Here is a 72,089-nt window from a genome sequence, read left to right on the forward strand (position 1 = left end):
TGTCCTTAGGTTAGTTAGGTTTAAGTAGTTCTAAGTTCTAGGGGACTGATGACCATAGATGTTAAGACCCATAGTGCTCAGAGCCATTTGAACCATTTGTCGAACTTTGGGGTATTCGGTTCGGAGCTGTTACGGAGATACGTCAGACAATAGACCGCTCCATTCGAACTACCTAATCAACTGGCGTAGTTAGGGGTATCTTGCTCTTTCGACATCACTGGCGATGGCTTATATACATGAGCTGTTCAAAAAATATCCGACCTTTTTTAATTGTTGAAATCAACAATGGTATCAGGGCGCGCATGGGCTCATGTTTTCAGGCATATTTAGCTCACATACCTGATTTTCTCCACTACTTCGGAACACTTGCAAGTCGTACACGTTGGATTTAGTATTCTGAGCAAAATGACGTCTTTACATCACATTTGGCTCCAAGCTTGGCGATTCTCAAGTTGAAACCATCGTGTGTTTGTGGACAAAGTAATGGGTACTGCAGGGCTAAAGGAGTGGTACAACCATTTCAAAGGTAGCCGCTAATCAATGAAGACAGAAGCCAGTTAAGGTAGGCCCGCAATATCCGCAAATCAGGTCGTTACTGATCCCGCAATATTGCTGGTGAAGCAGAATGGACGAATCACTATCAGAGAAGTTGCAGTCTAATCTAAAAGCCGTAAAGTCAACTAACTAACTAGGTGTTACAATAACTAACGTCCGCCCGCGGTAGCTGAGTGGTCAGCACGACAGACTGTCAATCCTAAAAGACCGGGTTAGATTCCCGGCTGGGTCGGAGATTTTCTCCGCTCAGGGACTGGGTGTTGTGTTGTACTAATCATCATTTCATCCCCATCGACGCGCAAGTCACTGAAGTGGCGTCAAATCGAAAGACTTGCACCAGGCGAACGGTCTACCCGATGGGAGGCCCTCGTCACACGCCATTATTATTATACAATAACGAACAACTTACATTGGAAAGAACACATAGAAAATGTTGCGGTTAAGGCTAACCAAAGACTGCGTTTTATTGGCACAACACTTAGAAAACGTAACAGACCTACAAAGGAGACTGCCTACACTACGCATGTCCGTCCTCTTTTAGAATACTGCTGGGAAATGTGGGATCCTTACAAGATAGGACTGACGGAGTAGATCGAAAAAGTCCAAAGAAAGGCAGCACGTCCTCCTATTATCGCGAAATATGAGTGTGTCACACAAATGATACAGGATTTTGGCTGGACATCATTAAAAGAAAAGCGTTTTTCTTTGCGACGGAATCTTCTCACGAAATTCCAATCACCAACTTTTTCCTCCGAATGCGAAAATATTTTGTTGACACCGACCTACGTAGGGAGAAACGACCACAACGATAAAATAAGGGAAGTCAGAGCTCGTATGGAAAGACACAGGTGATCATTCTTTCCGGGTGCTATGCGAGATTGGAATAATAGAGACTTGTGAAGGTGGTTCGATGAACAATCTGCCAGGCACTTAAATGTGATTTGCAGAGTATCCATGTAGATGCAAGTATAGGTGGTCACATTTTTATTATCCCCTGTATGTGCATATCGCTTCACACGGACTTTGTTACCTCTATGTCGATATCTGCATCATTTTCGAAATATGTGAGCTTACTTATATTAGCTGTAATGTTAATATACAACATCAACAGTAAGGCTCCCAACACACTCCCTCTGGCACAAGTGGTTACCTTTACACGTATAGATGAACTCTCCATTCAGGATGAGATGATGTGTCCTCCCTACAAAAATATTTTATTGGCCGTACTCTATACGGTGCAGGCAAACGGTCAACTACAATTGCTGTTTACTGTGCGGTAACCTCTAGCGTATGAGAAGCAGTTTACGAACATTTTTTCAAATGAGTATACGCACTCGTATTTCGGCAGGTGCACAGTTTTGCCATTTCAATTTTCGCACGTCCCCCAGATACGTTTTCGAAAATTTCGAGCAAAACAAATAGAAATCTTTACTACATCATGAAACAATGAAGAAGCAAATTTGGGTTTGTTCGCAAGCCCGAAGCAAAATCTAGTACAAGAATCATTGATTTTAACAAAGTAGCTGTCGATAGGTTTTTTTCGTTGCTAACAAATGTAACTGATAATCACAAACTAATGACTTCTCAAATAACTAATTGTGATGGAACAGGCGTCTCGGTTAATGCTAAAAACCAATCGAACATCGCAGCTTGCAAAGGGAACCGTCCAGTGCGATCGTTAACATCTGCAGAAAGGGGCGAAACTGCAACCAGCCTCATTAGTACGTCAGCAAGCGGAGCTGACATTCCTCCTACGATTATTTTTCCACGAAAGAAGAAGCAGAAAGAATTTGAGTTAAGACTGGCAGCAGGAGGTTGCGCTGAGGTCCACAGCACCGCATGGATGGCCACAGAGTCATTCTTTGTATGGTTTCCACAATTAGTGGTATTTTCTAAGGCATCAAAGCACGTCCTAGTTCTCCTTATATCAGATGGCCACTCAGCTTATACCACGAACAATGACGTTATGGACAACGCGAGGGAGAGTGGCGTTTCTTCACCAACACATTGCTCTCACAGACTTCAGCCGCTTGATGTTTGTTTTATAAATCCTCGTTATAGTGATCAGTTTCGAAAATGGCTGCGAAGCCACGCAGGGAAAGTCGTAACTATCTTTCAAATTTCAACGCTTTTTGGTTCAGCTTTCGTCTAAAGCGCCACAATGAAAACCGCTATTAAAGGTTTCGAAGCTACTGCAATATGGCCCACGGACCCATCCATATTCACGACGCACACTTCCTCCCGGCACACACAACTGACAGCGGACGTGATAGGCCGTCAGATAAAGGGGTTATTATATCTGAACAATTGGAATTGCCTCCACCTAGCACACCAGCTGAAAAAGACGACTCAAACGGGCTGGATAATCAAGCGGACGAGGTTTCAGCGATTTGTTACAATGAACTGCCGCCTAAGAATAACAAAGTTATTGGGGCTAATTGTTCTAATCTTGGGTGCTCTTGGATGACAACTGACAACACAACCTCCTCATTTCATATTTCACCTGAGATTCTGATTTTCTTGTCAAAAGTTAACGAAAGCAAGAAAAGAGCGAGACTGAAAAGGGGGAACAACGTTGTTTTAACTGATTCGCCGTACAAAAAAAGAGTTAAAAGTCATTAATGGGAGAAATAGAAAAAAGAACTTTGACAAAGAAGAAAGAGCAAACAGAAAACTTTTTGCGAAAGAGAATAAAGTTAAGAACTCAAAAAAGAGAGAAAGAGTCTGAAGGTAAATGGAAAAAAAAGGAGAGAGAATACAATACTAACGAAAGTGATTACGAGGAAAGTTCTGACTGTCAATGTGTATATTGTGGTGGGTTATATTCAAAATCAGTTGGAGGTTGGGTCGCTTGTTCCACATGCAAAAAATGGACACACGATTCTTGTGCAGGAATAGATAGCGAAGATGAGTGTCTCCCCGTGTGTGAATTTTGTAAACAGCCTCAAGAAAAGGATACGATACATGAAAACTGTAGTTTGACATTAATACTCACTTTGAACTAAAAAAAATACCGAGCAAGCCAATATTTTCTGCATTTCCGATAATTTTATACGTTTTTGTAATCACTTGTATTTACCACCCCATTCTACCGCGTGCAAATGATATAAATTTCTGTTTTTGAGTGAGAAAATATTGTTGTTTTATTTTATGGCAATGTTCTTGTATTTTTGTGAGTAATACATCATAATGTGTTCATATAAAAATTTGTAGCTCTCTTATTTATCAATTTTGTACATTTAATCAAAGTTTTCAACTGTGTACCCCATTATACCTTGGATACCGCAACGTGTCGGATAAGAAAGATAAAAATACAATCACTACTCGTTTCTTCAACGACAATTTAAGCTGTGTTCTGTGGTTCCTCCCAGAGTTCATCACGATATATTCCGAAAAAAATCATAGTTAACGAACATTATAAATTGTTCTAGAAACGAAGGCAATCACAGTTAACATTTAATAAGGCCACTGGTATCCTTCGAAATGCAACTAATCAACGTCATGCAGAACGTCATGGGTCACAGCGGATGGATGGAATCGAAATATGACATTTACCCACGATCGCTTCTTTTTGTCAATTTGTGCCATTAATTTCTCTGCTCCCTAATCTGATTTCGTATCTCCCCTTCAGCTATTCGATCAAAGTTTTTTTTAGCATTCTTCTACACCACCATATTTCGGAAGTTTCTAGTCGTCTCCTGTTTGGGGAACCAGGCATGTTAACTACTGATTCGCAATATATTTATTCCGAAAGGCAAAAGGAACCCCGAAAACAATGAAAATAATTTTGTTTATTGGTGATTGTACCAGTTTTATTTACACTTAGTGCGAATATGAAAGTATTTTAATCCAAATCCTTATTTGAAGGTCCTAAATGTCGGTTTAAATGGCAGCTTGCTATGTAAGACATGCCCACTTGTTTCTCTGTGCCATCTCTTCTTTGAGATGATAAGCCTAGGGACATTTTACCCGTAGCTTTGAGCTTTCACCTATGAATACATTTTTTTCTTGTCTCGTAGTCAGTTTACCATTAGCACATTAATATTGTTATTCCTTGTTGCATTTTGCCTACTCCTGCCTTGCCGCGTCTCAGAAGGCGTCTTGTCGGGTCTAGGGAGGGAATTCTCTAACCTAAAAAATACCCCATGTGCACTCCACAGTACTCCGCTACCCTCGTAGCGGCTTCCGGCGTGTAGTGCATGCCTGACCTATGCAGGGGGACCCTACATTCCTGCACCCCATTGCGGAGGTCGAGAAATTTGCACCCCAGCTCTCCACAGAATCGTCTGAGCCTCTGGTTTAAGCCTTCCACTCGGCTCCAAACCAGAGGACCGCGATCGGTTCTGGGAACGATACTACAAATAGTTAGCTCTGATTCCACCCCGCGAGCGAGGCTTTCTGCCTTCATAAAATCCGCCAACCTCCTGTACGAAATGAGGATGACCTCTGAACCCAGACGGCAGGAGTCATTGGTGCCGACATCAGCAACAATTTGCAGTCGGGTGCACCCAGTGCTCTCTATCGCCGCCGGTAGGGCCCCCTCGACATCTCGGATGAGACCCCCCGGCAAGCAGACAGAGTGAACACTGGCCTTCTTCCCCGACCTTTCCGCTATTTCCCTAAGAGGCTCCATCACCAGCCTAACGTTGGAGCTCCCAATAACTAATAAACTCCTCCCCCCGTGTGCCTGCTCGGACCTTGCTGAAGGAGCAGCCACATGTCCATTCACAGGCAGAGCGGGCGATGCCACACGGCCAGCCTCCACATTGACCCTCCGCCTCGTGCGCCGCGAACGCCGCTGAACCCGCCACTCCCCTTGGGGAGAGGGTGGCCCAACTGCGCCCGGTACCCGCGAAGATCTCTCGACAGCAGGGACAGTGGGTGAAGCATCTAACACCTGGGGTGCACCATGCGACGCACCAGACTCCCCACTGCCGCTACACTCCGAGGCAGCAGCCTGAAGAACGGCTGAGCGCGGCCATCAACACGCTCAGCTGTTCGCGAAGAGTGGCCAGCGTCCGTACACAGCAGTCACACATCCTATCCATCCTAAGGAATCAATTTACCGAAGAGACTTAATCAACTTTTAAGTAGACTGCTAATTCACTAAAGGCGGCTGATTACTGACTAAACTGTGATTGCTAACCACTTCTTGTAGAAAACAATGAAAATAGCACTACCTGTCTCTGGACTGTATTCAAAACAAACACCAGCACTACTGGCACTATGGCTGACTACAAGGACTCTCTCTGACTGTATTCAAAACAAACACGAAATCTATGTAACTCTATTACTAGCACTCGACAATTAAAGCTTCCTAAAAGCAAAAACACACGGAAGAAGAAGTGACAAGTAAGAAAAATACAGTTAATACTTAAATTAAGGTAGCTCGCTGCACAGCAGACGTGAAGCAGACGGCGGTTAGGGCGACACATGAACTTACAACATAAAAGTAATAACAGATAAAAATACATGTTCATGATCCTGAGAGAAAATCTGTCCATAAGTTTAAGCAAACGCTATCAGCAGTACAATGAGAATCAGCTTAATTTTTCAATTAACTCCTTGACAGGATAAAAGGAGTGACCCATGAGGAAACACTCCAGTTTCGATTTGAAAGCGCGTGGATTACTGCTAAGATTTTTGAATTCGAGTGGCAGCTTATTGAAAATGGATGCAGCAGTATACTCACACATTTTTGCACAAGAGTTAAGGAAGTCCGAACCAAATGGGGGTTTGATTTCTGCCGAGTATTAACCGAGTGAAAGCTGCTTATTTTTGGAAATAAACTAATATTGGTAACAAGAAACGACAATAAGGAATATACATATTGAGAGGCCAAGGTCAAAATACCCAGACTCCCTGAACAGAGGTCGACAAGAGTTTCGTGAACTCACACCACTTTTTGCCCGAACCTCCAGTTTCTGAGCCAAAAATGTTCATGAACCTGAGAGAAAATCTGTCCATAAGTTTAAGCAAACGCTATCAGCAGTACAATGAGAATCAGCTTAATTTTTCAATTAACTCCTTGACAGGATAAAAGGAGTGACCCATGAGGAAACACTCCAGTTTCGATTTGAAAGCGCGTGGATTACTGCTAAGATTTTTGAATTCGAGTGGCAGCTTATTGAAAATGGATGCAGCAGTATACTCACACATTTTTGCACAAGAGTTAAGGAAGTCCGAACCAAATGGGGGTTTGATTTCTGCCGAGTATTAACCAAGTGAAAGCTGCTTATTGTTGGAAATAAACTAATATTGGTAACAAGAAACGACAATAAGGAATATACATATTGAGAGGCCAAGGTCAAAATACCCAGACTCCCTGAACAGAGGTCGACAAGAGGTTCGTGAACTCACACCACTTTTTGCCCGAACCTCCAGTTTCTGAGCCAAAAATATCGTTCTAGAATGGGAAGAGTTACCCAAAAACATAATACCATATGACATAAGTGAATGGAAATAGGCAAAGTAGACTAATTTACTTGTCGAAGTATCACTCACTTTCGGTACCGTTCGAATAGTGAAAATGGCAGTATTAAGTCTTTGAGCAAGATCCTGAACGTGTGCTTTCCACAACACCTTACTATTTATTTGAACACCTAGGAATTTGAACCGTTCAGTTTCACTAATCATATGCCCATGCTGTGAGATTAAAACGTCAGGTTTTGTTGAATTGTGTGTTAGAAACTGTAAAAACTGAATCTTACTGTGATTTAACGTTAGTTTATTTTCTATAAGCCATGGACTGAGGTCATGTACTGCACTACTTAAAACGGAGTCAATGTTGCACACAACATCCTTTACTACCAAGCTAGTGTCATCAGCAAACAGAAATATTTTAGAGTTACCCATAATACTTGAGGGCATATCATTTATATAAATAAGGAACTGGAGCGGCCCCAACACTAAACCCTGAGGAACCCCCTCCCCCTTGACAGTACACCACTCAGATCCCCCATCACACTGTATTACTTTCCCCCATTCCTGTAGATCGTTCACTAATGCTCTTCCTGAAACACTGTACAACTTCTGATTCTGTCAGTTCTTTCGGGTCCCATCTCCTTAAATTCCCACCTTTTTCCAGTTTCTTCAGTTTTAATCTACAGTTCATAATCAATATATTGTGATCAGAGTCCACATTTGCCCCTGGAAATGTCATACAATTTAAAATCTGGTTCCTAAATCTCTGTCTTACCATTATATAATCTATATGAAATATTGCAGTATCTCCAGGTCTCTTCCACGTATACAATCTTCTTTCATGATTTTTGAACCAAGTGTTAGCTATGATTAAGTTATGCTCTGGGCAAAAACCTACCAGGCGGCTTCCTCTTTCATTTTTTACCCCCATTCCATATTCACCTACTACGTTTCCTTTTCTTCCATTTCCTACTGTCGAATTCCAGTCACCCATTAATATTAAATTTTCATCTCCCATCACTATCTGAATGATTTCTTTTATCTCATCACACATTCCATCAATTTCATCATCATCATCTGCGGACTACTTTTATGACTTTGGTAGGCGTGGGATTCGTGGCTATCTTGGCCACAACAATGCGTTCACTATGCTGTTTGTAGTATCTTACCCACATTCCTATTTTTATTAATTATTAGACCTACTCATGCATTAGCTTCATATTAGCCTTCCTAATACTTAAATCTATATTCGATGTTAACAATGACGCCGGTGGATGGACTATCACGAAATTACTGACCGTCGAGAAAGTCACAAATATAACCGACAAGCTAATGGGCCCTTCACAGGAAAAGGTTTTTCGCCGGAAAACGGGGAAAATTGAAACCCAGCAAATGAGTAAAAAAATGTATATTCACTGACAAAAAAAATAGTGTACGCACACAACTTACACAACAATAGTCTGGGATTACTCTATTACGTAATACAGTTTTTGTGATTGTATCTTGCAGCTTTAGTTATTTTTAATTAAAAGAGGCTTTAAAAGGACAGAAAGAACGTGTTGGACTACGCTACAGATCGTTCTGTTAGCACAGTCTTTACTTTGTAATCACTTTCGTTGACTTCGGCAACTCTCAACAGAAATCTCCAACCTAACCGAGACAATGTGCTACGATACAGCCGAGATCATGACAAGAGAATGGGCTACATCACACTCGAAGTAAATTTATATAGGTAAGGATCCCCATGACCTGTGTATATTATAAAAAATCTCCAAGCCACTCTCCTCAAATAGATCGCAATCTTCTCTTGACCTTCATCTGTTACTATTTCAGAATTAAAAACCAGATTCAAAGAAAATTTGGCTACCAGTCACAAAACTAGAAAAATAAAAATAATAAAAGTGAGAACGTGAAACACGTTAGCAATAACCATAAACAGGAGATTTTACAGAAAATAAAATTGAGAAAGGAAATTATTAATATTATCGACCGTTTAGGAACTCTAGGCTACGAAAGGTATGAAACCACATATCGAATAACTGGTGGAAGAGTTAGTGTGTTTTAAGATTAAATCCAAACAAGAATTAGAGAAAAATATGTCGAAGCAAGGCAACTATTACGAAAAATTGCTAAATCTCGAGACAAATTGTGTCCTTCTGTATTAGATGAAATGTTTTGGCCCCTAGTACGGATGAAACAGTATCTGCAGTATCAACAAGAACTTCGGACATGTGTTTCATATTTCATCCAAGCCTGCAGTCTATAAATATTTAAACAAAATACTAAAACAAAATACCACTACAGGGGAATTACTTACGAAGTAGTTCTTGGTAAAGAAACACAGGATACAATTACGTATGTAGGCTTAATACGAACTACAGCTGTGTTTATAAATCGCTATAGTTGCCTTGGACTAACGACGAGAGAATATCAATATAACCTGTACGCTTTTCAAAGCTGCTATCCATGAAAAAGCTAAACGACGTATCGTGAACAAAATACAATTTAACACCGAAACAATGACATTAGCTGACAATGGGCACAGACTTTAGTCAATGGGCACTTGAAAATTTGTGCCAGACCAGGATTAGCACCCGAGTCCCCTGGTTACTAGGGAGAGGCAATGATCACTGTGTCCGAATTACACAGTGGTCAACAGAATAGCACGAACTGCCCGAGCATGCCGTTCGTTATATCCAAATTCTCAATTTATCCATAGACTGCTAATGCAGTGCTCCTTGAACATAATCCTCCTCCCCCTAATTATACAGTAAATGGCCAAAAAAACAGACACCGAATATATGCAAACTTGGCCTTACGAACATTGCAGACGTCGTCTATGTAACACACGTCAAACTTCAAAGAATTTACCAGTTCGTTGCATTGTTTACTATAGACCACAAATCAAGTAACGTAAAAAAAGCACTGCGTCTATTGAGATCATGATTCAGAGTTTAAAAAAAAAAACTAATAAGTCGCCTACATATTACAGTTGCTGCCGAAAGAGGAGAACCATTATTTTCCCACAAAAGGGAATATAGTTAAAATTACGCTTCTATTTCGGTTAGTTTCGGCGGTTACTAAAATTTGCAGTTAAAGTTACATAGTGGACTCTACCCTCCCCCCACAAGAAACGTAGTTATCGTGGCTGTTGTGAGACTTTTGTACACAGTTAGAGAATGTGTGTTAAATGTGGCGCGGGCGGAAACACTAGGCTACGCTACAGGGCAATGTGCTCGCACAACGTTTAGTCGGCATTCATAATCTTTGGCGTAAACAACTCTCAATCAAATTACCACCTTCCAACCTAACTTAGATCTCGGGCTACACTACCAATCGGCCTGTCATCACAACCAAAAATTCATTGAGGGGGGTGGGGGGGGATTTCCTGTATCTCTCTCTATAATGTATCTCTACGCAAAACTGCCAGTTTTGTCAGACTCAACTGCAAGATTTACCAATGGTAAACACTTTTGAGACGGCTCGTAATTTTAGAATAGTCCTCTTCGTCTTACTTGGCATAAATTGTTCGCTGGCGTCCCAGCAGCTAGCTCCCTCAGTGTCTGCTTCTGCCATCGCACCACGCTAGTCTGCTGTTGTCCTAGCAGACCGAACGCACCGCACATCCGATACCTTCGGAACCACTCACTGGCCAGTTAGCAACTGAGCGGAACACTGTTTACATCGTGAAAGGAAAACTATGCAAAGATGTACACTTAAATGGCACGACTGAGTAGCACACACACAGTAATATCTGAGGAATGTCCTTCGACACGCGCAGAACGAAAGTCTTCTCGCGAACGTACAGCATCTCTGAAAAAAAATCTCGTGACTATATTCCGGCGTTACGGCCAGGTTCTCATACAAATGAGCAAAAAAGGGTACATTTGAAATTTTTTTTTTGAGACAACGAAAATACATTCGAAGGATCTGTTCGTTAATTACGAGTGATAATACTATGAGCTTAATTTTAGATTTTCAATAAAAAATGGCGCCCGTAATTATGATTTGATCAAGGGCCTGCGAGACTGGAGTACGCAGAGTGCGTGCAGTGTGGCACCTGAGATGTTACCTGAATTCAAAAATGGGTAACATCAGTTGATACTACATTATTTCTTTGAAATTGAAAATGGATAACATCAGTCGATAATACATAAAATTTATGGGAGCGCATACCTAACCGCAATGAAACAACCTTAAATTTAACGATACAGTGCTAATTCGAACTTTGAGTTCGATTTTGGGGGGTTTGTTTCACTCCTTATGCCTACACAAAAATTAGTTAATATTAACAAATGTCATATTATAGCTATAAGTTCCTAAGAAAAGTGTTTACTTTTAGGGGTCAGAGGTAGAAGTTAAGAGATCGAACCACTTTTAATTTATACTGCATGCCGTTCTGAGAAAATCGTTACTCGAAAAAAAAGTGTTCAAAGTTTAGGGAAAACATTTAGTTATATTATTACTTCGATTTGCATGAACTGAGTGTTACATATATATTCTTAATGTCGCTGAAAACGAATCTGAAGTCAGATTTTCAATATTCAAAACAGCTAATCCAATACGGAGGGCAAACGATTATGTTTTGACCAATTTATACCAAAAATGTATTTTCGTTATTTACGTTTAGTCTGCAATTCAAGGAGTATTTATCAACCCTTCCTCTACCTCTGATTGTTCCTAGACAGCAACTTCCTGTTCTTCTTGGCAGGAAAAGCCGATCTGTCTAAGCTGGATATGCAGCACTCGGCAGCCTGCACTTGATATTCGTCCGTATTTTCGGTGAATATGTTTGCATGCATTCTGCAGTATGAATCATTTTGAGCACGTGCGACACGGGACGAGTTACCATCTACATCTATATGGATACCCTGCAAAACACATTAAAGTTCCTGGCAAAGGGTTCATCGAATCACCTTCACAACTGATAATTAATTGAAACCCTCAGCTGCCGACAGGTGTTGTTGATATACTTCGATGGGGACGGCTGAAAAGTGTGCCCCTACTGTGACTCGAACCCAGGATCTCCTGCTTACATGGCAGACGCCCAATCCATCTGAGCCATCGAGGGCACAAATGAACATCACGACTGCAGGAATTTATCCCTCGCACGCTTCCCGTGAGACTCACATCCCCAAACGTCCACAATCCGATTACGTAATGTACTTAATAGGTATTTGTCCATCCACTCATTACTGGCTCACACTAAGGTGAGTTCCGGCAACCAGTGCGCATTCGCACAGACGAAGGTCAATGGCTGGGTAACGTTTAACCATAGCTATGAAGATAGTAACTGTTCTCGAAAGAACAGGCGTCACTGACGACCGTGCAGCTCTTCTAGAATACATGACAGACCGGCCGATGTCGCCGAGCGGTTGTAGGAGCTTCAGTCGGGAGCCACGCGACCGCTACGGTCGCAGGTTCAAATCCTGCCTCCAGCATGGATGTGTGTGATGTCCTTAATTTAGTTAGGTTTAAGTCGTTCTAAGTTCTAGGAAACTGATGACCTCAGATGTTAAGTCCCAAAGTGCTCAGAGCCATTTGAACCATCAGTCCCTATGTTTACACACTACTTACAGTAACTTATGCTAAGGACAACACACACACAACCATGCCCGAGGGAGGACTCGAACCTCCAACGGGGGAAGCCGCGCGAACCGTGACAAGGCGTTGGACACATGGCGGGTACCCCGCGCGGCTCATGGCAGCCGTGGCACTGCTTCAAACAATGGACTGTAGAAACTTTTGTAAAGCACGGATTAAAAAAAAAACCTTTCCGTTCCAAAAGTCTAGACAAGTACACCTTTAAAAAATGCAACTACAAAGAAATTGAATTTTCGAACGTTTTGAATGAGAACCTGTCCTTATGGAACACCGTTGATCAAATGTCACAGGGATTATATACTCAGGTTTCACATGTGGATTAACACTTTCTAATCAATATCCGGAATGAGCAGGGCTTAAAACTTTGAAGAGTTAAATTTCAAGGGCCGTTCTCTTATATGCAAATAGTTTCACAGTAGAAATTTCTCTAGTTTTATTTATTAATTAATTAATTTATTTTTTGCTGTAGGTAAAGAAGGATAGCATTGTGAGGAGGGGGAAGGGGGGGGGGGAGGAATCTTGCATCTCCCACCTTGGAATTCTCAGTAAAGAATTTTTATTCATTACGAGATTCTTAGCCACTTGCAGAAGTGATTTCGAGTGATTCTGCAAAACTTTTCCTTTAGCCAATCGTAGCAACTATAGGATTCCGTTCCTGCTGCATGACATGTCTCGGAACTTAAACTGACCAACTCATTTGCGTAAAGAGCTAGCTTATCATCCGCTTCTTTACTTGCGTAGACCGTTCATGGTCTGCAAAGAATTTTTTTCTTTAATCGTTTTTTTATGTCTTTTATAAACTGCAACACTTTCTAAACTTTCTAAACTTAGCGCCGTTGAAGCATGGTCTTTTACTGAATGATCAAAAAGCAATGCTGACAGCTGGAGTCCAAGGTTTTTGTTAATCAAGCCGTTTGTATTCTTGTGGTGATATCTCCGTAGAGTCTTTCATTCCCTAACGCATATTTCTTTATATCTAATTGAGAAGTGAAATACCGGTTTTCATAGATGCAGATTTAAAATATTTTAATATAACGCAATAAATATTGCATTAAAATTTTCATCCCCTTATGCTCGAAGTTCCAAAACCAGAAAAACACGTAGTTTTTAAAAATTGTAACACATTAGCCGAGTACGAATTGTCAGATATATTTAGCAATCCTTTCATAATGAACCATTTTCTGAAACATCTCACACCCTTTAGGGGTTGGGTTTTCAGAAACAATTAAACACGTATTCTTCTATTTAGAGCCGAGGAGCCAAATTCAAATCTTCATCCATTTAATTCTAAAAATTCTTTCATAGTGAAATATTTCATAAAACTTTTCATCCCCTATTTCACTCTATTAGTGAGTTAAATTTCCAAAAGCAACGAAACACATTTCTTTTACATCCAACCGAGATGTCAAATACCTATTTTCATAGATGTAGCTATAGAAATGCTTCAATAGTTCTTTAATAATTATTTATTTTCAAAAAACCTCACTAATTATTTTATCCCCCAATGGAAGAATTTCGGAAAATGCTAAAAACTTCTTTCTTTTTTGTTTCTGACTGAGACACCAAATATCAATTTTCGTAGTTTTGTAGTTATAGCTTCAATAGGGACATAGGGACATATATTAAAAAAAAACTTTCAACGCATATTTCACCCCCTTAGGAGTGAAATTTCGAACAATCTCTTCTTAAATGATGCTTTCAGCGTAAGATTTACACCTTCATCAAATTTCAAGTCCATATACTTTGCAGGTTGGGCTGGAAGGCTATGGGTCAGTGAAACCTGTGCTCCTATTGCACCTTCTTGGAGGTTGTAGTTGCAAAAACAGTGTAACACGTATTTTTCAATAACACAATTTTCATAGATTTCGCTTTAAAAATTCTTTCGCACTGAAATACTTTCATAAAACATTACATCCTATATTCCACCCCTCTTAATGGTTGAATGTATCAAAAACAGGTTTTCATATATTTCATGAAACATTTCATCCTCTATGAAATGGGGTATGGTAGTGACACACCAAAATCACAATAGTAATCCGTTGTAGTTGCTACATATTTTATTACAATCAAAAGCATTATAAAATCACAATCACAATAATAGAGGAGACTGCCTTACAAGGCCAGATCAGTTGGACAAATAATAAATAAGTGGAACGAGACCCGTAAAACTTGAAATTTGAATATGACTAGGTAAATATACTTAGGTAAAGCTTTACTTAAATAGCACAAATGTCCATAAAATTCATAGCAGAACTCTCACTACTTGCAATCAGGGGAGAAACAGATTAAGCGTAAGAATACAGATATTTAACGTTCGGCTAGCCAACTTTCCTAAACAAAACTGTATAAAAATGACTAAAACAATTAAGGGGGTCCTTTAATTTTAACCAAACGGACCTTCAAATTTACTTACTCAGTTGATTAATCAACAATATTCTTAGAATGATTACAACTAGAACATGACTATATGACAATACCCTTAAAATAAGGTTGCTTCAATATTTCGCGTGAATTGGCGATAGACGCGAGCAGACCAAGGATTCAAATCAATACAAGAGATCCACGAGGCAGAGAATGACATAGAAATATACTCAACTTGGCAATGCAATTGAACTTTGGATGCTATAGTTCAGCACCGGAAAGATGGAATCACGCAAAAGTGACAACATAACCCAGGACGTAAAGGAGAGGACATGGCCTTAAATATCTCTCTGCCGCAGTGGTGCTCTGCTCGCAGTATGCTAGCGTCGACCGCTAACAAAACACACATCAAGGCCAGACACTTTTCTGAGACATAAACTACACAACCTTATCTGGAGAACAGGTGAGCAATACAACTGGACTGAAACCAATGAGCCTCCGTGAGTTACTTGGCCAGTGCCAGCCTTTAAACTTTGATTTATAAGATCGCTAAAAATCATACCGAAGTTAAGATGACAAGACTTATCTCCAGGTTCGGCATATTAGTGGAAGAGACAATGAATTGGCGACGCTCTCAGCCGTATGTTCGCGGCAGAGTCTGGGGAAGGCAAGGGCCACGTGGAGCCGGATCTTGGGGTGAATTTCCTTCTCTCCGAGACACCCGGCTTCTTCTGCGACTTAGCCGGCAAACAGGCCGAGGACCCCGGGTGGGGACCGATTCGGCAGCAGTTGGCGGATGGCGAGGTCTTCGGGGGGTGGGGGGGGGGGGGGGGGGGTCTTGTGTAAAGGGGAAGACAACCGTGGTGAAGGGAAGGTCTGTATTCCACAGGAAAGAGTTAGCATGGCACTCAGATATTTCCACTATTCGGCGGTAGGGGATCATTTGGGGTTCTACAAGACCTTGAACCGAGTTCAGGAACACATGTTTTGGCCCAACCTATATGGTGATGGCAGGCGATTTGTTGGCAACTGTGTCCAGTGTAAGCGCGGTAAGCCCAATGTTGGGCCGCACAGGGAACTACTACAGTCGCTTAGGGAGCAGTGTCCTCTGGACCGCGACTCAAAGATCGAAACAACGATCGACGGAAACTGGCGCCAGAAACGCACCAGCTCACTCTATTTCATCCCCTTAGAGGTTGAACTTCCAAAAACACGAAAATACGTATTTTCTTATTTGTAACCTTGAAGTCAAATACCAATTTTCGTAGATGTAGCCTTAAAAATACTTCCATAGTTCTTCCATAATTTTTTATCTCAAAATAAAATGTTCATCCACTATTTCACCTCATAGAGGTTAAATTCCCAATAATACTGTAATACATATTTCTTTATTTCTGACCTAGAAACCAGATACAAGTTTTCGTCTGCCAAGCTTCAAAATTACCTTAATAGCTACATGTTTCAAAAATCCTTTCATTTCCTGTGTATCCCCCTTAGGTGGAATTTCGAAATATGCAGCATAAGTGGTATAAGATCAACACCCTTTCCAAATATCAAGGTTTATTTTCCTTGGCGGTGTGGACTGTGTGAATTTCATAGTAATGGCCTCCACACACACACAAACACACACACACACACACACACACACACACACACACACACACACACACCACTAACAATGCCACCACCACCTCCTGGGGAAATTTCTGCAGACGCCCTTGTTCCACTGCAGACATATTTTGCCGACGACCTACATTTAGCAGCGTGGGAGTGATAGTGTCGTGCAACAGACAGTATACTCAGTAGACAACGAACTGTTCGTTGTGAAATCAGCGACATAGGAACCGAGACTGACACAGAAGGTGCTGTAGGTGAAGCACACTAGACTCGTGTCTACCACGGCTTCAAATACTATCGATTTACTATGAACGGAAGTTCCGAAAAGTGAGCAAGTAATTTTACAGTAAATTCAGTACCGATTGTGAGGATATACGACGAAAAACATTTCTATAATATTTCAGAAATAATGAAACATTCCACTCAAGTCGCGCGGCAGAAAACGCAATGGATATGCTTGCACTTAAGACGGAAGGCCCCACGTGCTTACGCAGGCTTACGACAGATCGCAAAATTCGGCAGTAGGCGTAAGGCAACCTCTTGTGCTGCCATCTGTTATTGATGCCAGGATTCAAGGTCTCAGTAGTACGACCATCCACTGGAGAGTAGTTTGCTTTGTAAGCACTCCGTCTTCAGGCCACGAGTGGCCTACTGGGACGGGACCATCCGACCGCCGTGTCATCATCCGTGGAGGATGCGAACAGGAGGGTCGGGGGTCAGCACACTGTTCTCCCAGGCGTTATGATGGTTTTCTTTGACCGGCGCCGCTACTATTGGGTCGAGTAACTCCTCGATTGTCATCATGAGGCTTAGTGCACCCCGAAAAATGGCAAGAGCGCATGGCGGACTGGATGATCACCCATCCAAGTGCCTTCAACGCCCGACAACGCACTTAACTTCGGTGATCTCACGTGAACCGATGCAACCTCCGCGGCAAGTCCGTTGCTGCAGATATTTTAGAGTAGTTGTTACGTTTCATAATTATCTAGTTTACGGGGAAAATGTAAAAAAGGCAATTGTCACCGAAGCTACAACTAATCTGAATTTCTGGTTAGTTATCAAGTGGTCTTATGTGCAAGCCTGATTTTTTCATCCTTTGCGGTGGGAATGATTCAAACCCGTCATGTTCTTCTTATGAGGTGTTCTATTTATTTTGCACACAATGATCGTTTGTAGTTGTGTTGAGTTACCACCTTGATAAATTTTTGGATGGCGCACGTATCATAACTGAGATCTGCGCTTGCGCTTAATGGCTGAAGGTCAATTAGCGTAATGAGTAGTAGCGAATGTTATAGATACATGTTTGTAAATTATTTCAGGTAAATTACCTTAGTAGTGTAATATTATCAGTATACCAGTACAGTATGTGGGCCAATTACGTTAGTCATGGAATACTATCCGTATAAGACTATGTCACCTTTATGTCCCGGACTTTGCTTCAATTTTGGAATCCACGAAAGAACTGGAAATTTTCTTTACACAGCTTTCCATATAATTTCTATTACAGTGATTCAGTCTTGTCTCTCACTCGACTTTTCTGACTGTGAAATAAATTCTATCGCTCAGGTGCTTATTACCACTTCGTGTTTCCATTTGCCGATATTGCGCATAAACACTTACATATCTCAAAGTTGCTATGGACATTGATGGAACGACACACTTTTCTGTGGCGACTCTGCAGTTTAGAGATAGAAAAACCGATCAGTTAAAACGACATGTGTATTTTAGTTCTGAATAACCGATGTCTTTCGGTATTTGTTTGCTCTCGGTTATAACAAGTATCTTTTTATTTTTTCTGATAACCACGTAAAAACAGATATACCAATTAGCCACAGCTATCGTAGTAAAATTTTTAGTTTTCAAATAAACATTTTTTAAAAAAGACGAGTAATTTTTATTCGTAAGATTTCCATAGTTCTGAAATACTGCGTTATTACAGAAAAAATGGGAAAAGTGATGTATGCCGCTTTAATAACACTGCTGATAGAAACGAGCAACAAATGAATTGGTCCAACATTGCCGAGACGATACTGTGCCTGTTATACAAGCAGTGCGCGAGAATGGACGCAGTTTCTCGCTGTTGTCGAACGTCAGTTGTAACACAGAATGGCACCATCTGAAAGCCTGGAAGTATTTTACGATATGCAGTACGAGTGAAGCACAATGGTCGATTTGGTCACTTGCGACATCATACAAGGAAAAAAGTTAAAATTTTACAAATCATTCATAGTTCGGGATAAAAATAGAAAGTGCCTGATCTGCTGCCTGTGTCTACGTTATCTGCTTTTAGCCGTTAACAGAGAAATTCAAACGAAAAAGAGAGTTCTCCTGCCGCAGTTTTCACTCTTTATCGCTGGACTATACGTAATGCCCGCATAGTGCTGTGATAACCGATTTCAATATAATTTTTGAGCAGAGTTCTAAAAACTAAAATCAGTAGGATAATACTGGCAGTTTTCTGTAGTATAGAAGCACTCACTATATTTTGAGAGAAGCAGTGAACAGCGGACAAAGTTTTATTGGACTATTTAATTTAAAGAAATTAGAATTATATTAATACCGTCAGTTGCTCACGGGCGTTGATAAATATCAACGTGGACAAGTGATAATGTGTGCCGCGATCGGGACTCGAACCCGGGATCTCTTGCTAAAATGACAGACGCTCTATCCATCTAGGCCACCGAGGGCACAGTGTATGGTTCGACTGCAGGGACTATCTCGCGCACGCCTCCTGCGAGACTCACATTCTCACCTTGAATGTCCATACACTACAGTCGTAGAGTCCCACTCCAACACACTCATTCCTCGTGGAAGACATGTCCATATCCATATAAGTATATGGTTCTGGCAATGCCAGCCATGACCTTCTTCTGTGAAGATGCACAAGTATTCCCCGAACTGCTACGGGACTTGATAAGAATGTGTTCCACGAGTAATGAGTGTGTTGGTGTGGGACACTACGAATGTAGTGTGTGCATATGCAAGGTGAGAATGTGAGTCTCGCGGGAGGCGTGCGCGAGATAGTACCTGCAGTCTCACTATCGTCTGTGCCCTCGGTGGCTCAGATGGGCAGAGCGCCTGCCATGTAAGCAGGAGATCCCTGGTTCGAGTCCCAGACGTGCACACATTGTCACCTGTCCCCATTGATATTTATCGAAACCCGTGAGCAGCTGACGGTATTAATATAATTCTAATTTCGTTCTGGACGGCTGCAGGTCATCATAAATGTATTTGACGTTTTGATTCCATTTCTCAAGAAAGTGAGAAAGTAAAATTTTTTAAATCTTTGTTTGATTTCTATGTTTACAAGAGGAAAAAATGTAAATAAAAGACTGAAAATCGGTTATTACAAGAACTGGTATTGTGACGGGCTTTAACAATTAGGTTAAAGTGAGGCTGGGAAACTGATAAGAGCCGAAAACCAGTTGTTTGAGCGATAACCGACATTCCCACTGCTGTTGTGAGTGGTAAGATTGACGCGCAAGGACATCTAGAACAGTTTCTCAGAAAAGTTACTGCAACTCTGATGTTCTCAAAATGAACGGGCCAGCCATTGGCGTCCGCGAGGGGGAAGGGGAGGGGGAGGGGAGGAGGTGGGGAGGGGAGGATAGGCAAAAGGGCACTTTCACCCGTCGCCCCTAACCATCCTTGGAATCTGGAGTAAAGAGTTTTTATTCGTTACAGTATACTCATACTCTTCCAGATAAGAATTCTCCACAATACTGCTAAACCTTAGCTTTGACCAGTTGTAGCGCTTATAGAGTTAGGGTCTTGTAGCTTGATGCACCTCGTAACTGACCAGCTGATTTGTACACAGAGTGCCAGTTTCAGAATCATGCACTCCAGCCCCGACGCGCCTTCCCCCCTCCCCACCACTGGAAATATTTCTGCAGACTCCAGTCTGCCACTGTGCATATATTTTGATAACATCCTGGTTTTAATAGCATCGAAGGAACAGCATTGTGGAGTAAAGGGTAGACCTAGCACAGAACACACCATTCACAATGAAACGCATCACTTAGTAGATGGTGAAGTACTCTGAAGCTAGCCAGATAGAAACAGAACCTCCTGGCACTGTATCTAACCCAAATTCTAATCTTACACTAATTTCTTGTATGTACCTACCACGCCCTGAAAGAGCCAACGATTTACTATTATCAGAAGTTCCGAAAAATGAGGAAGAAATTGACCCACACTTTTTTCCGTTGTTCATTATTTCGATTACCCCATAAAGGGAATGGACTTGTAGCCACAGGTTACACAAGCGATAGATGGTTTAAAATACATAAAAAGAGATGACAATAGGAAACGATTTTTAAAAACACAATGATGCTCGGCTTTTACGATTTTTACAGGAAAAAAAATGGATGACAAAATAAAGGTTTTTCAAAAATACGCTGGTGGACAATATTGGGGATTTTTTTATCTGTATAGATGACTAGCGGAAAAGCTTGGTGTTGACCAGGCATTTATTTACAGCTGTGCGTCCACGTCCGTACTATGCAGCGTCTGGTCTTGTCCTGAGTTTTTATGACGTATCTCCTGAAACATGTGTCGTACAATGATATAATTTTGTAGGTGCATTCAGCGTCATATGCGGATACTGTCTGCAAAATTTATTGCGAATATAGTAGCAAAGAAGTAACAAATTTAAATGTCACGAATGCTGTGATCCCCACACACATGGGTGCAACTAATGTACACAGGATGCTTGGCTCCATCATTATGGCTACCATCACCTGTGGTCGAAATTGGACCAGCTGTGTCGACGTAGTGAAAATATAAATGTGCATAACATGGTAAACGTCCATTCTTTCCAGCCATCAGACCTGATCTACGATCAAAAATATCATGTAAAAGTGGTAGGGGCAACGGCCTTGCCGCAGTGGATACACCGGTTCCCGTCAGATCACTGAAGTTTAGCACTTTCGGGCGTGGTCGGCACTTGGATGGGTGACCATCCGATCCGCTATGCGCTGTTTCCATTTTTCGGGTTGCACTCAGCCTTGCGATGCCAATTGAGGAACTACTCGACCGAATAGTAGCGGCTCCAGTCAAAGGAAACTACCACAACGAGTGGGAGAGCCAGCTCCTCCTCCACCCTCAGTGAGAATGACGTGGCGGTCGGATGGTCCTGATTGGCCACTTGTGACCTGAACACGGAGTGCTTTTTTAAAGTAGTGCTCCCTACATAAAATTGACAGTCTTGGCTCAGGGACTGTCCACGGTAAATGCTGCATTGGACCTACGAATACTATTAAAATTACGGTTTGAGTTCTCTTTAATTGCCCAATCATCTGAAGTGAGTCCTTATTGAAGTGCGCTGAAAAATAGATTTTATGTTAATGGCGGATAAATTTTTTGTTAATGGCGGCAAATTAACTTTACCCTAATGACACACAAGGTCAATGCCGTTCTATCACGTAAAGTATTCTCAGATCGAAATGTTTTGCATTACCAAATCTCCAATGTAGATCCATCATACCGCAATTATAATTCTCAAAATAATTTGGAGCTACGTTCAATGCATATTTAAATGCATCTTTCAAAACAATACCAGAATTCTCATTAGATCATCATTATCAGTGCCTAGAGTATTCCTATTATTTCGTCTACCAAAAACCGCGTCTCACTGTGGCTTTTTCAGTACGCTGTTTTGTTTTCCACTGCTGACAATAGAAACGATCTGGCAGATGTGACATTGTAGATGTCCAGTATGCGTGTCTTAATGCAAATAAACTGTCTGGAACATTTACCCTTGAACCTCCCTAGAATGGGATTTCATGGAACGTTATTACTTTCCTGTGTCCATTTCTATCACACCAGCTGATCGCCACGACTGGGGAGAGTGAGGAGGGGGTGGGGTGAAAGTTGGCAGCACTTTGAGTGGCAGAAACCTCACGTTTCCGTCACTTGTTTTCATAATGACGTAGTGCCAATTCGTCACATTGGACGCTTTTCTCTCGGAAACGTTTACATTCATCGTCTGGATATCAATGTCGCCTTGTGAGGTATGCAGTCGCACCACTCTGTACGAAATAGGTTCTAAGCTAATGCAGTCGACAAGTAACGTCAAAATATATCGTCACATCGAAATATATCGACACCTCGAAATAAATCAACACCTAGAAATAAATCGCCACCCTGAAATAAATCGCAACCTCGAAATAAATCAACACCATGAAAAAAATCGAAACTTCGAAATAAATCGACACCTCCAAAAGACTGCTACATCGAAATGATTCGATATCCCGAAATATATCGACATCTAGATGCATTTCAGCTTACCATATGGAACGATATCTCGAAACTCAAGGACCTCTCGAGATAAATCGAGGTATAGAAACATATCGATATCTTGAAATATCGTAATATAAAGATATCTCTAAAAATATGATATCTAGAAATTTATGGATTACTTGAGATATAGAGGTTCTTTGAAATATATCGATATCTCGATAGTAATTGATATCAGAAGTACACCGATACATTGAAATATATCGATACCTCGAAGTATATAGACAACACGATTTGTGTCGGTATATCAAAATAAATCGATATCTCGACATAAACGTGTACTTCGAAACCAGTCGATACCTCGAAATAAATGGACTCCTCAATATAGATAGATATCTCGAAATAAATCGACATCTCGATATAATGTGTGCCTCGACGTAAGTCAATATATCGAAATGAATCGATAATGGGAAAAAAATGGACGTCTCGAAATAAATCTGTACCCCTAAGAAAACGATTCTCGAAATAAATAGATATATCGAAATATATTGCTATCTCGATAAATACCGATATCTAGTGGTCGGATATATGTTTCAAGATGACATGACATATCAGTATCGTTCGATATACATGAAAATACTTTGGATTTTCAATATATCGGTAGATTTCTGGACCTCGGGGAAAAAATCGCCGATCCGACCTCGGTGCAAAAACGCAGACCTAGGGAAAAAACGCCGACCTCGGGGAAAAACGCAGACCTCGAGGGAAAAACGCCGACGTCGGGGTAAAACGCCGACCTCGGGGGAAAAACGCCGACCTCGGGGTAAACCGCCAGCCTCGGGGAAAAACGACGATATCGTGGGAAAACGCCGACCTTCGGAAAACTGCCGACCTCAGAAAAAATCGAGTTCCATTAATTTACACAGACACTAATGTACGTCACCATTAGGTTCTCAAAATGCAACCAAATTCCTGGTATTTATCACCTCACACAGAAAGTGGTCGTGACAGAAAAGTCTCGTTCTTTAGAAAGTTTAGAATGAGATGTTCTAAATATTGCAGTTTATCCATTTACAATAATCTACAAGCACTGCACAATGAGAAGAGACTGTCAACCACAGCACTTTGAAATAGTGGACAGCCAGGAAGTCAGAGGTTGCATTGCTGTTTCTAATCCTCTGGTGCTTGAGATTCAGAATCCAGGATTGCCTCGAATAAGAACAGCAGGAATGAATGTCCTGCACCAGTGTAGAACTTATTCTGGAACTCCACAGAAAATCACAAGGCACAATTATATCACATCATTCTCAGAAAACTACAGAAGCCTCTAATGGACGTAACAACGTCGTCACCTCCTTCACCAGTGAAAGATCTTAGTAGCTATTGAGTCAAGAGTAGGTGGCCAATTAATAATTTGTTGTTCAAAGCTAACTTCAGTGTATATGGGAATACTCAGTGGACATCTTAAACCATCATATTTTACTGTCTAAGATACGTCAACTTCCATGACTATAAGTATAAGCAGAGCTTGGTCTTTCCCAATCCGAGATTGTTTAGAATGGGTATCATGGGAATAAGATCCACTGGGCATTTAGAGCAACCTGCTTTAAACAATACGAGCAGGCAATAGACACAGACACAGAATTTGAAATTTCTCTGTGAAACGGTTACCTTCATCGTCTGCAAACTTATGTTGTGTGCTGCGGTATGCGGAGGCACTAATAGCAACACAGTAGAACACAGAAGAAGCTTCTAGGTTTATGTAAGTAGCCCGTAGGAAACAGTACAATTCAGGTTTTAGTTATCGATTATTGATTTATTAGCCGGCTTTGGTGCGAGTGAAATGACCTACTACCTTATGATTTGGCATTAAACAAGGTATGGCAGCCACGTTACACGAGAGAATGTGAAAAGTGTTCATATGAACTAAAAACCTAACAAATTCGCCCGTTTTCACATCTGCTTTTGAATCCACGTAATGCGAGATCGTCACATTGGCCGTTTTCTCTCTGAAACGGTTACATTTATCGTTTGCAATGCTATGTAGCGTGCTGCGGTTGCGGAGACACTAAAACCACCATAGTAGAACACAGAAGAAGCTTTTAATTTAGTGTAATAGCCAGTAAGAAGCAGTACAAATCAAGTTTTAGTTATCGTTATTGAATTTTTAGCCGGCTTTGGTGCCTTGGACATGAGCTAGGACCTCAAGATTTGGCATGAAGGGACGTCTAGCAACCACGTTGCACGGGAGAATGTGAGAAGTTTTCATGTGCAGTAAAAACCTATGAAACCCGCCCGTTTTCGTCATCTGCTTTCGAATCGACGTAATGCCAGATCATCACATTGGCCGCTCTTCTCTCTGAAACTGTTACATTTATCGTGTGCAAAGCTATGTCGCGTGCTGCGGTATGCGGAGACACTAGAAGCACCATAGTAGAACACAGAAGAAGCTTCTAATTTGATGTAACAGGCACTAAGGAGCAGTACAACTCAAGTTTTGGTTATCGATTTTTGATTTTTAGCCGGTTTTGGTGCCTTGGACATGGGCTACGACCTTAAGATATTGCATGAAGGGAAGTCTAGCAGCCGCATTGCACGAGAGAATGTGAAAAGTGTTCATATATAGTAAAAACCTGAGAAATCCGTCCGTTTTCGCCATTTGTTATCGAATCCACTTAAAGCCTGATCGTTACATTGGCCGGTATTGTCTCTGAACTGGTTACATTTATTGTCTGCAATGCTATGTCGAGTGCTGAGATATGCGGAGACACTAAAAGCACCATAGTAGAACACACATGAAGTTTCTAAGTTGATGTAGAAGCCAGTAAGATGTAGTACAATTCAAGTTTTAGTTATCGAGTATTGACGTTTTAGTCGCCTTTGGTGCCTTGGACATGAGCTAGAACCTTAAGATTTTGCATGGAAGGAGGACTAGCAACCGCGTGCACGGGAGAATGAGAAAAGTGTTCATATGTAGCAAAAACCTGAGAAATCCGCCCGTTTTCGTCATTTGTTATCGAATCGAATTAAAGCTAGATCGTCACATTGGCGGGTCTTCCCTCTGAAACGGTTACATTTATAGTCTGCAAAGCTATGTCGCTAGGTGCGGTATGCGGAGACCGTAAAAGCACCATAGTAGAACACAGAAGAAGCTTCTAAGTTGATGTAATAGCCAGTACGAAACATTACAATTCAAGTTTTAGCTATTGATTATTGACCTTTTAATCTTCTTTGGTGCCTTGGACATGAGCTAGGACCTTAAGATTTTGCATGAAGGTAAGTCTAGTAGCCGCGTTGTACGGGAGAATGTGAAAACTGCTCATATGTAGTAAAAACCTGGGAAATCCGGCCGTTTTCGTCATTTGTTATCGAATCGACTTAAAGCCAGATCGTCACACTGGCCGCTCTTCTCTCTGAAACGGTTACACTTATCGTCTGCATAGGTATGTCGCGTGCTGCGGTATGCGGAGACACTAATAGCACCATAATAGAACACAGAAGAAGCTTCTAAATTAATGTTATAGCCAGTAAGAAGTACTACAATTCAAGTTTTAGTTATCGATTATTGAATTTTTAGCCAGCATTTCTGCCGTTAACATGAGCTAGGACCTTAAGATTTTGCATGAATGAGGACTAGCAGCCGAATTGCAAGGGAGAATGTGAAAAGTGTTCATATGTAGTAAAAACCTAAGAAATCCGTCCGTTTTCGTCATTTGTTATCGAATCGACTTAAAGCCAGATCGTCACACTGGCCGCTCTTCTCAATGAAACGGTTACACTTATCGTCTGCATAGCTATGTCGCGTGCTGCGGTATGCGGAGACACTAATAGCACCATAGTAGAAGACAGAAAAAGCTTCTAAGTTGATGTTATAGCCAGTAAGAAGTACTACAATTCAAGTTTTAGTTATCGATTATTGACTTTTTACCCAGCTTTGCTGCCTTTTACATGAGCTAGGAACTTACGATTCTGCATGAAAGGAGGACTAGCAGCCGAGTTGCAAGGTAGAATGTGACAAGTGTTCATATGTAGTAAAAATCTGAGAATCCGTCCGTTTTCGTCATTTGTTATCGAATCGATTTAAAAACTGATCTTTATATTGGCCGCTCTTCTCTCTGAAATGGTTACATTTGTCGTCTGCAATGCTATGTCGAGTGCTGAGGTATGCGGAGACACTAAAAGCACCATAGTAGAACACACATGAAGTTTCTAAGTTGATGTAGAAGCCAGTAAGATGTAGCACAATTCAGGTTTTAGTTATCGATTATTGACTTATTAGACGCTTTGGTGCCTTGGACATGAGCTAGAACCTTAAGATTTTGCATGAAAGGAGGACTAGCAGCCGCGTGCACGGAAGAATATGAAAAGTGTTCATATGTAGTAAAAACCTGAAAAATCCGTCCGTTTTCGTCATTTGTTATAGAATCGGCTTAAAGCCAGATCGTTACATTGGCCGCTCTTCTCTCTGAAACGGTTACGTTTATCGTCTCCAAAGCACTGTTGCGTGCTGCGTTATGCGCGAGACACTAAAAGCACCTTACTAGCACACAGAAGAAGATCCTAAATTGATGTAATAGCAAGTAAGAAATAGTACAATTCAAGTTTCAATTATCGATTATAGACCTTTTACCCTTCTTTAATGCCTTGGACATTAGCTAGGACATTTTGCATGAAGAGAAGTCTAGCAGCCGCTTTGCACGGTAGTATGTAAAAAGTGTTCATATATATGGTCAAAACCTGAGAAATCCGTCCATTTTCGTAATTTGTTAACGAATCGACTTAAAGCCAGATCGTCATATTGCCCGCTATTCTCTGTCTGAAACGGTCACATTTATCGTCTGCAAAGCTATGTCGCATGCTGCGGTACGCGGAGACACAAAAAGGACCATAGTAGAACACAGAAGAAGCTTCTAAGTTGATGTATTAGCCAGTAAGAAACACTACAATTCAAGTTTTAGTTATCGAATATTGACCTTTTACCATTCTCTGGTGCCTTGGACTTGAGCTAGGACATTAATATTTTGCATGAAGGGGAAATATAGCAGCCGCGTTGCACGGGAGAATGTGAAAAGTGTTCATATGTAGTAAAAATCTGAGAAATCCGTTTTCTTGATTTGTTATCGATTCGTCTTGAAGCCAGATCGTCACATTGGCGGCTCTTATCTCTGGAACGGTTACATTTATCGTCTGCAAAGCTATGTCGTGTGCTGCGTAATGCGGAGACACTAAAAGCACCATAGTAGAACACAGAAGATGCTTCTAAGTCCATGTAATAGCCAGTAAGAGGTAGTACAAATCAAGTTTTCGTTATCGATTATTCACTTTTCAGCCGTCTTTGGTGCCTTGTACATGAGCTTGGACCTTAAGATTTTGCATGAAAGGAGGACTGGCAGCCGCGTTGCACGGGAGAACGTGAAAAGTGTTAATATGTAGTAAAAACCTGTGAAATCCGGCCGTTTTCGTCATTTGTTATCGAGTCGACTTAAAGCCAGATCGTCACATTATCCGCTCTTCCCTCTTAAACGATTACATTTATAGTCTGCAAAGCTATGTCGCGTGCTGCGGTAAGCGGAGACACTCAAAGCACCATAGTAGATCACAGTGAAGCTTCTAAGTTGATGTAATAGCCAGTAAGAAGTATTACAATTCAAGTTTTAGTTATCGATTATTGACTTTTTAAATGGCTTTGGTGGCTTGGCCATGAGCTAGGACCTTAAGACTTTGCATGAAAGGAGCACTAGCAGACGCGTTGCACGGGAGAATGTGAAAAGTGTTCATTTGTAGTAAAAACCTTAGAAATCCGTTTATTTTCGTCATTTGTTATCAAATCGACTTAAAGCCAGATCGTCACATTGGTCGCTCTTCTCTCTGAAACGGTTACATTTATTGTCCGGAAAGCTATGTCGCGTGATGCGGTATGCGGAGACAGTAAAAGCACTATAGCAGAACACAGAAGAAGCTTCTAAGTTGAAGTAATAGCCAGTAAGAAGTAGTACAATCCAAGATTTAGTTATCGATTATTGACTTTTTTGCCCGCTTTGGTACCTTGGACATGAGCTAGGACCTTACGATATTGCAAGAATGGACAACTAGCAGCTGCGTGCATTGGAGAATGTGAAAATTGTTCTTGTGTAGTAAATACCTGAGATATCCGTCCCTTTCGTCATTTGTTATCAAATCGACTTAAAGCCAGATCGTTACATTGGCAGCACTTGTCTCTGAAACGGTTACATTTATCGTCTGCATAGCTATGTCGCGTGCTAAAGTATTCGGAGACACTAAAAGCACCATAGTAGAACACAGATGAACCTTCTAAGTTGATGTAACAGCCAGTAAGCAGTAGTACAATCAAGTTTTAGTTATTAGTATTTGACTTTTTATTCTGCTATGTAATAGCCAGTAAGATGTAGTACAATTCAAGTTTTAATTATTGATTATTGAATTTTTAAACTTTTTTGGTGCCTTGGACATGAGCTAGGACCTTACGATTTTGTATGAAAGGAGGATTAGCAGCCGCGTTGCTCGGGACAATGTAAAAAGTGTTCATATGTAATAACAAACTGAGAAGTCCGTCCGTTTATGTCATTTGTTATCGAATCGACTTAAGGCAAGGACGTTACATTGGCCGCTCTTCTCTCTGAAACGGTTAGATTTATCGCCTGCAAAGCTATGTCGCGTGATGCGGTATACGGAGACACTAAAAGCACCATAGTAGAACATAAAGAAGCTTCTAAGCTGAAGTAATAGCCAGTAAGAAGTAGTACAATGCAAATTTTAGTTATCGATTACAGACTTTTTAGCAGGATTTGTTACCTTGCACATGAGCTAGGACGTTACAATTTTGCATGAATGGAGGACTAGCAGCTGCGTTGCACGGGAGAATGTGAAAAGTGTTCATATGTTGTAAAACCTAAGATATCCGTCCATTTTCGTCATTTGTTATCAAATCGATTTAAAGCTAGATCGTTACATTGGCCACTCTTTTCCCTGAATCGGTTACATTTATTGTCTGCAAAGCTATGTGGCGTGCTCCGGTATGCGGAGACACTAAAAGCACCATAGTAGAACACAGAAGAAGCTTCTAAGTTTGTGTTATAGCCAGCAAGAAGTAGTACAATTCAAGTTTTCGTTATCGATTATTCACTTTTCAGCCGGCTTATGTGCCTTGTACATGATCTAGGACCTTAAGATTTTGCATGAAAGAAGGACTAGCAGCCGCGTTGCACGGGAGAACGTGAAAAGTGTTAATATATAGTAAAAACCTGAGAATTCCGGCCGTTTTCGTCATTTGTTATCGAGTCGACTTAAAGCCAGATCGTCACACTGGCCGCTCTTCTCTCTGAAACGGTTACGTTTATCGTCTGCAAAGCTATGTCGCATGCTGCGGTATGCGGAGACACAAAAAGCACCATAGTAGAACACAGAAGAAGCTTCTAAGTTGATGTAATAGATAGTAAGAAACACTACAATTCAAGTTTTACTTATCGAATATTGACCTTTTACCCTTCTTTGGTGCCTTGGACATGAGGTAGTACCTTAAGATTTTGCATGAAGGGAAGTCTAGCAGCCGCGTCTCACGGGAGAATGTGAAAAGTGTTCATATGTAGTAAAAACCTGAGAAATCCGGTCGTTTTCGTCATTTGTTATCGAATCGACTTAAAGCCAGATCGCCACACTGGCCGCTCTTCTCTCTATAACGGTTACATTTATCGTCTCCAAAGATATGTCGCGTGATGCGGTATGCGGAGACACTAAAAGCACCATAGTAGAACACACATGAAGTTTCTAAGTTTATGTATTAGCCAGTAAGAAACAGTGCAATTCAAGTTTTACTTATCGATTAATGACTTTTTAGCCGGCTTTGGTGCCGTAGACATGAGCTAGACATTAAGATTTTGCATGAAATGAGGACCAGCAGCCGCGTTGCACGGGAGAATGTGAAAAGTGTACATGTGTAGTAAAACCTGAGATATCCGTCCATTTTCGTCATTTGTTATCAAATCGATTTAAAGCCAAATCGTTACATTGGCCACTCTTCTGTCTGAAGCGGTTACATTTATCATCTGCAAAGCTATGTCGCGTGCGGCGGTATGCGCAAGACACTAAAAAACCATAGTTGAACACAGAAGAAGTATCTAAGTTCATGTAATAGCCAGTAAGAAACATTACAATTCAAGTTTTATTTATCGATTATTAACATTTTACCCTTCCTGGGTGTGTTGGACGTAAGCTAGGACCTTATGACTTTGCATGAAAGGACCACTAGCAGCCTCGTTGCACGGAAGAATGTGTTAAGTGTTCATTTTTAGTAAGAACCTTAGAAATCCGTTCGTTTTCGTCATTTATTATCAAATCGACCTAAAGCGAGATCGTCACATTGGTCGCTCTTCTCTCTGAAACGGTTACATTTATAGACTGGAAAGCTATGTCGCGTGATGCGGTATGCGGAGACATTAAAACCACCATAGCAGAACATAGAAGAAGCTTCTAAGTTGAAGTAATAGCCAGTAATAAGTAGTACAATCCAAGTTTTAGCTATCGATTATTGACTTTTTAGTCCGCTTTGGTACCTTGGACATGAGCTAGGACCTTACGGTATTGCAAAAAGGACGACTAGCACCTACGTTGCACGAGAGAACGTGAATATTTTTCTGATGTAGTAAACACCTGAGATATCCGTCTCTTTTCCTCATTTGTTATCAAATCGACTTAAAGCCAGATCGTTACATTGGCAGCTCTTGTCTCCGAAACGGTTACATTTGTCGTCTGCAAAGCTACGTCCCTGGGTGCGGTATGCGGAGACACTAAAAGCACCACAGTAGAAGCTTCTAAGTTGATGTAATAGCCAGTAAGAAGTGGTACAATCCAAATTTTAGTTATAGGTTTTTGACTTTTTATTCTGCTATGTAATAGCCAGTAAGATGTAGTACAATTCAAGTTTTAATTATCGATTATTGAATTTTTAGCCTTTTTTGGTGCCTTGGACGTGAGCTAGGACCTTACGATTTGGTATGAAAGGAGGACTAGCAGCCGCGTTGCTGCGGACAACGTGAAAAGTGTTCATATGTAGTAACAAACTGAGAAGTCCGTCCGTTTTCGTCATTTGTTATCGAATCGACGTAAGGCAAGGACGTTACATTGGCCGCTCTTCTCTCTGAAACGGTTAGATTTATCGTCTGCAAAGCTATGTAGCTGGGTGCGGTATGCGGAGACACTAAAAGCACCATAGTAGAACACAGAGGAAGCCTCTAAGTTGATGTAAAATCCAGTAAGAAGTAGTACACTTCATGTTTATGCCGCGTTGCACGGGAGAATGTGAAAAGTGTTCATATGTAGTAAAACCCTGAGAAATCCGGCCGTTTTCGTCATTTCTTATCAAATCGACTTAAAGCCAGATCGTTACATTCGTCGCTCTTCTCTCTGTAACGGTTACATTTTACGTCTGCAAAGCTATGTCGCGTGCTGCGGTATGCGGAGACACTAAAAGTACCGTAGTAGAACATAACGAAGCTTCTAAGTTGAAGTAATAGCCAGTAAGAAGTAGTACAATGCAAGTTTTAGTTATCGATTACTGACTTTTTAGCAGGATTTGTTACCTTGCACTTGAGCTAGGACGTCACAATTTTGCATGAATGGAGGACTAGCAGCTGCGTTGCACGGGAGAATGAGAAAAGTGTTCATATGTTGTAAAACCTAAGATATCCGTCCATTTTCGTCATTTCTTATCAAATCGATTTAAAGCTAGATCGTTACATTGGCCTCTCCTCTCTCTGAATCGGTTACATTTATCGTCTGCAAAGCTATGTCGCGTGATGCGGTATGCGGAGACACTAAAAGCACCATAGTAGAACACAGAAGAAGCTTCTAAGTTAATGTAATAGCCAGAAAGAAACACAACAATTCAAGTTTTAGTTATCGAATATTGACCTTTTACCCTTCTTTGGTGCCATGGCCATGAGCTAGGACCTTAAGATTTTGCATGAAGGGAAGTCTAGCAGCCGCGTAGCACGGGAGAATGTGAAAAGTGTTCATATATAGTAAAAACCTGAGATATCCGTCCGTTTTCGTCATTTGTTATCGAATCGACATAAAGCAAGGACGTTACATTGGCCGCTCTTCTCTCTGAAACGGTTATATTTATCGTCTGCAAAGCTATGTGGCGTGCTGCGTTATGGGCGAGACATTAAAAGCACCATAGTAGAACACAGAAAAAGCTTCTATGTTGACGTAATAGCCAGTAAGAGACAGTTCAATTCAAGTTTTAGTTATTGATTATTTACCTTTTACCTTCCTTTGGTGCCTTGGACATGAGCTAGGACCCTACGATTTTGCTTGATGGGAGGTCTAGCAGCCGCGTTGCACAGGAGAATGTGAAAAGTGTTTATATGTAGAAAAAACCTGAAAAATCCGGCCGTTTCCGTTATTTGTTATCTGATCGACTTAAAGCCAGATCGTCACACTGGCCGCTCTTCTATCTATAACGGTTACATTTATCGTCTGCAAAGCTATGTCGCGTGCTGCGGTATGCTGAGACACTAAAAGCACCAAAGTAGAACACACATGAAGTTTCTAAGTACATGTATTAGCCAGTAAGAAACACTGCAATTCAAGTTTTAGTTATCGATTATTCTCTTTTTAGCCGGCTTTGGTGCCTTAGACATGAGCTAGGACCTAAAGATTTTGCGTGCAAGGAGGACTAGAAGCCGCGTGCACGGAAGAATGTGAAAAGTGTTCATATCTATTAGAAACCTTGGAAATCCGGCGTTTTCGTCATTTGTTATGGAATGGTCTTAAAGCCAGATCGTCACATTGGCGGCCCTTCTCTCTGAAGCGGTGACATCTATCGTCTGCAAAGCTATGTCGCGTGTTTCGGTATGCGGAGACAATAAAAGCCCCATAGTAGAACACAGAAGAGGCTTCTATGTTGTAGTAATAGCCAGTAAGAAACGGTACAATACAAGTTTTAGTTATCGATTATTGACCTTTTACCCTTCTTTGGTGCCTTGGACATGAGCTAGGACCTTAAGATTTTACATGAAGCTAAGTCTAGCAGCCGCCTTGCACGGGAGAATGTGAAAAGTGGTCATATATAGTAAAAACCTAGAGGAATCCGTCTGTTTTCGTCATTTGTTATGGAATCGACTTAAAGCCAGGACGTTACATTGGCCGCTCGTCTCTCTAAAACGGTTGCATTTATCGTCTGCAAAGCTATGTCGCGTGCTGCGGTATGCGGAGAAACTAAAAGCACCATAGCAGAACACAGAAGAAGCTTCTAAGTTGAAGTAATAGCCAGTAAGAAGTAGTACAATCCAAGTTTTAGTTATCGATTATTGACTTTTTAGCCCGCTTTGGTACCTTGGACATGAGCTAGGACCTTACGATATTGCAAGAAGGACGACTAGCAGCTGAGTTGCATGGGAGAATGTGAAAATTGTTCTTATGTAGTAAACACCTGAGATATTCGTCCCTTTTCGGCATTTGTTATCAAATCGACTTAAAGCCAGATCGTTACATTGGCAGCTCTTGTCTCTGAAACGGTTACATTTATCGACTGCATAGCTATGTCGCGTGCTAAGGTATGCGGAGACACGAAAGTCACCATAGTAGAACACAGAAGAACCTTCTAAGTTGATGTAACAGCCAGTAAGCAGTAGTACAATCAAGTTTTAGTTATTGGTTTTTGACTTTTTATTCTGCTATGTAATAGCCAGTAAGATGTAGTACAATTCAAGTTTTAATTATCGATTATTGAATTTTTAGCCTGCTTTTTTGCCGTACACATGAGCTAGGAACATAAGATTTTTCATGAAAGGAGGATCAGAAGCCGCGTGCACGGAAGAATGTGAAAAGTGTTCATATCTGTTAAAAAACTGGGAAATCCGCCGTTTTCGTCATTTGTTATCGAATCGACTTAAAGCCAGATCGTCATATTGGCGGCCCTTCTCTCTGAAACGGTTACATTTATCTTCTGCAAAGCTATGTCGCGTGCTCCGGTATGCAATGACAGTAAAAGCACCCTAGTAGAACACAGAAGAAGCTTCTAATTTGATGTAATAGCCAGTAAGAAGTAGTACAATTCAAGTTTTCGTTATCGATTATTCACTTTTCAGCCGGCTTAGGTGCCTTGTACATGATCTTAGAACTTAAGATTTTGCATGAAAGGAGGACTAGCAGCCGCGTTCCACGGGAGAACGTGAAAAGTGTTCATATGTAGTAACAACCTGAGAAATCCGTCCGTTTTCGTCATTTGTTATCGTATCGACGTAAAGCAAGGACGTTATAATGGCCGCTCTTCACTATGAAACGGTTACATTTGTCGTCTGCAAAGCTATGTCGTGTGCTGCGGTATGGGCGAGACACTAAAAGCACCATAGTAGAACACAGAAAAAGCTTCTATGTTGACGTAATAGCCAGTAAGAAACAGTACAATTCAAGTTTTAGTTATTGATTATTTACCTTTTACCTTTCTTTGGTGCCTTGGACATGAGCTAGGACCCTACGATTTTGCTATATGGGAAGTCTAGCAGCCGCGTTGTACGGGAGAATGTGAAAAGTGTTTATATGTAGTAAAAACCTGAAAAATGTTGCCGTTTTCGTTATTTGTTATCTGATCGACTTAAAGCCAGATCGTCAGCCTGGCCGCACTTCTCTCTGAAACAGTTACATTTATCGTCTGCAAAGCTATGTCGCGTGCTGCGGTATGCGGAGACACAAAAAGCACCATAGTAGAACACAGAAGGAGGTTCCTAGTTGATGTAATAGCCAGTAAGAAGTAGTACAATTCACGTTTAAATATCGATTATTGACTTTTCACTCGGCATCGGTGCCTGGGACATGAGCTAGGACTTTACGATTTTGCATGAAGGGAAGTGTAGCAGCTGCTTTGCTTGGGAGAATGTGAAAAATGTTAATATATAGTAAAAACCTGAGAATTCCCTCCGTTTCCGTCATTTGTTATCGAATCGACTTAAAGCCAGATCGTCTCATTGGTGGCTCTTCTCTCTGAAACGGTTACATTTATCGTCTGCAACGCTATGTCGCGTGCTGCGATATGCGGAGACACTAAAAGCAGCATAGTAGAACACAGAAGAAGCTTCTAAGTTGTTGTAATAGACAGTAAGAAGTAGTACAATTCAAGTTTTAGTTATCGATTATTGACTTTTTATTCGGCTTTCGTGCCTTGGGTATAGGCTAGGACCTTAAGATTTTGAATGAAAGCAGGACTAGCAGCCGCGTTGCACGGGAGACTGTGAAAAGTGCTCATTTGTAGTAAAAACCTAAGAAATCCGTCCGTTATCGTCATTTGTTGTTAAATCGACTTAAAGCCAGTTCGTCACATTGCCCGCTCTTCTCTCTGAAACGGTTACATTTATCGTCTGCAAAGCTATGTCGCGTGCTGCGGTATGCGGAGACACTAAAATCACCATAGTACACCACAGGAGATGTTTCTAAGTTCATGTATTAGCCAGTAAGAAAGAGTGTAATTCAAGTTTTAGTTATCGATTATTGACTTTTTAGCCGGCTTTGATACCTTAGACATGGGCTAGGACCTTAAGATTTAGCATGAAAGGAGGACTAGAATCCGTGGGCACGGGAGAATGTGAAAAGTGTTCATATATAGTAAAAACCTGAGAAATCCGTCCGTTTTCGTCATTTGTTATCGAATGGACTTAAACCCAGATCGTCACGTTGGCCGCTCTTCTCTCTGAAACGGTTACATTTATCGTCTGCAGAGCTATGTCGCGTGATGCCGTATGCGGAGACACTAAAAGCACCATAGTAGAACACTGATAAAGCTTCTAAGTTTATGTAATAGCCATTAAGAAGTAGTACAATTCACGTATTAGTTCTCGATTATTGACTTTTTAGCCTGCTTTGGTGCATTGGACATGAGCTAGGACCTTAAGATCTTGCATGAAAGGAGGACTAGCAGCTGCGTTGCACGGGAGAATGTGAAACGTGTTTATTTGTAGAAAAAACCTGAGAAATTCGCCCGTTTTCGTCATTTGTTATCGAATGGACTTATAGCCAGATCGTGCCGTTGGCCACTCTTCTCTCTGGAACGATTACATTTATCGTCTGAAGGCTATGTAGCGTGATGCGATATGCGGAGACACTAAAAGTACCATAGCAGAACACAGAAGAAGCTTCTAAGTTGATGTAATAGCCAGTAAGAAGTATTACAATTTACATTTCAGTTATCGAATATTGACTTTTTAGCCGGCTTTGGTGCCTTGGACATAATCTAGGACCTTAAGATTTTCCATTATAGAGAACTAGCAGCCGCGTTGCTGGGGAGAAAGTGAAAAGTGTTCATATGTAGTAAAAACCTGAGAAATCCGGCTGTTTTCGTCATTTGTTATCGAATCGACTTAAAGCCAGATCGTCTTATTGTACCCACTTCCCTCTGAAACGGTTACATTTATCGGCTGCTAAGCTATGTCGCTGGGTGCGGTATGCGGAGACACTAAAAGCACCATACTAGAACACAGAAGAAGTTTCTAAGTTGATATAATAGCCAGTAAGAAGTAGTACAATTCATGTTTTAGTTTTCGATTATTGACTTTTTAGCCGGCTTTGGTGCTTTGGTCATGAGCTAGGACCTTAAGATTTTGCATGAAAGGAGGACTAGCAGCCAAATTGCACGGGAGAATGTGAAAAGTGTTCATATGTAGTAAAAACCTGAGAAATCCAGGCGTTTTCGTCATTTGTTATCGAATCGACTTAAATCCAGATCGTCACATTGTCGCTCTTCCCTATGAAACGGTGTTATTTATCGTCTGCAAAGCTATGTCGCTGGGTGCAGTATGCGGAGACACTTAAAGCACCATAGTACAACACAGAAGAAGCTTCTAAGTTGATGTAATAACCAGTAAGAAGTAGTACAATTCACATTCTAGTTATCGATTACTCACTTTTAAGCCGTTTTTATTGCCTTGTACATGAGCTAGGACCTTAAGATTTTGCATGAAAGGAGGACTATTAGCCGCGTTGCAAGGGAGAATGTGAAAAATGTTCATATATAGTAAAAACCTAAGAAATCACTCCGTTTTCGTCATTTGTTATCGAATAGACTTAAAGCCATTTCGTCACATAGGCCGCTCCTCTCTGAAACGGTTACATTTATCGTCTGCAAAGCTATGTCGCGTGCTGAAGTATGGGGAGACACTAAAAGCACCATAGTAGAACACAGAAGAAGCTTCTAAGTTGAAGCAATAGCCAGTAAGAAGTAGTACAATTCAAGTTTTAGTTGTCGATTATTCACTTTTTTGCCGCCTTTGGTTGCTTGGACATGACCTAGGACCTTACGATTTTGCACGAAAGGAGGCCTAGCAGCCGCGTTGCATGGAAGAATGTAAAAAGTGTTCATATGTAGAAAAAACCTGAGAAACCCGTCTGTTTTCGTCATTTGTTATCATATCGACTTAGAGCCAGATCGTCACATTGGCCGCTCTTCTCCCTGAAACGGTTACATTTATCGTCTGCAAAGCTATGTCACGTGCTGCGGTATGCAATGACAGTAAAAGCACCCTAGTAGAACACAGAAGAAGCTTCTAAGTTGAAGCAATAGCCAGTAAGAAGTAGTACAATTCAAGTTTTAGTTGTTGATTATTCACTTTTTGCCGGCTTTGGTGGCTTGGACATGACCTAGGACCTTAAGATTTTGCATCAAAGGAGGACTAGCAGAAGCGTTGCACGGTAGAATATGAAAAGTGTTCATATGTAGTAAAAACCTGAGAAATCCGTCCGTTTTCGTCATTTGTTATAGAATCGGCTTAAAGCCAGATCGTCATATTGGCCGCTTTTCTCTCTGAGACGTTTACATTTATCGTTTGCAAAGCTATGTCGCGTGCTGCGGTATGCGGAGACACTAAAAGCACCATAGTAGAACACAGAAGAAGCTTCTAAGTTGATGTAATAGCCAGTAAGAAGTAGTACAATTCGCGTCTTAGTTATCGATTATTGACTTTTTAGAAGGCTTTGGTGCCTTGGACATTGGCTAGGACCTTAAGATTTTGCATGATGGAAGGTCTAGCAGCCGCGTTGCACGGAAGAATGTGAAAAGTGTTCATATGTAGTAAAAACCTGAGAAATCCGTCTGTTTTCGTCATTTGTTATCATATCGACTTAGAGCCAGTTCGTCACATTGGCCGCTCTTCTCTCTGATACGGTTACATTTATCGTCTGCAAAACTATGTCGCGTGCTGCGGTATGTGGAGACACTAAAAGCACCATAGTAGAACACAGAAGAAGCTTCTAAGTTGAAGCAATAGCCAGTAAGAAGTAGTACAATTCAAGTTTTAGTTGACGATTATTCACCTTTTAGCCGGCTTTGGTGGCTTGGACATGAGCTATTACCTTAAGATTTTGCATGAAAGGAGGACTAGCAGCCGCGTTGCACGGGAGAATGTGAAAAGTGTTCATATGTAGTAAAAACCTGAGAAATCCGTCTGTTTTCGTCATTTTTTATCATATCAACTTAGAGCCAGATCGTCACATTGGCCGCTCTTCTCTCTGAAACGGTTACATTTATCGTCTGCAAAGCTATGTCGCGCGCTGCGGTATGCGGAGAGACTAAAAGCACCATAGTAGAACACAGAAGAAGCTTCTAAGTTGATGTAATAGCCAGTAAGAAGTAGTACAATTCGCGTCTTAGTTATCGATTACTGACTTTTTAGAAGTCTTTGGTGCCTTGGACATTGGCTAGGACCTTAAGATTTTGCATGATAGAAGGTCTAGCAGCCGCGTTGCACGGAAGAATGTGAAAAGTTTTCATATGTAGAAAAAACTTGCGAAATCCGTCCGTTTTCGTCATTTGTTATCGAATCGACGTAAACCCAGATCGTCACATTGGACGCTCTTCTCTCTGATACGGTGACATTTATTCTCTGCAAAGCTATGTCGCGTGCCACGGTATGCGGAGCCCCCTAAAGCACCATAGTAGAACACAGAAGAAGCTTCTAAGAGAATGTAATAGTAAGTTAGAAGTAGTACTATTCAAGTTTTAGTTATCGATTATTGACTTTTTTTCCGGCTTTGGTGCCTTGGCCATGAGCTAGGACCTTAAGATATTGCATGAAAGGGCGACTAGCAGCCGCGTTGCACCTGAGAATGTGAAAAGTGTTCATATGTAGTAAAAACCTGATAAATCCGCACGTTTTCGTCATTTGCTATCGAATCGATTTAAAGGCAGACCGTTACATTGGCCGCTCTTCTCTCTGAAACGGTTACATTTATCGTCTGCAAAGCTATGTCGCGTGCTGCGGTATGCGGAGACACTAAAAGCACCATAGTAGAACACAGAAGAAGCTTCTAAGTTGAATCAATAGAAAGTAAGAAGTAGAACAATTCAAGATTTAGTTGTCGATTATTCACTTTTTAGCCGGCTTTGGTGGCTTGGACATGACCTAGGACCTTAAGATTTTGCATGAAAGGAGGTCTAGCAGCCGCGTTGCACGGGAGAATGTGAAAAGTGTTCATATGAAGTAAAAACCTGAGAAATGAGTCTGTTTTCGTCATTTGTTATCATATCGACTTAGAGCCAGTTCGTCACATTGGCCGCTCTTCTCTCTGATACGGTTACATTTATCGTGTGCAAAGCTATGTAGCGTGCTGCGGTATGTGGAGACACTAAAAGCACCATAGTAGAACACAGAAGAAGCTTCTAAGTTGAAGCAATAGCCAGTAAGAAGTAGTACAATTCAAGTTTTAGTTGTCGATTATTCAATTTTTTGCCGGCTTTGGTGGCTTGGACAGGACCTAGGACCTTAAGATTTTGCATGAAAGGAGGACTAGTAGCCGTGTTGCACGGTAGAATGTGAAAAGTGTTCATATGTAGTAAAAACCTGAAAAATCCGTCTGTTCTCGTCATTTGTTAACATATCGACTTAGAGCCAGATCGTCACATTGGCCGCTCTTCTCTCTGAAACGGTTACATTTATCGTCTGCAAATCTATGTCGCGTGCTGCGGTACGTGGGGACACTAAAAGCACCATGGTAGAACACAGAAGAAGTTTCTACGTTGAAGCAATAGCCAGTAAGAAGTAGTACGATTCAAGTTTTAGTTGTCGATTATACACTTTTTAGCCGGCTTTGGTGGCTTGGACATGACATAGGACCTTAAGATATTGCATGAAAGGAGGAATAGCAGCCGCGTTGCACGGGAGGATTTGAAAAGTGTTCATATGTAGTAAAAACCTGAGAAATCCGTCTGTTTTCGTCATTCGTTATCATATCGACTTAGAGCCAGATCGTCACATTGGCCGCACTTCTCTCTGAAACGGATACATTTATCGTCTCCAAAGCTATGTCGCGTGCTGCGGTATGCGGAGACACTAAAAGCACCATAGTAGAACACAGAAGAAGCTTCTAAGTTGATACAATAGCCAGTACGAAGTAGTACAATTTAAGTTTCAGTTGTCGATTATTCACTTTTTAGCCGGCTTTGGTGGCTTGGACATGACCTAGGACCTTAAGATTTTGCATGAGAGGAGGTCTAGCAGCCGCGTTGCACGGGAGAATGTGAAACGTGTTCATATGTAGTAAAAACCTGAGAAATCCGTCTGTTTTCGTCATTTGTTATCATATCGACTTAGAGCCAGATCGTCACATTGGCCGCTCTTCTCTCTGAAACGGTTACATTTATCGTCTGCAAAGCTATGTAGCGTGCTGAGGTATGCGGAGACACTAAAAGCACCATAGTAGAACACAGAAGAAGCTTCTAAGGTGAAGCAATAGCCAGTAAGAAGAAGTACAATTCAAGTTTTAGTTGTCGATTATACACTTTTTAGCCGGCTTTGGTGGCTTGGATATGACCTAGGACCTTAAGATTTTGCATGAAAGGAGGACTGGCAGCCGTGTTTCACGGGAGAATGTGAAAAGTGTTCATATGTAGTAAAAACCTGAGAAATCCGTCCATTTTCATCATTTGTTATCGAATCGACTTAAAGCCAGATCGTCACATTGGCCGCTTTTCTCTCTGAGACGGTTACATTTATCGTCTGCAAAGCTATGTCGCGTGCTGCGGTATGCGGAGACACTAAAAGCACCATAGTAGAACACAGAAGAAGATTCTAAGTGGAAGCAATAGCCAGTAAGAAGTAGTACAATTAAAGTTTTAGTTGTCGATTATTCACTTTTTAGCCGGGTTTGGTGGCTTGGACATCACCTAGGACCTTAAGATTTTGCATGAGAGGAGGACTAGCAGATGCGTTGCACGGGAGAATGTGAAAAATTTTCATATGTAGTAAAAACTTGAGAAATCCGACTGTTTTCGTCATTTGTTATCATATCGACTTTGAGGCAGATCGTCACATTGGCCGCTTTTCTCTCTGAAACGGCTACATTTATCGTCTGCAAAGCTATGTCGCGTGCTGCGGTATGCGGAGACACTAAAAGCACCATAGTAGAACACAGAAGAAGCTTCTAAGAAAAAGCAATAGCCAGTAAGATGTTGTACAATTCAAGTTTTAGTTGTCGATTATTCACTTTTTAGCCGGCTTTGGTGGCTTGGACATGACCTACGACCTTAAGATTTTGGATGAAAGGAGGACTAGCGGCCGCGTTGCACGGGAGAATGTGAAAAGTGTTCATTATAGTAAAAGCCTGAGAAATCCTTCGTTTTTCGTCATTTGTTATCGAATCGACTTAAAGCCAGATCGTCACATTGGCCGCTTTTCTCTCTGAGACGGTTACATTTATCGTCTGCAAAGCAATGTCGCGTGCTGCGGTATGCGGATACACTAAAAGCACCATAGTAGAACACAGAAGAAGCTTCTAAGTTGAAGCAATAGCTAGTAAGATGTAGTACAATTCAAATTTTAGTTGTCGATTATTCACTTTTTAGCCGGCTTTGGTGGCTTGGACATGACTTAGGACCTTATGATTTTGCATGAAAGGAGATATAGCAGCCACGTTGCACGGGAGAATGCGAAAAGTGTCCATATGTAGTAAAAACCTGAGAAATCCGTCCGTTTTCGTCATTTGTTATCGAATCGACTTAAAGCCAGATCGTCACATTGGCCGCTTTTCTCACTGAGACGGTTACATTTATCGTCTGCAAAGCTATGTCGCGTGCTGCGGTATGAGGAGACACTAATAGCACCATAGTAGAACACAGAAGAAGCTTCGAAGTTGAAGCAATAGCCAGTAAGAAGTAGTAAAATTCAAATTTAGTTGTCGATTATTCAATTTTTTGCCGGCTTTGGTGGCTTGGACATGACCTAGGACCTTAAGATTTTGCATGAAAGGAGGACTAGCAGCCGTGTTGCACGGGAGAATGTGAAAAGTGTTCATATGTAGTAAAAGCCTTTGAAATCCGTCTGTTTTCGTCATTTGTTAACATATCGACTTAGAGCCAGATCGTCACATTGGCCGCTCTTCGCTCTGAAACGGTTACATTTATCGTCTGCAAAGCTATGTCGCGTGCTGCGATATGCGGAGACACTAAAAGCACCATAGTAGAACACAGAAGAAGCTTCTAAGTTGAAGCAATAGTCAGTAAGAAGTAGTACAATTCAAGTTTTAGTTGTCGATTATTCACTTTTTAGCCGGCTTTGGTGGCTTGGACATGACCTAGCACCTTAAGATTTTGCATGAAAGGAGGACTAGCAGCCGCGTTGCACGGGAGAATTTGAAAAGTGTTCGTATGTAGTAAAGACCTGAGAAATCCGTCCGTTTTCGTCATTTGTTATCGAATCGACTTAAAGCCAGATCGTGACATTGGCCGCTTTTCTCTCTGAGACGGTTTCATTTATCGTCTGCAAAGCTATGTCGCGTGCTGCGGTATGCGGAGACACTAAAAGCACCATAGTAGAACACAGAAGAAGCTTCTAAGTTGAAGCAATAGCCAGTAAGAAGTATTAGAATTCAAGTTTTAGTTGTCGATTATTCACTTTTTAGCCGGCTTTGGTGGCTTGGACATGACCTAGGACCTTAAGATTTTGCATGAGAGGAGGTCTAGCAGCCGCGTTGCACGGGAGAATGTGAAAAGTGTTCATATGTAGTAAAAACCTGAGAAATCCGTCTGTTTTCGTCATTTGTTATCATATCGACTTAGAGGCAGAACGTCACATTGGCCGCTCTTCTCTCTGAAACGGTTACATTTATCGCCTGCAAAGCTATGTCGCGGGCTGCGGTATGCGGAGACACTAAAAGCACCATAGCAGAACACAGAAGAAGCTTCTAAGTTGAAGCAATAGCCAGTAAGAAGTAGTACAATTCAAGTTTTATTTATCGATTATTCACTTTTTAGCCGGCTTTGGTGGCTTGGACATGACCTAGGACCTTAAGATTTTGCATGAAAGGAGGACTGGCAGCCATGTTGCACGGGAGAATGTGAAAAGTGTTCATATGTAGTAAAAACCTGAGAAATCCGTCCGTTTTCGTCATTTGTTATAGAATCGACTTAAAGCCAGATCGTCACATTGGCCGCTTTTCTCTATGAGACGGCTACATTTATCGTCTGCAAAGCTATGTCGCGTGCTGCGGTATGCGGAGACACTAAAAGCACCATAGTAGAACACAGAAGAAGCTTCTAAGAAAAAACAATAGCCAGTAAGATGTAGTACAATTCAAGTTTTACTTGTCGATTATTCACTTTTTACCCGGCTTTGGTGGCTTGGACATGACCTACGACCTTAAGATTTTGGATGAAAGGAGGACTAGCAGCCGCGTTGCACGGGAGAATGTGAAAAGTGTTCGTCTGTAGTAAAAACCTGAGAAATCCGTCCGTTTTCGTCATTTGTTATCGAATCGACTTAAAGCCAGATCGTCACATTGGCCACTTTTCTCTCTGAGACGTTTACATTTATCGTCTGCAAAGGTATGTCGCGTGCTGCGGTATGCGGAGACACTAAAAGCACCATAGTAGAACACAGAAGAAGCTTCTAAGTTGAAGCAATAGCCAGTAAGAAGTAGTACAATTCAAGTTTTAGTTGTCGATTATTCACTTTTTAGCCGGCTTTGGTGGCTTGGACATGACCTGCGACCTTAAGATTTTGCATGAAAGGAGAACTAGCAGCCGCGTTGCACAGGAGAATGTGAAAAGTGTTCGTATGTAGTAAAAACCTGAGAAATCCGTCCGTTTTCGTCATTTGTTATCGAATTGACTTAAAGCCAGATCGTCACATTGGCCACTTTTCTCTCTGAGACAGTTACATTTATCGTCTGCAAAGCTACGACGCGTGCTGCGGTTTGCGGAGACACTAAAAGCACCATAGTAGAACACAGAAGAAGCTGCTAAGTTGAAGCAATAGTCAGTAAGAAGTAGTACAATTCAAGTTTTACTTGTCGATTATTCACTTTTTAGCCGGCTTTGGTGGCTTGGACATGACCTAGGACCTTAAGATTTAGCATGAAAGGAGGACTAGCAGCCGCGTTGCACGGGAGAATGTGAAAAGTGTTCATATGTAGTAAAAACCAGAGAAATCCGTCCGTTTTCGTCATTTGTTATCGAATCGACTTAAAGCCAGATCGTCACATTGGCCAATTTTCTCTCTGAGACTGTTACATTTATCGTCTGCAAAGCTACGTCGCGTGCTGCGGTTTGCGGAGACACTAAAAGCACCATAGTAGAACACAGAAGAAGCTTCGAAGTTGAAGCAATAGTCAGTAAGAAGTAGTACAATTCAAGTTTTAGTTGTCGATTATTCACTTTTTAGCCTGCTTTGGTGGCTTGGACATGACCTAGGACGTTAAGATTTAGCATGAAAGGAGGAATAGCAGCCGCGTTGCACGGAAGAATGTGAAAAGTGTTCATATGTAGTAAAAACCTGAGAAATCCGTCTGTTTTCGTCATTTGTTATAGAATCGACTTAAAGCCAGATCGTCACATTGGCCGCTTTTCTCTCTGAGACGGTTACATTTATCGTCTGCAAAGCTATGTCGCATGATGCGGTATGCGGAGACACTAAAAGCACCATAGCAGAACACAGAAGAAGCTTCTAGGTTGAAGCAATAACCAGTAAGAAGTAGTACAATTTAAATTTTAGTTGTCGATTATTCACTTTTTAGCCGGCATTGGTGGCTTGGACATGACCTAGGACCTTCCGATTTTGGAAGAAAAGAGATATAGCAGCCGCGTTGCACGGAAGAATGCGAAAAGTGTTCATATGTAGTAAAAACCTGAGAAATCCGTCCGTTTTCGTCATTTGTTATCGAATCGACTTAAAGCCAGATCGTCACATTGGCCGCTTTTCTCTCTGAGACGGTTACATTTTCGTCTGCAAAGCTATGTCGCGTGCTGCGGTATGCGGAGACACTAAAAGCACCATAGTAGAACACAGAAGAAGCTTCGAAGTTGAAGCAATAGCCAGTAAGAAGTAGTACAATTCAATTTTAGTTGTCGATTATTCACTTTTTAGCCGGCTTTGGTGGCTTGGACATGACCTAGGACCTTACGATTTTGCATGAAAGGAGATATAGCAGCCGCGTTGCACGGGAGAATGTGAAAAGTGTTCGTATGTAGTAAAACCCTGAGAAATCCTTCCGTTGTCGTCATTTGTTATCGAATCGACTTAAAGCCAGATCGTCACATTGGCCGCTTTTCTCTCTGAGACGGTTACATTTATCGTCTGCAAAGCTATGTCGCGTGCTGCGGTATGCGGAGACACTAAAAGCACCATAGTAGAACACAGAAGAAGCTTCTAAGTTGAAGCAATAGCCAGTAAGAAGTAGTACAATTCAAGTTTTAGTTGTCGATTATTCACTTTTTAGCCGGCTTTGGTGGCTTGGACATGACCTACGATCTTAAGATTTTGCATGAAAGGAGGACTAGCAGCCGCGTTGCACGGGAGAATGTGAAAAGTGTTCGTATGTGGTAAAAACCTGAGAAATCCGTCCGTTTTCGTCATTTGTTATCGAATCGACTTAAAGCCAGATCGTCACATTGGCCACTATTCTCTCTGAGACGGTTACATTTATCGTCTTCAAGGCTATGACGCGTGCTGCGGTATGCGGAGACACTAAAAGCACCATAGTAGAACACAGAAGAAGCTTCTAAGTTGAAGCAATAGCCAGCAAGAAGTAGTACAATTCAAGTTTTAGTTGTCGATTATTCACTTTTTAGCCGGCTTTGGTGGCTTGGACATGACCTACGACCTTAAGATTTTGCATGAAAGGAGGACTAGCAGCCGCGTTGCACTGGAGAATGTGAAAAGTGTTCGTATGTAGTAAAAACCTGAGAAATCCGTCCGTTTTCGTCATTCGTTATCGAATCGACTTAAAGCCAGATCGTCACATTGGCCACTTTTCTCTCTGAGACGGTTACATTTATCGTCTGCAAAGCTATGTCGCGTGCTGCGGTATGCGGAGACACTAAAAGCACCATAGTAGAACACAGAAGAAGCTTCTAAGAAAAAGCAATAGCCTGTAAGATGTTGTACAATTCAAGTTTTACTTGTCGATTATTCACTTTTTAGCCGGCTTTGGTGGCTTGGACATGACCTACGACCTTAAGATTTTGCATGAAAGTAGGACTAGCAGCCGCGTTGCACAGGAGAATGTGAAAAGTGTTCGTATGTAGTAAAAACCTGAGAAATCCGTCCGTTTTCGTCATTTGTTATCGAATCGACTTAAAGGCAGATCGTCACATTGGCCGCTTTTCTCTCAGAGACGGTTACATTTATTGCCTGCAAAGCCATGTCGCGTGCTGCGGTATGCGGAGACTCTAAAAGCACCATAGTAGAACACAGAAGAAGCTTCTAAGATGAAGCAATAGCCAGTAAGAAGTAGTACAATTCAAGTTTTAGTTGTCGATTATTCACTTTTTAGCCGGCTTTGGTGGCTTGGACATGACCTGCGGCCTTAAGATTTTGCATGAAAGGAGAACTAGCAGCCGCGTTGCACAGGAGAATGTGACAAGTGTTCGTATGTAGTAAAAACCTGAGAAATCTGTCCGTTTTCGTCATTTGTTATCGAATCGACTTAAAGCCAGATCGTCACATTGGCCACTTTTCTCTCTGAGACGGTTACATTTATCGTCTGCAAAGCTATGTCGCGTGCTGCGGTATGCGGAGACACTAAAAGCACCATAGTAGAACAAAGAATAAGCTTCGAAGTTGAAGCAATAGCCAGTAAGAAGTAGTACAATTCAAGTTTTAGTTGTCGATTATTCAATTTTTTGCCGGCTTAGGTGGCTTGGACATGACCTAGGACCTTACGATTTTGCATGAAAGGAGATATAGCAGCCGCGTTGCACGGGAGAATGCGAAAAGTGTTCATATGTAGTAAAAACCTGAGAAATCCGTCCGTTTTCGTCATTTGTTATCGAATTGACTTAAAGCCAGATCGTCACATTAACCGCTTTTCTCTCTGAGACGGTTACATTTATCGCCTGCAAAGCTATGTCGCGTGCTGCGGTATGCGGAGACTCTAAAAGCACCATAGTAGAACACAGAAGAAGCTTCTAAGTTGAAGCAATAGCCAGTAAGAAGTAGTACAATTCAAGATTTAGTTGTCGATTATTCACTTTTTAGCCGGCTTTGGTGGCTTGGACATGACCTACGACCTTAAGATTTTGCATGAAAGGAGGACTATCAGCCGCGTTGCACAGGAGAATGTGAAAAGTGTTCGTATGTAGTAAAAACCTGAGAAATCCGTCCGTTTTCGTCATTTGTTATCGAATCGACTTAAAGCCAGATCGTCACATTGGCCGCTTTTCTCTCTGGGACGGTTACATTTATCGTCTGCAAAGCTATGTCGCGTGCTGCGGTATGCGGAGGCTCTAAAAGCACCATAGTAGAACACAGAAGAAGCTTCTAAGTTGAAGCAATAGCCAGTAAGAAGTAGTAGAATTCAAGTTTTAGTTGTCGATTATTCACTTTGTAGCCCTCTTTGGTGGCTTGGACATGACCTACGACCTTAAGATTTTGCATGAAAGTAGGACTAGCAGCCGCGTTGCACAGGAGAATGTGAAAAGTGTTCGTATGTAGTAAAAACCTGAGAAATCCGTCCGTTTTCGTCATTTGTTATCGAATTGACTGAAAGCCAGATCGTCACATTGGCCGCTTTTCTCTCAGAGACGGTTACATTTATTGCCTGCAAAGCTATGTCGCGTGCTGCGGTATGCGGAGACTCTTAAAGCACCATAGTAGAACACAGAAGAAGCTTCTAAGATGAAGCAATAGCCAGTAAGAAGTAGTACAATTCAAGTTTTAGTTGTCGATTATTCACTTTTTAGCCGGCTTAGGTGGCTTGGACATGACCTAGGACCTTACGATTTTGCAAGAAAGGAGGACTAGCAGCCGCGTTGCACAGGAGAATGTGAAAAGTGTTCCTATGTAGTAAAAACCTGAGAAATCCGTCCGTTTTCGTCATTTGTTATCGAATCGACTTAAAGCCAGATCGTCACATTGGCCACTTTTCTCTCTGAGACGGTTACATTTATCGTCTGCAAAGCTATGTCGCGTGCTGCGGTTTGCGGAGACACTAAAAGCACCATAGTAGAACACAGAAGAAGCTTCTAAGAAAAAGCAATAGCCAGTAAGAAGTAGTACAATTCAAGATTTAGTTGTCGATTATTCACTTTTTAGCCGGCTTTGGTGGCTTGGACATGACCTAGGACCTTACGATTTTGCATGAAAGGAGATATAGCAGCCGCGATGCACGGGAGAATGCGAAAAGTGTTCATATGTAGTAAAAACCTGAGAAATCCGTCCGTTTTCGTCACTTGTTATCGAATTGACTTAAAGCCAGATCGTCACATTGGCCGCTTTTCTCTCTGAGACGGTTACATTTATCGCCTGCAAAGCTATGTCGCGTGCTGCGGTATGCGGAGACTCTAAAAGCACCATAGTAGAACACAGAAGAAGCTTCTAAGTTGAAGCAATAGCCAGTAAGAAGTAGTAGAATTCAAGTTTTATTGGTCGATTATTCACTTTGTAGCCCTCTTTGGGGGCTTGGACATGACCTACGACCTTAAGATTTTGCATGAAAGTAGGACTAGCAGCCGCGTTGCACAGGAGAATGTGAAAAGTGTTCGTATGTAGTAAAAACCTGAGAAATCCGTCCGCTTTCGTCATTTCTTATCGAATCGACTGAAAGCCAGATCGTCACATTGGCCGCTTTTCTCTCAGAGACGGTTACATTTATTGCCTGCAAAGCTATGTCGCGTGCTGCGGTATGCGGAGACTCTAAAAGCACCATAGTAGAACACAGAAGAAGCTTCTAAGATGAAGCAATAGCCAGTAAGAAGTAGTACAATTCAAGTTTTAGTTGTCGATTATTCACTTTTTAGCCGGCTTTGGTGGCTTGGACATGACCTGCGACCTTAAGATTTTGCATGAAAGGAGAACTAGCAGCCGCGTTGCACAGGAGAATGTGAAAAGTGTTCGTATGTAGTAAAAACCTGAGAAATCCGTCCGTTTTCGTCATTTGTTATCGAATCGACTTAAAGCCAGATCGTCACATTGGCCACTTTTCTCTCTGAGACGGTTACATTTATCGTCTGCAAAGCTATGTCGCGTGCTGCGGTATGCGGAGACACTAAAAGCACCATAGTAGAACAAAGAATAAGCTTCGAAGTTGAAGCAATAGCCAGTAAGAAGTAGTACAATTCAAGTTTTAGTTGTCGATTATTCAATTTTTTGCCGGCTTTGGTGGCTTGGACATGACCTAGGACCTTACGATTTTGCATGAAAGGAGATATAGCAGCCGCGTTGCACGGGAGAATGCGAAAAGTGTTCATATGTAGTAAAAACCTGAGAAATCCGTCTGTTTTCGTCGTTTGTTATAGAATCGACTTAAAGCCAGATCGTCACATTGGCCGCTTTTCTCTCTGAGACGGTTACATTTATCGTCTGCAAAGCTATGTCGCATGATGCGGTATGAGGAGACACTAAAAGCACCATAGCAGAACACAGAAGAAGCTTCTAAGTTGAAGCAATAACCAGTAAGAAGTAGTACAATTCAAGTTTTAGTTGTCGATTATTCACTTTTTAGCCGGCTTTGGTGGCTTGGACATGACCTAGGATCTTACGATTTTTCAAGAAAGGAGGACTAGCAGCCGCGTTGCACAGGAGAATGTGAAAAGTGTTCGTATGTAGTAAAAACCTGAGAAATCCGTCCGTTTTCGTCATTTGTTATCGAATCGACTTAAAGCCAGATCGTCACATTGGCCACTTTTCTCTCTGAGACGGTTACATTTATCGTCTGCAAAGCTATGTCGCGTGCTGCGGTTTGCGGAGACACTAAAAGCACCATAGTAGAACACAGAAGAAGCTTCTAAGAAAAAGCAATAGCCAGTAAGAAGTAGTACAATTCAAGATTTAGTTGTCGATTATTCACTTTTTAGCCGGCTTTGGTGGCTTGGACATGACCTAGGACCTTACGATTTTGCATGAAAGGAGATATAGCAGCCGCGATGCACGGGAGAATGCGAAAAGTGTTCATATGTAGTAAAAACCTGAGAAATCCGTCCGTTTTCGTCACTTGTTATCGAATTGACTTAAAGCCAGATCGTCACATTGGCCGCTTTTCTCTCTGAGACGGTTACATTTATCGCCTGCAAAGCTATGTCGCGTGCTGCGGTATGCGGAGACTCTAAAAGCACCATAGTAGAACACAGAAGAAGCTTCTAAGTTGAAGCAATAGCCAGTAAGAAGTAGTAGAATTCAAGTTTTATTGGTCGATTATTCACTTTGTAGCCCTCTTTGGGGGCTTGGACATGACCTACGACCTTAAGATTTTGCATGAAAGTAGGACTAGCAGCCGCGTTGCACAGGAGAATGTGAAAAGTGTTCGTATGTAGTAAAAACCTGAGAAATCCGTCCGCTTTCGTCATTTCTTATCGAATCGACTGAAAGCCAGATCGTCACATTGGCCGCTTTTCTCTCAGAGACGGTTACATTTATTGCCTGCAAAGCTATGTCGCGTGCTGCGGTATGCGGAGACTCTAAAAGCATCATAGTAGAACACAGAAGAAGCTTCTAAGATGAAGCAATAGCCAGTAAGAAGTAGTACAATTCAAGTTTTAGTTGTCGATTATTCACTTTTTAGCCGGCTTTGGTGGCTTGGACATGACCTGCGACCTTAAGATTTTGCATGAAAGGAGAACTAGCAGCCGCGTTGCACAGGAGAATGTGAAAAGTGTTCGTATGTAGTAAAAACCTGAGAAATCCGTCCGTTTTCGTCATTTGTTATCGAATCGACTTAAAGCCAGATCGTCACATTGGCCACTTTTCTCTCTGAGACGGTTACATTTATCGTCTGCAAAGCTATGTCGCGTGCTGCGGTATGCGGAGACACTAAAAGCACCATAGTAGAACAAAGAATAAGCTTCGAAGTTGAAGCAATAGCCAGTAAGAAGTAGTACAATTCAAGTTTTAGTTGTCGATTATTCAATTTTTTGCCGGCTTTGGTGGCTTGGACATGACCTAGGACCTTACGATTTTGCATGAAAGGAGATATAGCAGCCGCGTTGCACGGGAGAATGCGAAAAGTGTTCATATGTAGTAAAAACCTGAGAAATCCGTCTGTTTTCGTCGTTTGTTATAGAATCGACTTAAAGCCAGATCGTCACATTGGCCGCTTTTCTCTCTGAGACGGTTACATTTATCGTCTGCAAAGCTATGTCGCATGATGCGGTATGAGGAGACACTAAAAGCACCATAGCAGAACACAGAAGAAGCTTCTAAGTTGAAGCAATAACCAGTAAGAAGTAGTACAATTCAAGTTTTAGTTGTCGATTATTCACTTTTTAGCCGGCTTTGGTGGCTTGGACATGACCTAGGATCTTACGATTTTTCAAGAAAGGAGGACTAGCAGCCGCGTTGCACAGGAGAATGTGAAAAGTGTTCGTATGTAGTAAAAACCTGAGAAATCCGTCCGTTTTCGTCATTTGTTATCGAATCGACTTAAAGCCAGATCGTCACATTGGCCACTTTTCTCTCTGAGACGGTTACATTTATCGTCTGCAAAGCTATATCGCGTGCTGCGGTTTGCGGAGACACTAAAAGCACCATAGTAGAACACAGAAGAAGCTTCTAAGAAAAAGCAATAGCCAGTAAGAAGTAGTACAATTCAAGATTTAGTTGTCGATTATTCACTTTTTAGCCGGCTTTGGTGGCTTGGACATGACCTAGGACCTAACGATTTTGCAAGAAAGGAGATATAGCAGCCGCGTTGCACGGGAGAATGCGAAAAGTGTTCAAATGTAGTAAAAACCTGAGAAATCCGTCCGTTTTCATCATTTGTTATCGAATCGACTTGAAGCCAGATCGTCACATTGGCCGCTTTTCTCTCTGAGACGGTTACATTTATCGTCTGCAAAGCTATGTCGCGTGCTGCGGTATGCGGAGACTCTAAAAGCACCATAGTAGAACACAGAAGAAGCTTCTAAGTTGAAGCAATAGCCAGTAAGAAGTAGTAGAATTCAAGTTTTAGTTGTCGATTATTCACTTTGTAGCCCCCTTTGGTGGCTTGGACATGACCTACGACCTTAAGATTTTGCATGAAAGTAGGACTAGCAGCCGCGTTGTACAGGAGAATGTGAAAAGTGTTCGTATGTAGTAAAAACCTGAGAAATCCGTCCGTTTTCGTCATTTGTTATCGAATCGACTTAAAGCCAGATCGTCACATTGACCGCCTTTCTCTCAGAGACGGTTACATTTATTGCCTGCAAAGCTATGTCGCGTGCTGCGGTATGCGGAGACTCTAAAAGCACCATAGTAGAACACAGAAGAAGCTTCTAAGATGAAGCAATAGCCAGTAAGAAGTAGTACAATTCAAGTTTTAGTTGTCGATTATTCACTTTTTAGCCGGCTTTGGTGGCTTGGACATGACCTGCGACCTTAAGATTTTGCATGAAAGGAGAACTAGCAGCCGCGTTGCACAGGAGAATGTGAAAAGTGTTCGTATGTAGTAAAAACCTGAGAAATCCGTCCGTTTTCGTCATTTGTTATCGAATCGACTTAAAGCCAGATCGTCACATTGGCCACTTTTCTCTCTGAGACGGTTACATTTATCGTCTGCAAAGCTATGTCGCGTGCTGCGGTATGCGGAGACACTAAAAGCACCATAGTAGAACACAGAAGAAGCTTCGAAGTTGAAGCAATAGCCAGTAGGAAGTAGTACAATTCAAGTTTTAGTTGTCGATTATTCACTTTTTAGCCGGCTTTGGTGGCTTGGACATGACCTAGGACCTTAAGATTTAGCATGAAAGGAGGACTAGCAGCCGCGTTGCACGGGAGAATGTGAAAAGTGTTCATATGTAGTAAAAACCTGAGAAATCCGTCTGTTTTCGTCATTTGTTATAGAATCGACTTAAAGCCAGATCGTCACATTGGCCGCTTTTCTCTCTGAGACGGTTACATTTATCGTCTGCAAAGCTATGTCGCATGATGCGGTATGAGGAGACACTAAAAGCACCATAGTAGAACACAGAAGAAGCTTCTAAGTTGAAGCAATAACCAGTAAGAAGTAGTACAATTCAAATTTTAGTTGTCGATTATTCACTTTTTAGCCGGCTTTGGTGGCTTGGACATGACCTAGGACCTTACGATTTTGCAAGAAAGGAGGACTAGCAGCCGCGTTGCACAGGAGAATGTGAAAAGTGTTCGTATGTAGTAAAAACCTGAGAAATCCGTCCGTTTTCGTCATTTGTTATCGAATCGACTTAAAGCCAGATCGTCACATTGGCCACTTTTCTCTCTGAGACGGTTACATTTATCGTCTGCAAAGCTATGTCGCGTGCTGCGGTTTGCGGAGACACTAAAAGCACCATAGTAGAACACAGAAGAAGCTTCTAAGTTGAAGCAATAGCCAGTAAGAAGTAGTACAATTCAAGATTTAGTTGTCGATTATTCACTTTGTAGCCCCCTTTGGTGGCTTGGACATGACCTACGATCTTAAGATTTTGCATGAAAGTAGGACTAGCAGCCGCGTTGCACAGGAGAATGTGAAAAGTGTTCGTATGTAGTAAAAACCTGAGAAATCCGTCCGTTTTCGTCATTTGTTATCGAATCGACTTAAAGCCAGATCGTCACATTGACCGCTTTTCTCTCAGAGACGGTTACATTTATTGCCTGCAAAGCTATGTCGCGTGCTGCGGTATGCGGAGACTCTAAAAGCACCATAGTAGAACACAGAAGAAGCTTCTAAGATGAAGCAATAGCCAGTAAGAAGTAGTACAATTCAAGTTTTAGTTGTCGATTATTCACTTTTTAGCCGGCTTTGGTGGCTTGGACATGACCTGCGACCTTAAGATTTTGCATGAAAGGAGAAATAGCAGCCGCGTTGCACAGGAGAATGTGAAAAGTGTTCGTATGTAGTAAAAACCTGAGAAATCTGTCCGTTTTCGTCATTTGTTATCGAATCGACTTAAAGCCAGATCGTCACATTGGCCGCTTTTCTCTCTGAGACGGTTACATTTATCGTCTGCAAAGCTATGTCGCATGATGCGGTATGAGGAGACACTAAAAGCACCATAGCAGAACACAGAAGAAGCTTCTAAGTTGAAGCAATAACCAGTAAGAAGTAGTACAATTCAAGATTTAGTTGTCGATTATTCACTTTTTAGCCGGCTTTGGTGGCTTGGACATGACCTAGGACCTTACGATTTTGCAAGAAAGGAGATATAGCAGCCGCGTTGCACGGGAGAATGCGAAAAGTGTTCATATGTAGTAAAAACCTGAGAAATCCGTCCGTTTTCGTCATTTGTTATCGAATCGACTTAAAGCCAGATCGTCACATTGGCCGCTTTTCTCTCAGAGACGGTTACATTTATCGTCTACAAAGCTATGTCGCGTGCTGCGGTATGCGGAGACTCTAAAAGCACCATAGCAGAACAGAGAAGAAGCTTCTAAGTTGAAGCAATAGCCAGTAAGAAGTAGTAGAATTCAAGTTTTAGTTGTCGATTATTCACTTTGTAGCCCTCTTTGGTGGCTTGGACATGACCTACGACCTTAAGATTTTGCATGAAATTAGGACTAGCAGCCGCGTTGCACAGGAGAATGTGAAAAGTGTTCGTATGTAGTAAAAACCTGAGAAATCCGTCCGTTTTCGTCATTTGTTATCGAGTCGACTTAAAGCCAGATCGTCACATTGGCCGCTTTTCTCTCAGAGACGGTTACATTTATGCCTGCAAAGCTATGTCGCGTGCTGCGGTATGCGGAGACTCTAAAAGCACCATAGTAGAACACAGAAGAAGCTTCTAAGATGAAGCAATAGCCAGTAAGAATTAGTACAATTCAAGTTTTAGTTGTCGATTATTCACTTTTTAGCCGGCTTTGGTGGCTTGGACATGACCTGCGACCGTAAGATTTTGCATGAAAGGAGAACTAGCAGCCGCTTTGCACAGGAGAATGTGAAAGTGTTCGTATGTAGTAAAAACCAGAGGAATCCGTCCGTTTTCGTCATTTGTTATCGAATCGACTTAAAGCCAGATCGTCACATTGGCCACTTTTCTCTCTAAGATGGTTACATTTATCGTCTGCAAAGCTATGTCGCGTGCTGCGGTATGCGGAGACACTAAAAGCACCATAGTAGAACACAGAAGAAGCTTCGAAGTTGAAGCAATAGCCAGTAGGAAGTAGTACAATTCAAGTTTTAGTTGTCGATTATTCACTTTTTAGCCGGCTTTGGTGGCTTGGACATGACCTAGGACCTTAAGATTTAGCATGAAAGGAGGACTAGCAGCCGCGTTGCACGGGAGAATGTGAAAAGTGTTCATATGTAGTAAAAACCAGAGAAAACCGTCTGTTTTCGTCATTTGTTATAGAATCGACTTAAAGCCAGATTGTCACATTGGCCGCTTTTCTCTCTGAGACGGTTACATTTATCGTCTGCAAAGCTATGTCGCATGATGCGGTATGAGGAGACACTAAAAGCACCATAGCAGAACACAGAAGAAGCTTCTAAGTTGAAGCAATAACCAGTAACAAGTAGTAAAATTCAAATTTTAGTTGTCGATTATTCACTTTTTAGCCGGCTTTGGTGGCTTGGACATGACCTAGCACCTTACGATTTTGCAAGAAAGGAGATATAGCAGCCGCGTTGCACGGGAGAATGCGAAAAGTGTTCATATGTAGTAAAAACCAGAGAAATCCGTCCGTTTTCGTCATTTGTTATCGAATCGACTTAAAGCCAGATCGTCACATTGGCCGCTTTTCTCTCTGAGACGGTTACCTTTTCGTCTGTAAAGCTATGTCGCGTGCTGCGGTATGCGGAGACACTAAAAGCACCATAGTAGAACACAGAAGAAGCTTCGAAGTTGAAGCAATAGCCAGTTAGAAGTAGTACAATTCAAGTTTTAGTTGTCGATTATTCACTTTTTAGCCGGCTTTGGTGGCTTGGACATGACCTAGGACCTTACGATTTTGCAAGAAAGGAGGACTAGCAGCCGCGTTGCACAGGAGAATGTGAAAAGTGTTCGTATGTAGTAAAAACCTGAGAAATCCGTCCGTTTTCGTCATTTGTTATCGAATCGACTTAAAGCCAGATCGTCACATTGGCCACTTTTCTCTCTGAGACGGTTACATTTATCGTCTGCAAAGCTATGTCGCGTGCTGCGGTTTGCGGAGACACTAAAAGCACCATAGTAGAACACAGAAGAAGCTTCTAAGTTGAAGCAATAGCCAGTAAGAAGTAGTACAATTCAAGATTTAGTTGTCGATTATTCACTTTTTAGCCTGCTTTGGTGGCTTGGACATGACCTAGGACCTTACGATTTTGCAAGAAAGGAGATATAGCAGCCGCGTTGCACGGGGGAATGCGAAAAGTGTTCATATGTAGTAAAAACCTGAGAAATCCGTCCGTTTTCGTCATTTGTTATCGAATCGACTTAAAGCCAGATCGTCACATTGGCCGCTTTTCTCTCTGAGACGGTTACATTTATCGTCTGCAAAGCTATGTCGCGTGCTGCGGTATGCGGAGACTCTAAACGCACCATAGTAGAACACAGAAGAAGCTTCTAAGATGAAGCAATAGCCAGTAAGAAGTAGTACAATTCAAGTTTTAGTTGTCGATTATTCACTTTTTAGCCGGCTTTGGTGACTTGGATATGACCTGCGACCTTAAGATTTTGCATGAAAGGAGAACTAGCAGCCGCGTTGCACAGGAGAATGTGAAAAGTGTTCGTATGTAGTAAAAACCTGAGAAATCCGTCCGTTTTCGTCATTTGTTATCGAATCGACTTAAAGCCAGATCGTCACATTGGCCACTTTTCTCTCTGAGACGGTTACATTTATCGTCTGCAAAGCTATGTCGCGTGCTGCGGTATGCGGAGACACTAAAAGCACCATAGTAGAACACAGAAGAAGCTTCGAAGTTGAAGCAATAGCCAGTAGGAAGTAGTACAATTCAAGTTTTAGTTGTCGATTATTCACTTTTTAGCCGGCTTTGGTGGCTTGGACATGACCTAGGAACTTACGATTTTGAAAGAAAGGAGATATAGCTGCCGCGTTGCACGGGAGAATGCGAAAAGTGTTCATATGTAGTAAAAACCTGAGAAATCCGTCCGTTTTCGTCATTTGTTATCGAATCGACTTAAAGCCAGATCGTCACATTGGCCGCTTTTCTCTCTGAGACGGTTACATTTTCGTCTGTAAAGCTATGTCGCGTGCTGCGGTATGCGGAGACACTAAAAGCACCATAGTAGAACACAGAAGAAGTTTCGAAGTACAAGCAATAGCCAGTAAGAAGTAGTACAATTCAAGTTTTAGTTGTCGATTATTCACTTTTTGGACGGCTTTGGTGGCTTGGACATGACCTAGGACCTTACGATTTTGCATGAAAGGAGATATAGCAGCCGCGTTGCACGGGAGAATGTGAAAAGTGTTCGTATGTAGTAAAAACCTGAGAAATCCTTCCGTTTTCGTCATTTGTTATCGAATCGACTTAAAGCCAGATCGTCACATTGGCCGCTTTTCTCTCTGAGATGGTTACATTTATCGTCTGCAAGCTATATCGCGTGCTGCGGTATGTGGAGACACTAAAAGCACCATAGTAGAACACAGAAGAAGCTTCTAAGTAGAAGCAATAGCCAGTAAGAAGTAGTACAATTCAAGTTTTAGTTGTCGATTATTCACTTTTTAGCCGGCTTTGGTGGCTTGGACATGACCTACGACCTTAAGATTTCGCATGAAAGGAGGACTAGCAGGCGCGTTGCACGGGAGAATGTGAAAAGTGTTCGAATGTGGTAAAAACCTGAGAAATCCGTCCGTTTTCGTCATTTGTTATCGAATCGACTTAAAGCCAGATTGTCACATTGGCCACTTTTCTCTCTGAGACGGTTACATTTATCGTCTTCAAGGCTATGACGCGTGCTGCGGTATGCGGAGACACTAAAAGCACCATAGTAGAACACAGAAGAAGCTTCGAAGTTGAAGCAATAGCCAGTAAGAAATAGTACAATTCAAGTTTTAGTTGTCGATTATTCACTTTTTAGCCGACTTTGGTGGCTTGGACATGACCTACGACCTTAAGATTTCGCATGAAAGGAGGACTAGCAGCCGCGTTGCACGGGAGAATGTGAAAAGTGTTCGTATGTGGTAAAACCTGAGAAATCCGTCCGTTTTCGTTATTTGTTATCGAATCGACTTAAAGCCAGATTGTCACATTGGCCACTTTTCTCTCTGAGACGGTTACATTTATCGTCTTCAAGGCTATGACGCGTGCTGCGGTATGCGGAGACACTAAAAGCACCATAGTAGAACACAGAAGAAGCTTCGAAGTTGAAGCAATAGCCAGTAAGAAGTAGTTGAATTCAAGTTTTAGTTGTCGATTATTCACTTTTTAGCCGGCTTTGGTGGCTTGGACATGACCTACGACCTTAAGATTTTGCATGAAAGGAGGACTAGCAGCCGCGTTGCACGGGAGAATGTGAAAAGTGCTCATATGAAGTAAAAACCTGAGAAATCCGTCTGTTTTCGTCATTTGTTACCGAATCGACTTAAAGCCAGATCGTCACATTGGCCGCTTTTCTCTCAGAGACGGTTTCATTTATCGTCTGCAAAGCTATGTCGCGTGCTGCGGTATGCGGAGACACTAAAAGCACCATAGTAGAACACAGAAGAAGCTTCGAAGTTGAAGCAATAGCCAGTAAGAAGTAGTACAATTCAAGATTTAGTTGTCGATTATTCACTTTTTAGCCGGCTTTGGTGTCTTGGACATGACCTACGACCTTAAGATTTCGCATGAAAGGAGGACTAGCAGCCGCGTTGCACGGGAGAATGTGAAAAGTGTTCGTATGTGGTAAAAACCTGAGAAATCCGTCCGTTTTCGTTATTTGTTATCGAATCGACTTAAAGCCAGATTGTCACATTGGCCACTTTTCTCTCTGAGACGGTTACATTTATCGTCTTCAAGGCTATGACGCGTGCTGCGGTATGCGGAGACACTAAAAGCACCTCAGTAGAACACAGAAGAAGCTTCGAAGTTGAAGCAATAGCCAGTAAGAAGTAGTACAATTCAAGTTTTAGTTGTCGATTATTTACTTTTTAGCCGGCTTTGGTGGCTTGGACATGACCTACGACCTTAAGATTTTGCATGAAAGGAGGACTAGCAGCCGCGTTGCACGGGAGAATGTGAAAAGTGCTCATATGAAGTAAAAACCTGAGAAATCCGTCTGTTTTCGTCATTTGTTACCGAATCGACTTAAAGCCAGATCGTCACATTGGCCGCTTTTCTCTCAGAGACGGTTTCATTTATCGTCTGCAAAGCTATGTCGCGTGCTGCGGTATGCGGAAACACTAAAAGCACCATAGTAGAACACAGAAGAAGCTTCTAAGTTGAAGCAATAGCCAGTAAGACGTAATACAATTCAAGTTTTAGTTGTCGATTATTCACTTTTTAGCCAGCTTTGGTGGCTTTGCCATGAACTAGGACCTTAAGACCTTGCATGAAAGGAGGACTAGCAGCCGCGTTGCACGAGAGAATGTGAAAAGTGTTCATATGTAGTAAAAACCTGAGAAAACCGTTTGGTCTCGTCATTTGTTAACATATCGACTTAGAGCCATATCGTCACATTGGCCACTCTTCTCTCTGAAACGGTTACATTTATCGTCTGCAAATCTATGTTGCGTGCTGCGGTATTCGGAGACACTAAAAGTACCATAGTAGAACACAGAAGAAGCTTCTAAGTTGAAGAAATAGCCAGTAAGAAGTAGTACAATTCAAGTTTTAGTTGTCGATTATTCACTTTTTAGCCGGCTTTGGTGGCTTGGACATGACCTATGACCTTAAGATTTTGCTTGAAAAGAGGACTAGCAGCCGCGTTGCACGGGAGAATGTGAAAAGTGTTCGTATGTAGTAAAAACCTGAGAAATCAGTCCATTTTCGTCATTTGTTATCGAATCGACTTAAAGCCAGATCGTCACATTGGCCGCTTTTCTCTCTGAGACGGTTACATTTATCGTCTGCAAAGCTATGTCGCGTGCTGCGGTATGCGGAGACACTAAAAGCACCATAGTAGAACACAGAAGAAGCTTCGAAGTTAAAGCAATAGCTAGTAAGAAGTAGTACAATTCAAGTTTTAGTTGTCGATTATTCACTTTTTAGCCGGCTTTGGTGGCTTGGACATGACCTACGACCTTAAGATTTTGCATGAAAGGAGGACTAGCAGCCGCGTTGCACGGGAGAATGTGAAAAGTGTTCATATGTAGTAAAAACCTGAGAAATCCGTTTGTTTTCGTCATTTATCATATCGAATTAGAGCCAGATCGTCACATCGGCCGCTCCTGTCTCTGAAAGGGTTACATTTATCGCCTGCAAAGCTATGTCGCGTGCTGCGGTATGCGGAGACACTAAAAGCACCATAGGAGAAAACAGAAGAAGCTTCTAAGTTGAAGCAATAGCCAGTAAGAAGTAATACAATTCAAGTTTTAGTTGTCGTTATTCACTTTTTTCCCGGCTTTGGTGGCATTGACATGAACTAGGACCTTAAGACATTGCATGAAAGGAGGACTAGCAGCCGCCTTGCACGGGAGAATATGACAAGTGTTCGTATGTAGTAAAAACCTGAGAAATCCGTCTGTTCTCCTCATTTGTTAACATATCGACTTAGAGCCATATCGTCACATTGGCCACCCTTCTCTCTGAAACGGTTACATTTATCGTCTGCAAATCTATGTTGCGGGCTGCGGTATTCGGAGACACTAAAAGCACCATAGTGGAACACAGAAGAAGCTTCTAAGTTGAAGCAATAGCCAGTAAGAAGTAGTACAATTCAAGTTTTAGTTGTCGATTATTCACTTTTTAGCCGGCTTTGGTGGCTTGGACATGACCTATGACCTTAAGATTTTGCTTGAAAAGAGGACTAGCAGCAGCGTTGCACGGGAGAATGTGAAAAGTGTTCGTATGTAGTAAAGACCTGAGAAATCCGTCCGTTTTCGTCATTTGTTTTTGAATCGACTTAAAGCCAGATCGTGACATTGGCCGCTTTTCTCTCTGAGACGGTTTCATTTATCGTCTGCAAAGCTATGTCGCGTGCTGCGGTATGCGGAGACACTAAAAGCACCATAGTAGAACACAGAAGAAGCTTCTAAGTTGAAGCAATAGCCAGTAAGAAGTATTAGAATTCAAGTTTTAGTTGTCGATTATTCACTTTTTAGCCGGCTTTGGTGGCTTGGACATGACCTAGGACCTTAAGATTTTACATGAAAGGAGGACTAGCAGCCGCGTTGCACGGGAGAATGTGAAAAGTGTTCGTATGTAGTAAAACCCTGAGAAATCAGTCCGTTTTCGTCATTTGTTATCGAATCGACTTAAAGCCAGATCGTGACATTGGCCGCTTTTCTCTCTGAGACGGTTACATTTATCGTCTGCAAAGCTATGTCGCGTGCTGCGGTATGCGGAGACACTAAAAGCACCATAGTAGAACACAGAAGAAGCTTCGAAGTTGAAGCAATAGCCAGTAAGAAGTAGTACAATTCAAGATTTAGTTGTCGATTATTCACTTTTTAGCCGGCTTTGGTGGGTTGGACATGACCTACGACCTTAAGATTTTGCATGAGAGGTCTAGCAGCCGCGTTGCACGGGAGAATGTGAAAAGTGTTCGTATGTGGTAAAAACCTGAGAAATCCGTCCGTTTTCGTCATTTGTTATCGAATCGACTTAAAGCCAGATCGTCACATTGGCCACTTTTCTCTCTGGGACGGTTACATTTATCGTCTGCAAAGCTATGTCGCGTGCTGCGGTATGCGGAGACATTAAAAGCACCATAGTAGAACACAGAAAAAGCTTCTACGTTGAAGCAATAGCCAGTAAGAAGTAGTACAATTCAAGTTTTAGTTGTCGATTATTCACTTTTTAGCCGGCTTTGGTGGCTTGGTCATGACCTACGACCTTAAGATTTTGCATGAAAGGAGATGTAGCAGCCGCGTTGCACGGGAGAATGTGAAAAGTGTTCATATGTAGTAAAAACCTGAGAAATCCGTCTGTTTTCGTCATTTGTTATCATATCGACTTAGAGCCATATCGTCACATTGGCCGCTCTTCTCTCTGAAACGGTTACATTTATCGTCTGAAAATCTATGTTGCGTGCTGCGGTATTCGGAGACACTAAAAAACCATAGTAGAACACAGAAGAAGCTTCTACGTTGAAGCAATAGCCAGTAAGAAGTAGTACAATTCAAGTTTTAGTTGTCGATTACTCAATTTTTAGCCGGCTTTGGTGGCTTGGACATGACCTAGGACCTTAAGATTTTACATGAAAGGAGGACCAGCAGCCGCCTTGCACGGGAGAATATGACAAGTGTTCGTATGTAGTAAAAACCTGAGAAATCAGTCCGTTTTCGTCATTTGTTATCGAATCGACTTAAAGCCAGATCGTCACATTGGCCGCTTTTCTCTCTGAGACGGTTACATTTATCGTCTGCAGAGCTATGTCGCGTGCTGCGGTATGCGGAGACACTAAAAGCACCATAGTAGAACACAGAAGAAGCTTCTAAGTTGAAGCAATAGCCAGTAAGAAGCATTACAATTAAAGTTTTGGTTATCGATTATTGATTTTTAGCCGGCTTTGGTGCCTTGGACATGAGGTGGAACCTTAAGATTTTGCATGAAAGGAGGACTAGCAGCCGCGTTGCAGGGGAGAATGTGAAAAGGGTTCAAATGTAGTAAAAACCTGAGAAATCCGTCTGTTTTCGTCATTTGTTATCGAATCGACTTAAAGCCTGATCGTCACATTGGCCGCCTTTCTCTCTGAGACGGTTACATTTATCGTCTGCAAAGCTATGTCGCGTGCTGCAGTATGCGGAGACACTAAAAGCACCATAGTAGAACACAGAAGAAGCTTCTAAGTTGAAGCAATAGCCAGCAAGAAGTAGTACAATTCAAGTTTTAGTTGTCGATTATTCACTTTTTAGCCGGCTTTGGTGGCTTGGACATGACCTAGGACCTTAAGATTTTGCATGAAAGGAGGACTAGCAGCCCCGTTGCACGGGAGAATGTGAAAAGTAAAAACCTGAGAAATCCGTCTCTTTTGTCATTTGTTAACATATCGGCTTAAAGCCAGATCGTCACATTGGCCCTTTTCTCTCTGAGACGGTTACATTTATCGTCTGCAAAGCTATGTTGCGTGCTGCGGTATGCGGAAACACTAAAAGCACCATAGTAGAACACAGAACAAGCTTCTAAGTTGAAGCAATAGCCAGGAAGAAGCAGTACAATTCAAGGTTTGGTTATCGATTATTGATTTTTAGCCGGCTTTGGTGCCTTGGACATGAGGTGGAACCTTAAGATTTTGCATGAAAGGAGGAGTAGCAGCCGCGTTGCACTGGAGAATGTGAAAAGTGTTCGTATGTAGTAAAAACCTGAGAAATCCGTCCGTTTTCGTCATTTGATATCGAATCGAGTTAAAGGCAGATCGTCACATTGGAAGCTTTTCTCTCTGAAACGGTTACATTTATCGTCTGTAAAGTTATGTCGCGTGCTGTGGTATTCGGAGACACTAAAAGCACCATAGTAGAACACAGAAGAAGCTTCTAAGTTGAAGCAATAGCCAGTAAGAAGTAGTACAATTCAAGTTTTAGTTGTCGATTATTCACTTTTTAGCCGGCTTTGGTGGCTTGGACATGACCTAGGACCTTATGATTTTGCAAGAAAGGAGATATAGCAGCCGCGTTGCACGGGAGAATGCGAAAAGTGTTCATATGTAGTAAAAACCTCAGAAATCCGTCCGTTTTCGTCATTTGTTATCGAATCGAGTTAAAGGCAGATCGTCACATTGGAAGCTTTTCTCTCTAAACGGTTACATTTATCGTCTGTAAAGTTATGTCGCGTGCTGCGGTATTCGGAGACACTAAAAGCACCATAGTAGAACACAGAAGAAGCTTCTAAGTTGAAGCAATAGCCAGTAAGAAGTAGTACAATTCAGGTTTAGTTGTCGATTATTCACTTTTTAGCCGGCTTTGGTGGCTTGGACATGACCTAGGACCTAAAGATTTTGCATGAAAGGAGGACTAGCAGCCGTGTAGCACGGGAGAATGCGAAAAGTGTTCATATGTAGTAAAAACCTCAGAAATCCGTCCGTTTTCGTCATTTGTTATCGAATCGACTTAAAGCCAGATCGTCACATTGGCCGCTTTTCTCTCTGAGACGGTTACATTTATCGTCTGCAAAGCTATGTCGCGTGCTGCGGTATGCGGAGACACTAAAAGCACCATAGTAGAACACAGAAGAAGCTTCGAAGTTGAAGCAATAGCCAGTAAGAAGTAGTACAATTCAAGTTTTAGTTGCCGATTATTCACTTTTTAGCCGGCTTTGGTGGCTTGGACATGACCTACGACCTTAAGATTTTGCATGAAAGGAGGACTAGCAGCTGCGTTGCACGGGAGAATGTGAAAAGTGTTCATATGTAGTAAAAACCTGAGAAATCCGTCCGTTTTCGTCATTTGTTATCGAATCGACTTAAAGCCAGATCGTCACATTGGCCGCTTTTCTCTCTGAGACGGTTACATTTATCGTCTGCAAAGCTATGTCGCGTGCTGCGGTATGCGGAGACACTAAAAGCACCATAGTAGAACACAGAAGAAGCTTCTAAGTTGAAGCAATAGCCAGTAAGAAGCATTACAATTAAAGTTTTGGTTATCGATTATTGATTTTTAGCCGGCTTTGGTGCCTTGGACATGAGGTGGAACCTTAAGATTTTGCATGAAAGGAGGACTAGCAGCCGCGTTGCACGGGAGAATGTGAAAAGGGTTCATATGTAGTAAAAACCTGAGAAATCCGTCTGTTTTCGTCATTTGTTATCGAATCGACTTAAAGCCTGATCGTCACATTGGCCGCCTTTCTCTCTGAGACGGTTACATTTATCGTCTGCAAAGCTATGTCGCGTGCTGCAGTATGCGGAGACACTAAAAGCACCATAGTAGAACACAGAAGAAGCTTCTAAGTTGAAGCAATAGCCAGCAAGAAGTAGTACAATTCACGTTTTAGTTGTCGATTATTCACTTTTTAGCCGGCTTTGGTGGCTTGGACATGACCTAGGACCTTAAGATTTTGCATGAAAGGAGGACTAGCAGCCCCGTTGCACGGGAGAATGTGAAAAGTAAAAACCTGAGAAATCCGTCTCTTTTGTCATTTGTTAACATATCGGCTTAAAGCCAGATCGTCACATTGGCCCTTTTCTCTCTGAGACGGTTACATTTATCGTCTGCAAAGCTATGTTGCGTGCTGCGGTATGCGGAAACACTAAAAGCACCATAGTAGAACACAGAACAAGCTTCTAAGTTGAAGCAATAGCCAGTAAGAAGCAGTACAATTCAAGGTTTGGTTATCGATTATTGATTTTTAGCCGGCTTTGGTGCCTTGGACATGAGGTGGAACCTTAAGATTTTGCATGAAAGGAGGACTAGCAGCCGCGTTGCACTGGAGAATGTGAAAAGTGTTCGTATGTAGTAAAAACCTGAGAAATCCGTCCGTTTTCGTCATTTGTTATCGAATCGAGTTAAAGGCAGATCGTCACATTGGAAGCTTTTCTCTCTGAAACGGTTACATTTATCGTCTGTAAAGTTATGTCGCGTGCTGTGGTATTAGGAGACACTAAAAGCACCATAGTAGAACACAGAAGAAGCTTCTAAGTTGAAGCAATAGCCAGTAAGAAGTAGTACAATTCAAGTTTTAGTTGTCGATTATTCACTTTTTAGCCGGCTTTGGTGGCTTGGACTTGACCTAGGACCTTATGATTTTGCAAGAAAGGAGATATAGCAGCCGCGTTGCACGGGAGAATGCGAAAAGTGTTCATATGTAGTAAAAACCTCAGAAATCCGTCCGTTTTCGTCATTTGTTATCGAATCGAGTTAAAGGCAGATCGTCACATTGGAAGCTTTTCTCTCTAAACGGTTACATTTTCGTCTGTAAAGCTATGTCGCGTGCTGCGGTATGCGGAGACACTAAAAGCACCATAGTAGAACACAGAAGAAGCTTCGAAGTTGAAGCAATAGCCAGTAAGAAGTAGTACAATTGAAGTTTTAGTTGTCGATTATTCACTTTTTAGCCGGCTATGGTGGCTTGGACATGACCTAGGATCTTACGATTTTGCATGAAAGGAGATATAGCAGCCGCGTTGCACGGGAGAATGTGAAAAGTGTTCGTATGTAGTAAAAACCTGAGAAATCCGTCCGTTTTCGTCATTTGTTATCGAATCGACTTAAAGCCAGATCGTCACATTGGCCGCTTTTCTCTCTGAGACGGTTACATTTATCGTCTGCAAAGCTATGTCGCGTGCTGCGGTATGTGGAGACACTAAAAGCACCATGGTAGAACACAGAAGAAACTTCTAAGTAGAAGCAATAGCCAGTAAGAAGTAGTACAATTCAAGTTTTAGTTGTCGATTATTCACTTTTTAGCCGGCTTTGGTGGCTTGGACATGACCTAGGACCTTAAGATTTTACATGAAAGGAGGACTAGCAGCCGCGTCGTACGGGAGAATGTGAAAAGTGTTCGTATGTAGTAAAAACTTGAGAAATCAGTCCATTTTCGTCATTTGTTATCGAATCGACTTAAAGCCAGATCGTGACATTGGCCGCTTTTCTCTCTGAGACGGTTACATTTATCGTCTGTAAAGCTATGTCGCGTGCTGCGGTATTCGGAGACACTAAAAGCACCATAGTAGAACACACAAGAAGCTTCTAAGTTGAAGCAATAGCCAGTAAGAAGTAGTACAATTATAGTTTTAGTTGTCGATTATTCACTTTTTAGCCGGCATTGGTGGGTTCGACATGACCTACGACCTTAAGATTTTGCATAAAAGGAGGACTTGCAGCCGTGTTGCACGGGAGAATGTGAAAAGCGTTCATATGTAAAAAAAACCTGAGAAATCCGTCCGTTTTCGTCATTTGGTATCGAATCGACTTAAAGCCAGATCGTCACATTGGACGCTTTTCTCTCTGAGACGGTTACATTTATCGTCTGCAAAGCCATGTCGCGTGCTGCGGTATGCGGAGACTCTAAAAGCACCATAGTAGAAAACAGAAGAAGCTTCTAACTTGAACCAATAGCCAGTAAGAAGTAGTACAATTCAAGTTTTAGTTTTCGATTATTCACTTTTTAACTGGCTTTGGCGGCTTAGACATGATCTAGAACCTTAAGATTTTGCATGAAAGGATGTCGCGTGCTGCGGTATGCGGAGACACTAAAAGCACCATAGTAGAACACAGAAGAAGCTTCTAAGTTGAAGCAATAGCCAGTAAGAAATAGTACAATTCAAGTTTTAGTTGTCGATTATTCACTTTTTAGCCGGCTTGGGTGGCTTGGACATGACCTTGGACCTTAAGATTTTGCATGAAAGGAGGACTAGCAGTCGCGTGGCACGGGAGAATGTGAAAAGTGTTCATATGTAGTAAAAACCTGAGAAATTCGTCCGTTTTCGTCATTTGTTATCGAATCGCCTTAAAGCCAGATCGTCACATTGGCCGCTCTTCTCTCTGAATCGGTTACAGTTATCGTCTGCAAAGCTATGTCGCGTGCTGCGGTATGCGGAGAGACTAAAAGCACCATGGTAGAACACAGAAGAAGCTTCTAAGTTGAAGCAACAGCCTGCAAGAAGTAGTACAATTCAAGTTTTAGTTGTCGATTATTCACTTTTTAGCCGGCTTTGGTGGTTTGGACATGACCTAGGACCTTAAGATTTTGCATGAAAGGAGGACTAGCAGCCCCGTTGCACGGGAGAATGTGAAAAGTAAAAACCTGAGAAATCCGTCTGTTTTCGTCATTTGTTATCGAATCGACTTAAAGCCAGATCGTCACATTGGCCGCTTTTCTCACTAAGGCGGTTACATTTATCGTCTGCAAAGCTATGTCACGTGCTACGGTATGCGGAGACTCTAACAGCACCATAGTAGAACACAGAAGAAGCTTTAAGTTGAAGTAATAGCAAGTAAGATGTAGTTCAATTCAAGTTTCAGTTGTCGATTATTCACTTTTTAGCCGGCTTTGGTGGCTTGGACATGACCTAGGATCTTAAGATTTTGCATAAAAGCAGGACTTGCAGCCGTGTTGCACGGGAGAATGTGAAAAGCGTACATATGTAAAAAAAAAAGTGAGAAATCCGTCCGTTTTGGTCACTTGTTATCGAATCGACTTAAAGCCAGATCGTCACATTGGCCGCTTTTCTCTCTGAGACGATTACATTTATCGTCTGCAAAGCTATGTCGCGTGCTGCGGTATGCGGAGACACTAAAAGCACCATAGTAGAACACACAAGAAGCTTCTAAGTTGAAGCAATAGCCAGCAAGAAGTAGTACAATTCAAGTTTTAGTTGCCGTTTATTCACTTTTTAGCCGGCTTTGGTGGCTTGGACATGACCTAGGACCTTAAGATTTTGCATGAAAGGAGGACTAGCAGCCCTGTTGCAAGGGAGAATGTGAAAAGTAAAAACCTGAGAAATCCGTCTGTTTTGGTCATTTGTTATCGAATCGACTTAAAGCCAGATCATCACATTGGCCGCTTTTCTCTCTGAGACGGTTACATTTATCGTCTGCAAAGTTATGTCGCGTGCTGCGGTATGCGGAGACTCTAAAAGCACCATAGTAGAACACAGAAGAAGCTTCTAAGTTGAAGCAATAGCCAGTAAGAAGTAGTACAATTCAAATTTTAGTTGTCGATTATTCACTTTTTAGCCGGCTTTGGTGGCTTGGACATGACCTAGGACCTTACGACTTTGCATGAAAGGAGATATAGGAGCCGCGTTGCACGGGAGAATGCGAAAAGTGTTCATATGTAGTAAAAACCTGAGAAATCCTTCCATTTTCGTCATTTGTTATCGAATCGACTTAAAGCCAGATCGTCACATTGGCCTTTTTTCTCTCTGAGACGGTTACAGTTATCGTCTGCAAAGCTATGTCGCTTGCTGCAGTATGCGGAGACACTAAAAGCACCATAGAAGAACACAGAAGAAGCTTCTAAGTTGAAGCAATAGCCAGCAAGAAGTAGTACAATTCAAGTTTTAGTTGCCGTTTATTCACTTTTTAGCCGGCTTTGGTGGCTTGGACATGACCTACGACCTTAAGATTTTGCATGAAAGGAGGACTAGCAGCCCCGTTGCAAGGGAGAATGTGAAAAGTAAAAACCTGAGAAATCCGTCACTTTTCGTTATTTGTTATCGAATCGGCTTAAAGCCAGATCGTCACATTGGCCGCTTTTCTCACTAAGGCGGTTACATTTATCGTCTGCAAAGCTATGTCGCGGGCTACGGTATGCGGAGACTCTAAAAGCACCATAGTAGAACACATAAGAAGCTTCTAAGTTGAAGCAATAGTCAGTAAGAAGCAGTACAATTCAAGTTTTGGTTACCGATTACTGATTTTTAGCCGGCTTTGGTGCCTTGGACATGAGGTGGAACCTTAAGATTTTGCATGAAAGGGGGACTTGCAGCCGCGTTGCATTGGAGAATGTGAAAAGGGTTCATATGTAGTAAAAACCTGAGAAATCCGTCCGTTTTCGTCATTTGTTATCGAATCGACCTAAAGCCAGAGCGTCACGTTGGCCGCTTTTGTCTCTGAGACGGTTACATTTATCGTCTGCAAAGCTATGTCGCGTGCTGCGGTATGCGGAGACACTAAAAGCACCATAGTAGAACACAGAAGAAGCTTCTAAGTAGAAGCAATAGCCAGTAAGAAGTAGTACAATTCAAGTTTTCATGGTCGATTATTCACTTTTAAGCAGGCTTTGGTGGCTTGGACGTGACCTAGGACGTTAAGATTTTGCATGAAAGGAGGACTAACAGCTGCGTTGCACGGGAGAATGTGAAAAGGGTTCATATGTAGTAAAAACCTGAGAAATCCGTCCGTTTTCGTCATTTGTTATCGAATCGACTTAAAGCCAAATCGTCACATTGGCCGCTTTTCTCTCTGAGACGGTTACATTTATCGTCTGCAAAGCTATGGCGCGTGCTGCGGTATGCGGAGACACAAAAAGCACCATAGCAGAACACAGAAGAAGCTTCTAAGTTGAAGCAATAGCCAGGAAGAAGTAGTACAATTCATGTTGTCGATTAATTACTTTTTAGCCGGCTTTGGTGGCTTGGACATGATCTAGGACCTTATGATTTTGCATGAAAGGAGGACAGCAGTCGCGTAGCACGGGAGAATGTGAAAAGGGTTCATATGTAGTAAAAACCTGAGAAATCCGTCCGTTTTCGTCATTTGTTATCGAATCGACTTAAAGCCAGATCGTCACATTGGCCGCTTTTCTCTCTGAGACGGTTACAGTTATCGTCTGCAAAGCTATGTCGCGTGCTGCGGTATGCGGAGACACTAAAAGCACCATAGTAGAACACAGAAGAAGTTTCTAAGTTGAAGCAATAGTCAGTAAGAAGCAGTACAATTCAAGTTTGGTTATCGATTATTGATTTTTAGCCGGCTTTGGTGGCCTGGACATGAGGTGGAACCTTAAGATTTTGCATGAAAGGAGGACTCGCAGCCGCGTTTCACGGGAGAATGTGAAAAGGGTTCATATGTAGAAAAAACCTGAGAAATCCGTCCGTTATCGTCATTTGTTATGGAATCGACTTAAAGCCAGATCGTCACATTGGCCGCTTTTCACTCTGAAACGGTCACATATATCGTCTGCAAAGCTATGTCGCGGGCTGCGGTATGCGGAGACACTAAAAGCACCATAGTAGAACACAGAAGAAGCTTCTAAGTTGAAGCAATAGCAAAGAGGAAGCAGTCGAATTCAAGTTTTGGTTATCGATTATTGATTTTTAGCCGATTTTGGTGCCCTGGTTATGAGGTGGAACCTTAAGATTTTGCCAGAATGGAGGACAAGCAGCCGCGTTGCACGGGAGAGTGTGAAAAGTGTTCATACGTAATAAAAACCTGAAAAATCCGTCCGTTTTCGTCATTTGTTATCGAATC

The sequence above is a fragment of the Schistocerca gregaria genome, unplaced genomic scaffold (genome assembly GCF_023897955.1).
Source record: "Schistocerca gregaria isolate iqSchGreg1 unplaced genomic scaffold, iqSchGreg1.2 ptg000327l, whole genome shotgun sequence".
Lineage (NCBI taxonomy): Eukaryota > Metazoa > Arthropoda > Insecta > Orthoptera > Acrididae > Schistocerca > Schistocerca gregaria.